Below are 72,089 nucleotides of genomic sequence, written 5' to 3'. Positions count from 1 at the left end.
ATTTTAATTTATACGTTATTAAATTAAATCATCCAACACAGTTGCCTTCTCTAGGAAGTTTCTAGGAGTATTGAAATGTCATATGTTTTGTGGTCATAAATTTTTTTGTGCACGACACTGCTTTTTTACTTTTTGTAGAATTGTAAAAATTATACATCCAAATCACTTTTCACTAGAAGGATCGGATTCTTACAAACCATCTTCAACCAAAGGTGTGTACTTCATTTGTTTTTTCTTACAAATATAGTAGTTTTTCTTTGAAATACGGAAATGCAAGAAGTTATGCAGTTCATTTGTTGTTTTCTACATAATTAGGGTTTGTCCATTTCTTTTGTAGTTCTGAAATTACATGTTTGCAGATTTCTTCTTTGATAAATGCTTTATACACCAATATGTATTTGCAGATGTTCATTGTTTCCACATTAGTGATTCAATTAATGGTTCACTGCTCAATGCATCACGCCAAGAAATTATGTATTCATTTTAAAGTAATTTGTTTCATGCTTCATGTTCATCATAATGCTTTTCTATTAATTCTCCTTTTCTCTGAAATCTGTGAATAAATCAATATGAATATTTAATGGTTTCTGACATCAGTAGCTGTTTTTTGCAGTTTTCACCAAGATATGTTAGCATGAATTCTGTATATATTATATATATATATATATATATATATATATATATATATTTTCTATTAACAGTGTATGCCTATCAGTTTCTAAAAAGGTTACTACTCCATGTTGGTAGAGTCCTTATTTGAATCTTTTGTACTTTTTGCTTTCTTCTACCATTTCAAAGTTTATGCTCGACTAACATATGAACCTTTAGTTTTTCAAAATTTGCCAAATCCATGTTTTGATTAATCCTTACACTTTTTTTTCCATGGTTTAACCAAAGAAAAAGCTCTCACTCTATACCTGATTTTAATCTTTTTATTTATTATATTTGTTTTAGTTGTCTGTATTTAATATTTTATTTTTTATTTTTTTTATGTATCTTAGTAAAAATATGTCACCAATCTAGTACTCACTTTTTTACTTCTCAATTCTCAATATCATTGCTATGAGTTCAATATGTCTCTCTGTGAAGTTCAAAAGCAAAGCCAGAACGTAAGCGAAGTTACTCTAGAAAAGGAGAACTGGAATATCATTGTTAGGGTGATACATTCATTGTTTGTTCCAGATTTCAGTAAACAGAGGTGTCTGTTCTCCATGGAGTTGGTTATTCAAGGCAAAGAGGTAATTATTCGTCTAATTCTTTACCATCATTGTTATCAACAAAATATTTTTACGTTAAACATGTTTATTATATTGAGTTTTTTCAGGGTTGTAAAATACATGCATCCATTAGACGTACTCTAATTTACAAATTTCAGACTGAAATATCTGAGGGCCATGTTTATGTCATCCAAAACTTAAGTGTGGCTCCGAATAGTGAAATATACAGAACTACACACCACCCTTATAAGATTAATTTCCAGTTTGGTACAAAAGTTTCTTTGCTTCATGCTAACTTGGTTCCTAATATCAAACCACAATACACACCTTTGTCCTTATTGACCACCACTGGATTTGATACTGATTATTTAGTTGGTAAGTTAATATTTATATTTTTGTAGCATTTATAATTATTTTTTTATCAGTATTTTTGTTACGTTATATGATATCACATTTATGATTTGTTATGTAGATATCTTGGGATTACTGGTGGGAGTGGGGACTGAAAGAGAATTGCAAGTTGATGGAAAGACAACAAAATTAAATGTCATTGCCATAGAAGCTGATGGGTACTTAGTTTTATAATATAGTACATACCTCTTTATCCGTGTTTGAATAATGATTCCACATAACATTTTTTAATGTTTAGGTTTCGAATAGAATGTACTTTGTTTGGTATTTATGTGGATGAACTAAATGTATTTCTTTCAAGTGGAGAAGTACAAAATGTTGCAATAAGTATAGAGTTTGCGAAAGTCAAAACTTTTCAAGGTAAACTTTTGTTATTGCTTTTATACATTTGTTATTACTATTTATTCCATGTTACTTTGACATACACTATATTTTTAAATTTAGATAAGGTTCAAGTTCAAAATTGTAAGTTCTGCACTAGGATTAAGTACAATATTAACTTCAAGGAGGCATCTGAACTCAAATCAAGGTAGAATTCAAATTCTTCTTTATTTTATTAAAACTTTAAAACTTTTGATTTTATCCATTTTCTTAACTTTAATTTATATTGCACAAAATGTTTGAGAACAATGAATCTCCCTCACAAGGATTAACGCAGCTTTCTTAGAGTTCCAAACATACTATTGAAGATGACTTTTTAACGCTTACACCTAGGACAACCATTTAAGGTTTGAAAGATTCTAAAGAGGTTACAATGAGTTCTGAATAATTGAAAGCAATTTGGTTGTTCACAATACTATTGTCACTAATATATTTTATATTGAAAGGTTATTGTTGACATGAGAAGCCAAGATGGTTTGCTTCTTGAAGATTTGATGAAGATTGAATAATGCTCTTTTGAACTATCTTGAAGCCATTACCATTGGAATGAAGCCTACATTGATGAAGGAAAGGTGATTTGATGATATCCATGGTGATCAAGGCTGGAACGTGTGCTCTCCATGTAGTTACATCATTAAGAAAGTGTATTTGTAGCTTGTATTTCATGTTGTAGACCTTAAAGCATTAATTAGATGTAGTTTGGTCTTTGTTGTGTTTTTAATCTGTTGAATGGTTTTTTAACAGGTTAAAATGTCTATTTTAATCTATTAAATGGCTTTTTAACAGGTTAAAAGGTTGGTTGAAGTAGTCTTAAACAGCAACAAATTCAATCAATTGATTTAGTTTTTAATCGACTGATTTCACTTAAGTCAAGTGAAATCAACCGATTGATTTGAAAATCAACCTATTGAATTTCGTAATAGTTTGACTATAAAAGCTGTGATTTTTGAAAGAGAGGTTAGTTGATCATTTTAGAGCATGATTTGGTTCTGGAAACTTGTGGAAACTATCTCCTTCGTGATCATAGGTGTTGCAGTTGTTGAAGATTGATCTTGGATCAATTCTTGAAGCTTTGGGCTTGGTTTGAAGCTTGGAGAAAGTAGTTTGTAGTAGGCAAGGTTGTGCTACCACTGAGGTTTGATCTTTCTCAAGCTTTGTGTGTGTGCCTGGTGGTTTTCCAGGTTTGCAAGAGGGTTCTTGCTGTGCTGGTGTGATTCTTGTGTGATTCAAGAGTCTTTTGTGGTGTTTTTGCATATTTTGAAAGTGTAAGGGTGGATACTTTGTAAAACTTTTGAAATAGTGCAAAGTCAAGCTAAGGTTGCCTTGACAAACTGGATGTATCTCAGGTTTGAGTGAACCAGTATAAAAATTTGTGGTGTCCTCTCTTCTCTAACCTTTCTCTCTTGCATTTTCATCATTTTAAAGTTTCAAGAACTTGTGCTTTAATCATCTTTTTCATTTCTTGCATGTTTTCATAGCATCTGAAGCATTGAGAATGTTTGTATAATCATTTGGAATTGATCTTGATCATTCTTGAGCATTGTTTCTGGTTTAAAATTCAAATTCGCATTTCTGCATTTTTCCCAGTATTTCAGTCGACTATTTTTCAGTTTTAATCGATTGATTATACCAGAACAGAATCTGTTTAGTAAAATCAATCTATTAACTCTGTTTTTGATCGATTGAGAGTATATAGTTCAGTACTGTTTGCATCCTAACTTGGTGATCTATTTGATTCAATTAAAGGTGGTTTTTAGCTTGCAAAGATAGCCTAAATTTTTAACTAGCCAATTCAACCCCCCCTTCTTGGCTTTTCAACCATTTCAAAACTAACAGTTACCACTTACATATTGTTTGGAACCATTAAGCATATTTTGGGTGAGGATGATTGGTGGTATACTGCTTGTGTTTGCAACAAAGTTGTTTATCTAAATTCGAAGATGTTCTTTTGCGAAAAGTGTAATAAGAATGTTATCAAAGTCTTTCCATGGTTTACTTACTGTGTATTAAACTTAATGTCCATTAAAATATCTGTTTATCATTTCAAGTTTTTATGATTAATAACTTATATTCATTTTACAGATATATGATCAAAATTCGCGTGATTGACTCATCAGATTCAACCACATTTGTGCTGTTTGATAGGGATGCAACCATCCTTTTCAAAAAAAACTTGTGCTGATATGTTAGACACTCATGATAAGGTATACTCTGCAATATAATCACTTATATATATATACATGCAGAATGACAGTTGAATAAATTCTTCTAAATATAATATTAAATTATTTTGTTATCGTAGATGAATGCTTCTGGAAATTTGCCTAAGGAGTTCGATCAATTAGTTGATAAGAGTCTGTTGTTTAAAGTCGAAAGTAGGAACGATCAGAGCTTTAAACTTAAACAGTCTTTCAGAGTTAAGAAAGTATGTGTTGATGATGATATAATTCAGAAGTTCAATGATTCTTTGATGAAATCTGTGGTAAGATGTAATTTCAAATTTCATTTTTTAGATTATAAATTTATACTTATCTTTTAGTTTTTAATCATTTCATTGTCAATACGTTTTTGAAGGGTGTTTATGTTGGGAATGGTGAGTTTAATAGGGAAAAACAGCGTGTAGTCAATGAGTCCACTATTGATATTGTAGAGGTATAGAAAAGATCTTCATTTTATTTTTTTGTTAATGATGTATTATTTTATTAATGTTATTTACTTTAACATTTACTATAGGATTTATTAGTCAGATTTACCAAAGAAACAATTGAGTGTGGATCCCAATCACATGAGCTAATCAAAGATAATGCAACGAATGATGATGCTAACTGTTCACTAAAGATAGAATCTGCAAAGAAGACTGCATCACTTGACTCCATCAAAGAAGACAATGTTCCATTGAAGCTTCTGAAAAGAAATATTAAAAAGGAAAAAGAAGTTATTTGAGAGATCATTTAAGTTTTTGTATTTCAAGACAATTTGTCATTTTGGGACTGTAATATGTCTACGCATCGATCTGTCTTTAATTTAAATTGAACTACAACTTTTATGTTAATTATATTATGCGTTAATTTGTTACAAATTTTATAATTATATATATTTTATCCGCCGGTTTACAAACTATTGTTGACATTTTTCAAGTTATGTCAATAAAGATGACTGTCAACTACATCAAGACTTATCAAAATTGATATTAATTTTTACCAATGAATTCATAAAATTCATAATGACATTATTTTTGTGAAAAAGGAATTTATAAATTTTAATTTATTATTTATATTCATTTTGATAAATAACAACATATATATGTTTTTTTGAAAACTGAATTTATAAATTGTCAATTCTTATTTACATTCATTTTCATAAATAAGATATGTCGGGCAATCCAATTAATTATTGACAGATTTTAAGTTGTCTCAACAAATTTGGCTGCCATATACAGTTTTAAATCATTTATCTTTCTATTAGTTACTAACTTTATTAAATGTTTACCATTTAAAAATTTAAAAATTTAGATATATATACAAAAAAGAAATTAATATCTTTAATAATTTCGAATCAAATATTATATTTTAACTTAGTACATAGATTTATATTAGATTTTTCATATTTACAATTATATATATATATATATATATATATATATATATATATATAAAATTTATGTTGTTCCTTTATTCTATGAACCAAATTTTATATTATATATAAATATATATATATAAATATATATATATATATACTATATTATATTTTATATTATGATATTTGATAGTATAATGTAATAATTTAATATTTAATATACAATAAATGTAAGTAATATCTTTAATAAATTCATTAATATTTGTTTATGTTATATTCTCTTTTTAATCGTCTACCCGTTTTTTCAAAAAAGTAATAATTACATTACTGTTTAGATATCTAGTTGTAATCATTTCGTATTTTCATGTGAGATTTATCTTCTATAAATATTCATCTCCATTCTACGTTCAACATCACACTTAAAGATTAGTTCAACCATATTCTCCATTCTTCCAACCCTATTTCTACTATCATTCTCAAAATCCAAGCAAATGGAATACAACTTCAATGAAGAAGAAGTTATTAATAGAATGAGTAGGTACCAGTTCTCTATTATTCACCTTTAGGACGAGGTACGTTTTTGGTAAATATTTGCATGCATTTGTTCTTTTACAAAAATTCTTCTCCTCTTTATTTGTATCACGGATTCCAAATGAATACCAACCTTTTTACTTTAACTAATCTATGTTGTTGTTCAAAAAATTGAATCTTTGGAGGCTGTTGGGTTTGTGGATCGTGCATTCGCCATTCTTTATAATCACGATCTTGACCGATAATGGACTTTAACAGATGTTGAAGACAATAGACATGTCGTCACTTATAACAAAAATTTACAAAATCCAATGCTAATTGGAGGATGGCCTGATTTAAGGGACCTTTATCAACTACACGATAACCACACTATTTATTTTAGATATGTCGGTCATTCTTGCTTCCAGATCACTATTTTTCCCAGTAAATGCAAACCTTTGTCTATTGGAGGGTTTCTTAAAAGACTTGAGGCAGATGAACCCCTTTTCAATGGACCGAAGTTGCATTTTTGCATATTTCTCAATCCATACCAATGCAATGCTATCATTTTAATTACTCGGTGAATGTTTATTGTATATTTATATTTATGTCTTTAAATTTTTTTATTTTTATTTCATTAATTTAATTAAATATTACTTTATATTAATATTTTTAATTTCATTCAATTATTTAGGATTTGCCAGCTGATTTTGGCAAATATCTTCGTCAAGGAAGATTTAAAAACATTTTTCTTTATTGACCATGCAAATAGTGAAATGCAAACTGTTGAGAAATCATCCAAAGAAGTCTAACAAAATTGGAAGTGGGTGGAAGGAATTTTGTACTGCTCATGGATTTGATGAAACTATTGACTTGGTGTTTGAAGTTGACCAGATGAAAAGTAATCAGAATGTCAAAGTGCTGACATATTGTAATTTTTAATTCACAGTTTGTTTTATGGTGTTATTTGGAACTGCCGAGTAGCAATAGTTTTGTTTTTATGTCTGCTACTTATGTATTTGATCAACCTAGAACTTTTTATATTTTCAGCAATGCATATGTATATTTCTATTTTGTTATTAATGAAACATGTTTGAAGCTTTTCTATAATTCTATGAATGCAAATAAATAGTTTATGGTCAAAGTTTAATTAAACATTGATTTCAAGTGAGACATATGATAATATGTTATTAATAAATAAAATCATTTTCTTTTGGTAATTTAAATAAAATATGTTAGATCATATTGATTAATACAGATTGTTCTTATATGAATGACTAAACTATTGTTGCTTATTGTGTTACATTCACTGCTTTGACTATAATCAGTTTTTAGATATTCAAAATAAGAGGAACAACCTTCAGAATAGAAATTCAATAGTTAGACAAGAAATGGTCAGTTATCTTTGTTGGTTCTTCAATAATATTAATTAAATATGATTTAAAAAAATAAAAATCTAAGATTCATTTGAATGTAGTGGCTGAAAACAATATATCAAGTTCTTCCAGTACTGTAATTGAAAATCAAATCAAAAGAAACTTAATCACTTCACAATTTCCAACTTCTACTGTAACATACAACAGTCCTTTCGGTATATTTCTACATTCATCTTAATTTCTTATTTACCTATTGTAATTCGATGAAGATGACGAATTTAAATTTATATCAATTTTTTTTTACTGAGTACAGTTCTCTTACATAGGTAGTGGCCATGTGTCATTATCCTATTAAAGAGGCTTTTCATAAAGTAACTTTCCACATGGCAACACATAAGTGGTTTGTTAGGTGAAAGTGAGGATTGCTACATGTCAAACTCTTCTTCACCAAAATAGCATTTTTAGGATTTTGGTGCTTGTTAGCATTCTATGGTTTTAGACCATTTTGGAGACAACATACTCTATAAATAAAGGAGTCTCCCCCATGTATTTCTCACTTTGAGAATGATAATGTTATACTACCAAAATTATTTTTGAGTCATACTTCTTCTCTTAGTCAATTGCTAGAGTAGCTCAAGAGGTCCCTCTAGCACCCTTTGTCTAGAGTTGCCCTAACCTCTCTTTGAGCTCCATAAACAACCTTCATCCAACCATTAAATCACCAAAATTGAGAGCCATTTTCTCTTAACACCAAGCTTCCACAAATCGACCATCCACCATAGTCACCATTTGAGCTTTCGCCTAACCTAGCTTAAGGAAGAGGTTGTCATTTGGTATTAGAGCTTTGGTTCTACAAGAGCTAAGTTTCTTGGTCCTTACCTATGTTATTGTTATTCTTTGTGTTGTGTTCATTTGTTTTTCTTTCTTGTCTTGTTTCCAAATCAACTCTTCCACAAAAGATAGTGTTCGTAACAACGTGGGTAGTTAAAATAAAATACTACAACTAGCTCAATGGTCCAAAAATTAGGTTCTTTATATCAAAAGAAATCCCTTTGAGCCTAGTTTCCAACAAAAAAAAATGAATTCATTTGGAGTTTTATGGAAAGAGTTATGAGAAAAATAGTCAGCAAAGGTCAGATCTGCCAACATCTGCGTTTTTCATGGTTCTATTTTCTATTCCATCTTGAACCATTCAGTTTTTGTGCTTAGGCTTCCATATTTTTTGTGTCTTGTTTCATGTTATCATTTGGTCATCTCATGTTTGTTTGGTCATTTTTATTTTAAAATCTATCCATGTTGTCGAAAGTCATGTTTAGTCCTTTTAATGTCATTTTCTCCTAGTTTTAAGCTTTCAAAAATCACAAAAATATATGGTTCTTTTTTTTTTCAAAACCGCACCATATACCACCTTTTGAGGGCTTTTTCTATACTTATTTAAGTTCATATTTGTCATTAGACCATTGGCAAATTCCTAGAGTTAAGTTTCCTTTATGTTTGTTTGAGTTTCATGCCCTATTTTGATTCTAGTAGGTTTTTCTTCTATTTTGTGCTTCTTGAACCTTTGAGCTACCAAAAGTGTTTTCAAAATCATATTTGGTGTGGTAGTTGGGTGTGTGTTGGTACTGAAAAACATGAAAAGAAAGAGACAAAAAGAATCACAATATTGGATGAAAAAGCAAGAAAAAGTAGAAAAACAAAAGCAAAAAGTAAAAAGAAAAAGTAGAAAAACAAAAGCAAAAAGTAAAAAGTAAAAGTAGAAAAGGGGAACACTACCACCAAAAGTCGTGTAAGCATTATTATGTTGATTTGGTAGGATGTTTTATTTGAGATATGTGCTTTCTCCAGCAGCCAAGCTTCATGCATTTGATGCACACTAAAAAGTGCCATAGTACACCTTTGGCTTAAGGCTTGCAAAGACAAAATGCACTAATTTCTACTCTAGTATTATTTTTTTTTGTGATCAATTCTAGAGCTTTTCTTTAGATATTTCTTTTATGTGCCCAACCTTTGTTCTTAGCCTTTATTTTCTTGCTTGTCTCCTTCCTAACTCACATTTTTGTCATCCTAAAATTCCTTTTGAAGAGCTTTGTTCCTTTTTTTGCTTTATCCTTGGCATTCTACTATCGGTTTTGGAATTGTAATATGGTGTAGGAACTTTTGAGATTTGGACAAGACTAAAGGAAGCCCTTGGAGGCATTGAAGACCTCTTTGGACATCAAAGCCTTAGTTGGAGAGAAGAAGAAAAATGAGTGAAAAACTTTTAGAGGAATACACAACATCTTTGCTTATATTGCAATTTTTGGATTTCTAATCTTGTATTTGTTTGGACTTGTAATTCATGGCCTAGTTAGGTTTCTTAGGGGAGTCATAGGTACTCAATCCCATCTCCTAAATTGAACCTCTAATATCTTATTAAATTTTTTTTTAGTTGGTGATGTTTGAAGGTTCCAAAGTGGCTTCTAACTCCACCATCAGGCTGCATAGTTTACTTTAATTGCTTTCTTTTTGTTTGTAGTTTAGTTTGAGTCTACTTGTTTTTCAAACCTAATTCCATTTGAGAGGTTAGGTGTAAGAGGGCTTGGGGTAGCTTTGGCAAGGAAAGGCTTGGATTTTAAGTAATCCTTAATGATTCTCCTCCTTTTCTTGGACGTGAAATCAAATTTCTTTTGCTTCTTAAAATCCCTTAAGGATTTAGAATTTGAAATACAAGTTTGTTGGTTGCATTGCATATTTTTGAAAACTTTAAGATGTCTAGAGCTCCTTCTGAGTTTCACTCTTACCAAATTGGTAGTGATTCTAGCAAAGTGCCTAGTTTACAACATTTGGCAAAGGAAATAAAATCATTAAAAGTTTGGCAAAAGCAAGAGTCCATGGGAAAGAAAATGTAGAGGCATACTTAGATTGGGAGATGAAAGTTGAGAAAATTTTTGAGTGCCATCAAGTGAGTGAGGAGAGAAAGGTTTCCCTATCCACCTTAAGCTTCCAAGGGAATGCCATGTATTGGTGGACTTACCTAGTGAGAGAAATAAGACTCTCCAATTTCCCACAAGTTGAGTATTTGAATGACTTGAAAAGTGTCCTAAGAAGAAGACACATACCTTCTTACAAAAATAGGGAGATTACGGACAATATCCATAGGCTCCAACAAAGGAACATGAGTGTGGAAGAATATAGGCAAAATATGGAACTCTATATGATGAGGGCAAGCATTAGGGAAGGAGAGGAAACAACCATTTCTAGGTTTTTAAGTGGACTCAATCTTGACATTAAAGACAAAGTGGAAATGTTGTCATGCCAAGACTTAAATGATTTGGTACAAATTTGCACCAAGGTGGAGTAACAACATTTGAGAAAAGGTTTTAAAGATCACCACTCAAGCTCATGTGTGAAGAGAAGACTACAAAAGGGAGGGTAAGCAAGTGTTAGAAGAAGAACCCCCTAAGAACCTAGGAAAGGAGAAAAACCAAGAGAAATCAAGGGAAGGAACATCATCACACGCCCACACTAGAGACATTAAGTGTTTTACGTATTAAGGGAGAGGTCATATCTCATCCTAATGCCCTTCCAAGAGGACCATAATCCTAAGGGGTGTCAATTCCTATAGTAGTCAAGATGAAGAGAGCTCTAGTTAAAGTGCGGATGAAATTAAGAACAAAAGTGAGGATGTCTACCCTTGTAATGGGGATCTTCTTACGATAAGAAGAACTCTCCACAATCAACATAGTCACCAAGAACTAACCGAAAGAGAGAAAATCTTTCACACAAAATGTAAAGTTTTAGAAAACACATGCTCTCTCATTGTGGATAGTGGCTCATATTGCAATTGTTGTAGGACAAGGTTGGTTGAAAAGTTAGCTTTTCCTACCTTGCCTCATCCTAACCCTTATAAACTTCAATGGATTAATGATGATGAAGGCATGATAGTTAATCAACAAGTGGAAGTTATGTTTTCCATAGGGAATTTTGAAGATAGTGTGCTATGTGACATAATACCTATGGAAGCTTGTCACATATCTTGTTGGGAAAGCCTTGGTTTTTTGAAAGAGAAACCATACACCATGGTCATACTAATGAGATAACATTCACCCACCAAGAGAGAAAAATTGTACTTCATCCTTAATCAATATCAGCCTAAGAGGCTTTCAGCATAGCAATTGACCAACCCATTTTCTTTATTTTGTCTTTAAATACCTGAATAAAAGTTTTGGGCCTTATATATATGGGCTATTACTTTCGTGATTATCTTTAATTTCTTATTATTGTGTATGGGCTAGAAACATATGAAGCTTGATGCCACGGACCAAACCCCAAATTCCAGCAGCCCAACCTTCAATACCAAAATAATCTTCTATTTGTGCCTTAATGTAAATGGGGCGCTTCTCCCTAAACCCTAAACCCCAAAATTTACTATTGTACCCTTATTTAATATTCAGGTGAAAGTGGGTAGGGACGCAATAAATGAAATTTACTGCGTCGCCAACTTCTCTGCACCCCAAACCTTTACGAAACGGATTACGTAAGCTGTTTCGCGAAAAAAGTTCAAATTTATGGGAAACGGAATACAAATTCCGTTTCATAAAATTGTGAAACGGATTTTGTAATCCGTTTCAAAAACATTTGAAATATTTTTTTTAAAACGGATTACAGAATCCGTTTCACAATTTTATGAAACGGAATTCGTATTCCGTTTCCCATAAATTTTAAATTTTTTCGCCAAACGGATTACATAATCCGTTTCTTAAAGATGTGAAACGGAATATGTGTTCACTGTCCGTGTGTCACTGTGGAAGTGGAACTTTTGAGTTTTCTTCAAACGTAAGCCCCTCACTCTGTAACGAGAAAACATTCGGTGAAACCAACAACTGGTGCACCATGCACTCAAACTCACGGAAACCCCACCTACATCAACTACTGCATAAGCACACACCCATTGCAGGCTTGATATGTATACGTGAGAGAGAAATAGAAAAGGAAGACAGTTTAGGTAGAATGAATGAGTTAGGTAGACAAAGTATAAGGTAACCATTGGTCAAACCTAGGAATTCTCCGGATGGAAACAGCACTGACTGGGGTCTCTGTTTCAGCTCTTACAGTAAGAAGGTTCTTTACCTAGAAAATTGAGTGGTAAAATGTTGTTAGCAGTTAGTTCCAGAAAAAATTTTTTTAAGCATTTCGGATTCACTGTGCGTAAAAACTCACTAGTAAGAGGCCAATTATATTTTTGGGGTTTCCACTGTATACAGGAACACGACTATGGCCTCGTGAAAGAATTTTCCCAATTGCTTCCCTGTGATTAAGCAGAAAGAAAAATCTTACTTCAGCTCAAAATATATGTAGGCCAAATGACAGGTAATGAGGCATAAGAAGGAAAGGTAACTAGGTGTTTTAAAGAAAATCAATTACCTTAACTTACTAAACGGTGCACTAGAAGTTAACCCGACTTTCAATTGAAAATTAACCCCACACTAACTACTCTACTAAAAGGATAGCCTTTTTTAATTAGTCCAAAGAAATAAGGAATGTGATATCCCTGAATCAGCAATAAATACAAATATATATCATATGCATAAGAACATCAAGTGATAAATATAGCAGCACTTGATACTTAAGCGCAGGAATTAACTGAATATCTACTAATTAATGTTACTTGTAACATCATTAATTAAGTAATATAAACCTTTTTCCAATTCACTATATAATATATAAAATAATTAGTCAATGCCTCATTCAAAATTGAAGGGAAATTAAAAATTTAAAAAGGACCCTAGGGTGAAATGAAATGCAGTGCAATGCATTTGATGAAGTTCCATTTTGTTCCTTCCTAATTTAAACAACCAAACAATGGAACATAATATCATTCCATTTCCTCTCACTTCATACCATTCATTTTCATCAATTCAAACACAATCATTGGTATTAACAGTCAATTACATTCTGTTCTCTCTCTATATATAAGTGTATGCGCAGTTATTAGTTAATAACACAAAAATACCACAGCACATTCCAGACAGCAGATAATTTTCTGTCGTACTGGAGAGCTGCAACATATCTTGCTTTTACAAATTCATTCATTGATTTACAGCAAAATAAAAAGAATGAGAAAAATATTCATGCATACAATTCAAATACACGAGTTTAGTTTAATAATAGACCAATAAAGTGAGGCGAAACTGTGTCAAGTAAGTGAAATCAAGTAATGCACATTCCACAATACTTTTTGAAACACAAACAAAAACACAGAAAGTGATCAGAAACTACCTGGGTTATTTGCCCTGAATCTGATTGCTGCCCATCCACCATTGGGTACCCCAATGGTGTTTCTCTCAACTGGGTCAACAAGATTAAAGGCTAATGGATCCTTCTCTGGGTCAAAGTTCCCTAGCCCCTGCCCTACGACAAATAAATTGTAGCCATGCAAATGAAAGGGGTGATTTTCAGGAGCTATCATTGCAGTGCCCTGGAGAATAATTTGAACGGTTGAACCGAAATTCAATCTGTACAGTCTTATGCCATTATTGGTCTGAATATTTGCCGTTTGAGTACCAGTATAATTAAAAACAATAGGGGGGTATGCAGGGAAATCATCTGTGAAAACACCCCTGACGTTGTAGTAATGTGCTTCAAGAAGTGATGTCGGCAACAAAAAGGTGATGTTGTTAATAGCAGACACAAGCCTGCTCCTAGTGAGACATGTGTCGCATGGGTTAAGGCCAACGGTTATGGCAAAGAAAAGGGAGTGGTCAACGGTTAATGGAACTCTTGCAGGGTATTCTTTGGAGTTAAGGCTTTGTAGGGAGGGAGTCAATGAAGTGAGTTGTTAAAGGAGTTGCATTCAGAGCAGGAATGGTGGTTAGAGTTGTTGTGGGATAAGGTGGTGTGGTTTTGTAGCGAAGTGTAGCAATGGAAGTAACGTTGTCAAAGCCTATGGGGGCATCCATGAATGGAGTAACTGCACTTAAGTACTTTCCAACACCTTTGTCAGCAGACAATAAAACATCGGTGGTTTGGCCAGGACTTATGAATATTGTGTCTGTCTGAACAGGAAATGGATTGTGTGTTACGTTTCAGCAGTCTGGGAGACGGCTTCCACGATCCATTTCAGCTAAAATCAAAAATTAAAAAGGAAAACGGATTGTGTGTTCCGTTTCAGCTTTCTGGGAAATGGATTCCACAATCCGTTTCGTTAAAAAAAAAACCAAAACGGAGTTTGTATTCCGTTTCAGTTTTCTGGAAAACGGAATCCACAATCCGTTTCGTTAAAAAAAGAAAAACGGAGTTTGTATTCCGTTTCACGCCTGTTCGAAACGAATTTGGATAATCGTTTCTATGAGGGTGTATGCTTTTGGGGGTGCAAGGAATCTGATTCTTTGCTTTATTGGGGTGCGTTTTGGGGATGCAAAGGGTGAGGGTGTATGCTTTTGGGGTCCAGAGGTGCGGTGAGAAAGAGAGACTCAATTACTCTTAATTTTTACCATGGGCAAATATGGAAATAAATTTGATTTTGGGGGTACAGGAGATATTATTGGAGGTGTAGGGAGAAGCCCCCATATAAATGAGGTTGCAGCCCATTTCCAAGCCTGCTCCACGTGCACATCTTCAGCATTTGGATCACTAATATTTCTCGGGGACTTCTCCCTACACCTCCAATAATCTCTCCTGTACCCCCAAAATCAAATATATTTTCATTTTTGTCCATGGTAAAAATTAAAAGTTACTAACTCTCTCTTTTTTTACCGCATACCCTATGCACCCCAAAACCATACACCCTCTGCACCCCCAAAATGCACCTCAATAAAGCAATGAAAGGAATCAGATTCCCTCACCCCCAACGGAAGAATCTTTGACCTAGCTGTGTGAAGCTTTTTTTTTTTCGTAGCAAGCATCCTTTTTTTTTCACCGAAACGGAGCAGAAGGCTGAAACGGAACATACAATCCGTTTCTTTTTTTTTTTACTGAAACGGATTCTGGAATCCGTCTCGTAGAAGGCTGAAACGGAATATAGAATCTGTTTTGGTGTTTTTTTTTTGTTTTTCACCAAAATGGAGTGTGAAATCCGTTTCGGTGTGTGTTTTGCATATTCCTTTTGTTTTCATGCCTGTGACTTTCGATCACCTCACGTGGCCTCCATCCCCTTCCATTCGCTAACCCCACCCACCAAACCATATCACCGCTCATCACTTTTTCACCCTACATTCTTCCATGTTATTTAAATCTACATACAAAATTAACCAACTACCTACTTCTATGAACCTTCAGATTTCATTTATCTAAACAGAACACTGCCTGACAATACTTTGGGAAAACAGTTTTGATTTGGGCAATACTTGCATGAAACTACATGTTCACCATAATAACCATCTCTCCTTTGAGTGTGAAATCCGTTTTAGCGTGAAAAATTAGACATTTTTGAGAAACGGAATACGAATTCCGTTTAGTAAAATAGGGAAACAGAATTTGAAATCCCTTTTTTTTACCGATTAACTGGCAGAGCACTTGAGAAGGTGACAAGTTGAAAACAAACTCTTCAAACTCTTCCTATTATTATATGTAAAATGGAATGGATAATAACGTGAACCTATTAATGCATGACAATAAACAGACCTCTTGATCCATCAAACTATTTTTCTTCTTCAAATTTAAGTATTCCTTATTAAATTTTACCCGCATGTCTATAAATAGTGACACTTATTTGAGGCACACAAATGGAGGGAGGGAGGGGAAACTTTAATTCAATTATTATTGAAATATACACTAGTTGTATGCCTTTTGTAAGTCAATGCTTATCAAGCCTTTCAAGCATTATTATTTTAATTATTCCTCCACCTCACTGTTGCTAACCTTCCTTCTCACTCTCCTATTTAACCTTAATTTCTTTTTATCCTGAAGTCTATCGTGTGATGCTTTGTAAACAATTTTATGTTTCCTTCTACATGCAGGAAATTTCAGTTTTTTTGAGAGGTTAGTGGCAAAGTATGGTGGGGCTGCAGCTATGTATTTTGTGTCAAAGAAATTGAAGAAGAGACACAACATCACTGATGAGCGAGCAACACTGTATGGAGTGGGGTTTAAAAGGGTGCAAAGAGTAAGGTTTAAAAGTAACGGGTAGGGGTGTAATTTTGTTATGAATGGAGGGCAGAAGTTGGTGGACAGCAGGAAACACTAGCTTTCCATTGCCATGTTAAGAACCAAGATTCTTGAGCCACTTTTGCTTGGATTTTAATTGCAAAAAAATTTAAAATCTATAGGAAACGGAATACAAATTCCGTTTCATAAAATTGTAAAACGAATTCTGTAATCCATTTCAAAAAAAAAATTCAAATTTTTTTGAAGCGGATTACAGAATCCGTTTCACAATTTTATGAAACGGAATTCGTATTCCGTTTCCTATAAATTTTAATTTTTTTTCGCGAAACAGCTTACGTAATCCGTTTCATAAATGTTTGAAACGGATGCCAGGATGCGTTTCATGAAAGATTCCGTATTGTTTTTTTGGAACGGAACGTGGAAGCTGTTTCATAGTTTCCGAAACGGAATACGAATTCCGTTTCACATCATAAACAGAAAAACAAAAAAAGGTAAGCTAAACGGAGAATGAAGCATAGAAAAATTAAAATTCAGGGACCACACGAGAATCAAACAGAGAATGAGAGTGAGAAAATTTTAAATGAAATAGTATCGTTTTGGGGGTGCAGAGAGTGCAGAGAAGTTGGCGACGCAGTAAAATTTACTGCGTTCCTACCCATTTTCATCTATATGTTAAATAAGGGTATAATAGTAAATTTTAGAGGTACAAAAAAACCGTTGGAGGTGCAGGGAGAAGCGCCCATATTTCTCCACGTCTTGGGCCCTTGAATCTAGCAGCCTAACATGCAAATTCAACAAGGGTAAATCAGTACAAGTATTGGTTCTATTCCTTTCACGCAAGCAATGTGGAACGTTCCAAACTGATCCAACGTGCACCTTTTGTTTGGGTTGAGACCATCCTACAACCCAATTCATTCTTTTGGAGCATGGAGGCTATTCTGCATCATTTGTTTTAGCTTCAGTGTTCGCTGCCAACATGCCACATTTTAATTTAATGCCAAAAGTTTACGTACAAAACTTTACCTACGGAATTTAGCGTAGAAAATAAATATTATAAAAACTATATAAAAAATATTTAAAAAAATATTATCTATGAAAATAGTTCGTATTAAATTATAGAATCTTTTTATTAAAATTTAAATTTTTAATTTTGAGATTAAGGAGAAATAACACTTTGTCAATTTTTGGTGTTTAACTTCGTCACTTAGGTTTAACAAATCGTCCTTCATCCCCAAACTCACAGAAGTTCGTAGTTTTCTTCCCAATGGCAACAACGTGGTCGGCAACAAATAGTTCATTTGCGGTTCGTCCGAGCTTCCTCTCGTTCGTTCTTCATCTGAGCTCACACTCACGCTCACCCAATGACGACTGAGGTTTGTCCCCGACGCTCTCTTCCTCGACCCCTCTTTGTCGCGAGAAAAGCAAAGCTCGAGACCTAACTCGTGCGAACAAGGTTCACAAAACAAAAGCTTATTCACAAACTATAAAGAAACACACATGGAATTGAATTTCTTTTGTCAAGTGATTGATTGATCTAGGGTTTCACATTTTGGATAGTTTTTTAGTAGTTTAGGGTCAAGTAAGGAATTGGGCACACACCCTTCTTTTTGAGAATGACAATGTAGGAAGCGGACTGCAAGCAACAAAATACATATTGTCCCCTCACTTTCTTCACTTCTATTTCAGATTTTGCGTCCTTCATTGGAGGGTTGTTTCTCAAGCCCAAAGTTCCCCATTCCTTTCTTCGTTTCGTTTCCTTGAAGATTCACTCCGCTACTTCTTCCCAATCCAACACTCACCGCCAACTGAGTAGGGCTCTAGTCGGGTGTTTTTTGTGAATGAGCTTGCCAACTGCAAAACTCGTCATCGAAACCAAATTGCCAAATGACGAACTCGTGTCCAACAAGGACACCACCTCTAAAGAAAGGTTACGGTGCGAGCAGACAATGATGTCAACACCACTAAGCATCTCTGAGTTTGTGCTATTGCTGCTACGATGTCTAGGTATTCTCTTGACATAGTCTATTATTTGTGTTTGTAGTTCTCATTTCATCTTTAAGGGTACTTTTGATGTAAATGTGGAAAACGACCACTTTTACTGGTAAAATGGTTAAACCTTTCTTTCTTATTTTAATTTTTAATTTTCTTTGTTTCTTTGTTTTGATAATTCTCATTGAAATTTTTTTACTCTTACACGGGATTCTGCTATAGGAGCATGCGTAAGAAGCTTCCTAACAACCCTATCATTTTTCTTGAAGGTTATTTTCTTTTGATAAAAGATCTTTGCTTTAATCATTTGTTTTTTAGAATCATTTCTAAGAACAATTAGCTTGTTTGATACAAGATTTACAGGTATGGAAGTCAATAAGTTCCTTTATAGCACTTATTGGTGTACTGGTAATGCTTTTCTAACTACACCAACATGCATCTTCTACTTATCCTTGTTTTTTCACTTTTTCGCTAGCCTTATATTTGCCTTAGTAAGAGGAAATTGAATTTAGGACTTCAATGTTGTTCCTGAAGTTTAATTCTCCAAAACAATTTCAATTTATGCTACATATTTAGACTAGTTTACTCATGGATTGAGTGACTAATATATAAAAGCAATTCTGGTTTTACTTTACCTAATAAGCAGGTATACAAGGGATTGTTCTCGCTAGGCATGTTTGTAATTCTGTTTGTTATAATGTTTGAGGTAGATTTGTTCAACTTTTCTTCGACTCATCAAATTAAGATTGAAATATAATAAATCCTCAGCACATGAATGTTGTTCATATTCACGTTTTTTTTCAGATTTTTGCCATAAATATGAAGGGCATTGTTGGAAGCTTAGTAATCTTGGTTAACCAGACATTTTCATTGATTGTTGCATATACTTTTAACTTTCTCATGAGTTGCAGTTCATCAAGTAAGCTTCAATTTACTCTTATTTCATGTTTTCCACTCTAACACATACATTAATTTCCTCTAGAGACAAGGCACAAAAATCAGTAATGTTAGTTTGAAATGGTGATTTAAGCCAAGAAGAGGGTTGAATTGGCTGTTTAAAACTTTTTTGAAAGCATAAAACACCTTTTGATGGAATCAAATAGACTATGAAATTTTAGTTGATCAAAAAACAAAACAGTTGACTAATTTGTTCTTAAGCCTATGAAACAGTCGATCAAAATTTCAAATCAATCAGCTAAAATCTTGGGAATTTATGCAGAATGCAAAATTCACAGATTTAACTCAAACAACAAACTTTTATACACAAGACTTGTTTCAATTAATATTTCTAATAGGTATACAACATTAGACTACACAGAAACATGTTGAAGCTCAAAAAAGAATGAATTCCTTGGTTTTCTTGAGTTTTTAAAGTGATTAAAGTGAGTGAGATGAAGGAAAGAGAATTGCATAGTTATTTTTATACTAGTTCACCCAATCACAAAGCTACATCTAATTTACTAGGACAATCTAAGTCTGGTTTCCACTATATTCAAAAGTTTTACAAATCACACACCAAAATTACACTTTTGAACAAAGAAACTAACAAGATTTTTGAGTCACGCAAAAGTATAGACTAACACCATGCAAGAATCACACTCATATACTTGAAATCACATCAGCCAAATAACCAGAGGCACAAGAACTACAAAACCTGATGGTGCTCATCATTGGCTCAGAAAGATTAGAGATGGAATTCTTCTTTGTAAGTTATGTTTTTATTCTCGTTAGTTTGATTTGTGCCTTTTACTAGAGTCTTGAAGACATAATTAATGGAAAGTCATTGATGTTGGGCTATGGTTTATTGGTTGTTGTTTTAGTTTGGGGTTTTGTTGATAAAGCTTGGGGTTTTCTAATTTGCTTGAAAGGATAATATTATGTCTTAGGTTGCCTCAGATGTCAAATAAATTATTTTCTTTGATTTGTGCCTCTTATTGGAACCTTGAAGTCGTTAATTTCTATTCTCATTAAGTGACTTTCAAATTTTTATTTTACTTTCAAAGGTTTTAATTACTTTGGTTTACGTGGTTTGGGTCCTTGTATTGATCTTTTAGGAGGCTCTATAGCAGGGGGAACATCAGTTTTTGTACCTACATGTTGGATCTTACTTGTACCAAACTTGCCTACCATGTAGTTATTTGATTCAGAGCAATATGTTCAAATTGATTGGGATAAGTTCTATAGAATAGTTACCTGGGTGAGTTTAATAATAAAAAATGTCTAAGACCCTAAAAAAAACTAATTTTTAGTGGAGGTTATAAAAATCCTCCGCAAATTAACACTATTTATGATAATTAAGGTTTGGTTGTCTAATTATTTTAGACTTTTCATTCCCCATCAAAATTTTTAGCCTTTCCCTCTAGGGTTTTACATTTGCTCACTTTGCCTTATCCCCCAAACTTCAGAACCTTGGCATTCTCGTTTTCATTTTCATTCTGAAAGCTCCGCCAACAAATTGATGTTCTAAAAGCTCGTTCTAAAAGTTCAATTTGGATTCACTACACTATTTTTGACTTTAGACAATACTAAATTTATTCACCGGTAAAAAAGTGGTTGCCTAAACATAATATAGGCAACAATTTTACAAGCATGGCTTAAAAACTCTTTTTAAAATGCTAGTACTTTATGCTACATTTTTTAAGTGTGGACTCAAAATACATTGGCTAAACCATAAAAAATAATTGCATGTAACAATTTTTAAAAAATAAACTTGTAATAATTTAAGAAATTTAATTTTTAGCTTCTTTCCTTGGTGACAAAATTTTTGAACAAATTTTTCTCTTGATTGTTTTTATGTCTCAAGGAAACCAAAACCCTTTTTCCTTCTCACTGGCTTTCCGTTCATCTTCTCACCTGAAACATCGTCTATCATCTTCGCGTTAATCTTCTCTGTGTTTTGGTGTCGTAATTTGCATTCTAACGTCTCCCATTTGCGTTCTTTGTGGTTTGTGTTCTCCATGGTTCGCCTTCGGAGTAGTTCTGTTACTTGCTCACTGGTCTGTGTTCGCGTGCTAACTAGTTCTTCGCGTTCACGTTTGAAAGTTCCTATTCGACTGTTCTCGTTGAATTAGCCTGAAAACGCTATTCACCGTTCACTTAGGTTCCGTAGGTATCGCTCTTCTCACCTATTACCTTTGGTAGATGCCTATTTCTTTTGTTAAATTTTTACAACATTTGTAGTTCTTTGTAGTCAATCGATAGTGGGTATTTTGACAAAATTCTGATTTTCTAATTACTTCTTGAGGCGTTCTCATTGCGGGTGGAAGCTATTATCTATAATAACTGCAATCACATTGTTATATGCTACATGGCTTAACCTAGAAATGATATCTATTTTAATTGCCACAATTTGGTGTTAAATGTGGCATGGAATTATTAGGCATCACGGGAACAAACTCAACCATTCTATTAATCAATACACGGTTAAGTCTTTGCTCTGGCAGTTGCTCAATGGACTAAGTTATCTGCACATGTCTGAATTACTGAATTTTAAATATCACTCTTTTATTTTCCTTCTTCCTTTGTTTCTTTCTTTATTTTTGATACTTTTTTTTTAAATAAACTTGGTATTTTTGCATCCCCTGTAGTAATTGGAATATATATCGAGATTTGAAGCCATCAAATATATTGGTATGGTTTTTGGCTACCCCATTGTTGTACATTGACTACTTTTATTGCCATATACACTAAAAAAATAATTATTTTTAATGGGGGTTATATTTGGCATTTCCAGAGATTTTAACCCCCACTAATGGGTTTACCAGAGGTTTGTAATTCTCCTAGAAGAACCAGCGTGGCTAAGAGATTATTGGGGGTTTTAGCAACCCCTGGTAAACCACAACTTGCCTGGGATTTTAAAAACCTTCACAAATACTTGGGGTCCCCAAAACCCCCATTACTACTTGGGGTTCCTAAAACCCCCAGTACTTTTTGGGGTTCTCAAAACCCCCATTACTACCTGGGGTTCTCAAAACCCCACTACTACCTGGGGTTCTCAAAAACCCCACTATTGCCTAGAGTTCTCAAAACTCCAGTATTGCCTGTTTGTTTCGTAATATTTAATAATGCATAAATCCTGAAATAAAAGAAAAATTATAAAAGACAAAGATTTTAGATTTTTTGTATTTATAATTTGTGCATATAACCTTTATAAAAGGAACAAAGAATAAAGTCTACAATTTTAATATCAAACAATATAAATGACAAGGTGTAAAAGTTAAAACTAATAAATCATTGCAATTTTATTTATTTTACATCGGAAAAAAATTAAAAAGTATTTGGGAAGGCCATGAAGAGCTGAGAAGAGTCCATGAATGAGATCATTAGCCAGCATCCGGTTAAAAAGTATTTGGGAAGGCCATGAAGAGCTGAGAAGAGTCCATGAATGAGATCATTAGCCAGCATCCGGTAAACCACGACATCAACATCAGTTCTCATACCAAAGTCCTCACTGTAATTTCCAATGAATGCTACCTACAACAAGATCAATAATACAAAAGAAAAAGTTAAATGATTGTGAAAGGATATCTAAGTGAAAAAAAATATGTTAAATGATTGAGAAAGAATATATAAGTGAAACAAAATCCTCTGCTTCAAAGTCTAACCAGGGGTAAAATAGTTATTGCACGTAAACTCTACACATACATCTTGTTAAAATATGAGAGTCAATTAACAACAAAATTGATTATAGAAAGATTGAAAGAAAGAAATTTACAACAGAGTTGATTAAAGAAATTAGCGTGAAGGTGGAAGAGTCTTGTAAACTAGCAGCATATTTTCTTATTGACATGCCTTTTTACGAGAGAACATACATAAGCAAACGAACTCTGCATTTCTTTATTCGTGAAATCTCAACTACCCTTTGTTTTGACACCTAATTCTAATCACAATACTTGCTTCGGACACAGTTTGATCTTATATATGAAATAAGTCATAAACCAAGTGTGAGAGTAGTTATGCGTCATTAAGACATGCCCCAATCTTGGTATCTGACAACAATTTTTATGGAAACATAATCTCCTTTTCAAGTGCATAAACTATATTAGATTTTGGAAGAAAGGATACAGTCATGACTCAATTGTCTATATTTGATTACAACTGGTTACAACCAATAAGCCTTTTTCCCTTAGGTGGGCTCAGCTATATGATTATCACATCAAATAATGCATAATGCTCCAGCAAATCATGTTTGTAGACAAATCAGTACCCTTTATATCCTTTCTAGTTTCGCCTATAGTTTTTGACAGTCTCCCTTTACCTCTAGTGATAAGACTACCCTCTCTATATAGCATATGCTTTACTCTCCTTATCAGTGCTTATTTAAGTTTTCTTCACATATGATATTCCCTAAATCTGACTATTAATAAATTTCATAAATATTCCCCAAAAATTAGTGGTAGTTACAAATAAAAGGCACCAGGAAAAGTACTATTGATAAATGTCATGCAAAAACACTCCATTTATGAAAAAATCCAAATAAACAGAGTCTTACAAACTAGTTAACACTGATGTCTCAGATTATGACAGATGTAAACAAAATATATTGAAATGACTATTACGCAATTAATGTTATCAGCAATTACCACGGGTTTTACATGCACAATTCACAGACCATACCCTAAAAAGTAAACTAAAAAATAAAAGATTATCACTTGAAATTGTATGAAATAAGTTGTTACCAAATGCACAATGAATAATACAGAATAATTTAAACAAGCAGAAAGCTCACCAATGTGCCAAATCCATTAGTTGTAGCAATTAGAGGATGGTTGTGATCCTTTATTAATCTGGGGTTAAAATACTCCCTTGGTCCATGTTTTTGTTGAAAAATCTCAAATAGGTCCTAAGATTTTTTTTAGTCTCAATTAGGTTCATATTTTTGAAAATGTGTAACAATTAGGCTCATTCCGTTAGTATAGAGTTAACGGTGTTAAAGATGTGCCACGTGTCAACTCCACATTTTTTTGAATTTTTTAAAAATTTTTTAATTTTTTTTTGAATTTTTTTTTTAAATTTTTTGAATTTTTTTTTTTTGAAAATTATTCAAGCCACGTGTCACGTCAGTATTGCGCCACGTGTCAAGTCAGTAAGGTGACATGTGTCAAATCATTATCTGAATCTCAATTTGGTCCATATATTTGTTATTTTTATTACATTTCAGTCCATTTTTTAAAAATTTTTTAAATATATTTATTTTAACTTTTTACAAAATTGTTTTAAAATTTTATATTTAAATTTATAAAATTTTTAATTTTAAACCAACTCTAACATTTGTATATAAATTATTTAAAACAATTTTGTAACAAGTTAAAATAAATATTTTAAAATTTTAAAAAAAATACAAAATAAACTTAATATTATTAAAATGTTTAATAAAAATATCATTATAAAATTTATATAAAAGTTAAATTTGATCTCAATTTGGAGAGGATGAAATTAAAAATTAAAAAAAAATGGACTGAAATATAATTAAAATAACAAATATATGGACCAAATTGATATTCAAACAATGACTTGACACGTGTCACCTTACTGACTTGACACGTGGCATGAATAATTTTCAAAAAAAAATTCAAAAAAAATTAAAAAATTCAAAAAAATGAGAAGCTGACACGTGGCATATACTTAACACCGTTAACACCATACTAACGGAATGAGCCTAATTGTTACACATTTTCAAAAATATGGACCTAATTGAGAATAAAAAAAATCTTAGAATCTATTTGAGATTTTTCAACAAAAAGATGGACCAAGGAATTATTTTAACCTAAATCTGGTGATAACACATTTTCCAGATTTTTCTAACTTTACCAAGATAGTTACTTACAACCTTCACGGGCACTAGGTCTTGGCTTTTTCTCTGGTCCCAATGCTCCCTTAGTGTTTAGTGAGGATCCTTTTTTGTTACATCTGAGTTGGCGAGCAAGAGTCCTCCCATCAATTCTAGAACGTCGCCTTTGCATTATGCATACAACAAATCCTACTCGTCTGGCATAATCAACAAATCCAAAAGTGTGTCCAACAAATTTAGCAAAAAAAAAAAAAAATAGAGAATAAACCTCAATCTTCCAAGATACACCCACTCTCTGCTTCTATTAGAAGACTACCACAATCTCATGCTCTTTAATGCAATTCTAATACAAAACTCATAAAGGTATTTGACCCGTGAAGAAAATAAAATAACTAATAAAATATTAATTAGAAAGTAAAATTTATAACACCATAATCAACCCTAAGATCGAAACAAGTCTTGGACCAACTGTTTCAAAAGTATAATACATTGTGGAGCCACACAAACGATGCCTTATTCGAATCTGAATAACAGTATAATTACAAAGTGTAGATTCTGCTTTGAATAATTTTAGATTTTGACCAAGACACTATCAACAAAAATGATTAGCTTCACTCGCAATATTTCAGTGACAAAGACAACATAAATAGCTCATTCCTAATTCATATTTGAAAATTCTCATTTTACTACTATACTAAAACAAAACAATTACAATTACACCAGAGAAAAAAAAAAGATACGAACCACGATTTTGAAAGGGAAAAGCACAACTGTTAAATTGAAGCAATCATTAACCTTCGAAGTAGTCGCAAACCTTCGAAGTTGTCGTCGTGAACCCGCAACACATACACCATGCGTACTAAATCCTCTAAGCAACTACTTTCAAACGCATCGCACATATGGAAAATGAACCTGAAAATAAACATAGCCTTGTCAGTTAAACGAATGAGAGATTCAGGGCGTGAGAAATTGGAAAACTGAGAAGTGCAAATGAAACCTTTACCAATCGAATATCGAAGAGAGAAATTGGTTTGAGACGAAGAGATGCGAACGCGAAATATTTTTCCAATTCAGAGATGAAGATTTGAAGCTTTTAGGGTTTTAGGTTTTGTGAGCATGTGAAAAATAATACGGAATAGGATGGTGTAAATGGGCGTGAACGTGAAACTTTCCGGAGGTTTATTAAAAAACCATTTGGAACTTCTCAGGGGTTTAGAAAACCCCCTATATGCCTTGGTCTTAACAGGTGTTATTATAACCCTCCTTAAAAAATCCCGGTTAAAATACATATTTTTTGTAGTTATATGTGTAGCTTATTATTTCTTTTTAGTTAAACGAACTTTCTGTGGTCAGGTTTTGGGCGATGGAGAGGAACAAAAGTTGTTAAGATTGCTGACTTTTGGCTTGCAAGGATATATCAAGCTCCTCTGAAGCCACTATATGATAATGGGGTATTCTAAAAATTTGGAGGCCTTTAGCATAATTTGTATTTGAGGCCTACTATTGTTTATTATAATTGATTTTTTGCCATTTATTTTTTCTAGCTTTTTGAGCTGCTAAATTATTAATCTGGTCAATTAATCTTAGATAGTTCCTAATTTTACATGACCTCAACCACTTTAATTCCTTTGCAAATTGTCATTCTCTTAAAGATGGTGTTCTTTACAGTTATGAACTATTGGACTATTCGGTATGTTTGAGTTTCCTACTTGCTTGCTTATAATGAAGATTGTAAACATGACTTGTATTGGCAGCTCAAGAATCACAGGGTATTATATGTTCTCTGAAATATAAAATAGATATAGGACTTGGTGTCATATTTTTTTGCTTAAAATAACTATTAAAATACTTCCAGTGCCTGTGACATGCCTGTGACAGTAGGTTAGAAAGCTTCCAATGCAGGGAGGAAACTACCTTTGATCTGTCAAATGCACCTTAACTAATAAATATTAACTATTATAATAATTATGTGGAAATCTTTTATTCTAGTAGTGTGCTGATATAAGTTTTCAGTAGTTTTGATCTTCATATTGAACTGTTTTAATTTTGCTAATATGAAATGAATCACAATTTAGATATTTTTTCTCAGGTATTTCAAACATGTAGTTGGTTCAGTTGTTATAATTTCAAAGAATTTGGCAATACATTAATATGGTTAGTTTTCAATATCATGTGTATGCACTAGGAACCTTAGAAACTAAAGTACGAAGCTTTTATTCTGGTATGCGTTCCTTCATTCAGCATTTAGGTTGGCAAAGCACGCTTCTGATACCTTAAAGAAAAGGCTTTGGATGTTAATTGATTATAGTACATAAGCATGTTCCTTGTATATCATTTAAGCTAAAAAAGCTACCTAATTTTCTTTTTATATTTATTTGCTCATAGGGTTACATTAAACACTAAAGATTTTTATTGGCAAGATGATATATAGACAATTATGTTTTGACTTCCAATTTTTCTGGCGGAATCAAAATACCAAATCCAGTTAGTTTTAATATTTTCTATGTTTTAACTGGTCTATTTTCGAAACTCTAAATTGGTGTTCTCTGAATAAGACCGTTACGGGTTGATAATTCCATCTCTATACCTTTCCATCTATTAGCAAGAGTAAATATTCAATAGAATCCCTGTGAATGGGCAAACCTGACAATTACTTTTATTTTCAAACATTTGTTTATGGTGAACAAGTTATGGGTAATAGTAGAAGCTACTAGATGGTGCTCTAGTGTTGTTGAGCAATGTGCATTGATGATTGAGTAAGAAAAAGCATTAGTGGGTAGTGCACTATACACATTGTTTATGTAGTTGTTTTGTCAGGATTGCTGCGATTGAACCCATGCCTTTATGCTACTAGAATTACTTCCCACAAAATATTCTGATGATGTTTCGACATTGTCTACTAAATTGTCCACCTTCTCATTGTTGAATTAACTTAGTAAGTGAATCCACGTAAGTTTCCTTGTTTCTACGTGTATAAAAGTTAAATATTCTAATGCTTATTATGTTTTCACTACTGCAACTTTAGGCTATCACATTAATCAGGTTTTAATTTGAAGTCGTTGCTTGTCTTGATTAGTCAGTTTTAGAGTTAAATCCTATTTCAGCTCATGCATGGCATTTCTGATTCCTACTACACGTTAGACTTGTTTTGAGTTGCATTCTATAGACCCATTGGTGTATTTAATTGATTATGCTGCTGCTGTCATACACCGCTTTGCTGCTGTAACAAGCATATCCATTGCAGTTGGGGTGGTATACGTTTTCTACTGTGTTTTGATCCTATTACATCATTCTTACCTTTGCATTTCATTTTAGTGAAATAAGTGGTGGTGTGCTGTTACTGTAATGTGATTGGTTCACTACTATGATAGATCAATTTCTGCTGCAAGGTAGAATCAGTTCAATTGGCAAGTTATGTTTTTAATATATAGTGAAAGCCTAATGAGTGGAATTCCTCTACATTATTATTGTTTTACTAATCGGGACTTGTATTATTAGTGGAATTCCTCTACATTATTATTGTTTTACTAATAGGGACTTGCATTATTATTGTTTTAGTAGTTGGGATCTGAATAATGGATAAATTGAACTTTTTTTTCTTTTGTTACAGGATTTTAGCGAAGATCAAATGGAAGAAAAAATGATAAAAATCTAAATGTCATACGAAGATGAAGAGGAATAAAAGTGGTCAAGATCAATTGTACTTTTTTTTTTAGAACATGATACTTTTTAATTAGTTATTGTTATGAAATAAAGTGAATAATAGAGAGAATAATAGATAATAAAGAAGAAACAATAGAGAATAGAGAATAGGGAGCAACTCATTTGTGTATTATTATTGATAGGAAGAGTCCTATTTATAGATACAATATGTAATCCATAGAGGAAACAAATCAACTTAGTTAATACAAATATTTACCATAAAGAGTAAAGAATCATATGAGTAAATGTATCAAATCAATAGACAATCATTAATTCATAACACTCCCCCTTGAGTGTCCATTGATAAAAGAATGTGCCTTGTTAAAACCTTACTAGGAAAAACCCTTTGGGATAAAAAAAACCCTAGTGAAGGAAAAAGAGTACAACATTTTGTATTCTGTAATACAATATTGTTCATCACATATTCTATTTCTCCCCTTCATGTAAACTTACATCATTAAGGTGACGGAGTCCGAACTTGTGAATCATTTGCTCAAAAGTTCTCCTTGGCAAAAACTTCATAAATGACCTGCCATATCTTCACATGAATGAATTTTTGGATATCTATATCATCCTTTCAATTGAACAATACACTATTGTCTTCATATATGGTTGTTGATTCCATCTTTTTCGGGGATAGTCACAAGTTTCTTGCACATGTTGAATTATAAACCTTAACCAAACATATTCACAACTTTCCTCGTAATTTTGTATGATTAGACGATGTTGCTAATATGGTTTGTTTCATATACCTTTATGAAACCATTGTGCTACCACATGTGAACAAACATCTTGTTTGTTATCAACCATTGTGACATTGTAAGAATATGTAAAATAACATGCATATCCATAACCCATTGGTCTGAATCTGAATCATTTGGATGGAATAAGCTCATATTCGTAGTACCCTTAAAGTAACGAAGTATATGTTTTACTCCAAACCATTCTTTTCTTGTAGTTGAAGAACTATATCTTGCTTAACAAATTTACAACAAATGCAATATTAGATCGAGTATAATTAGCAAGATACATTAGTGTTTCTATGACACTAAGATATGGTGCTTCTAAACCAAGAAGATCTTCATCATTTTCTTGAGGTCTAAGAAGAGTTTTTATCAACATCTAACGACCTCACAACTATTGGAGTGCATAATAGACATGACTTGTCCATTTAGAACATTTTAAGCACCTTAATTATATAAGCTTCTTGATGTATAAAAACACTTTTATTTAAATACTCAATTTTTAATTTCAAATAAGACTTTGCTCTTCAAAGATCATTCATCTCAAATTATTTCTTTGAGTAATCAATTGCCTTTGTGACTCATTAGAAATTCCAACGACGTTTATGTCATCTACATAAACAATAATTATGGCAAATTCATTATTTGGATCTTTTCATATAAATACAAGACCAAATAGGATCATTTTTATATCCTTCTTTTAATAAGTAAATAAGACGGTTATGTCACACACGTCTTGATTTCTTTAATCAATAAAAGAGCATGTTCAATTTTATTGAATAACCCTCTTTAGAATTTGTCTTGTTGGGCAAATAAAATCCTTCAGGGATTTTCATATAAATATGATTCTCAAAAGAATCGTACGAATAGGTTGTAACATCATCCATTAGATGTAAATGCAAACCTTGTTGTGTAACTAGGATAATCGAATATTGCAATGTTGTTGCATCCAATACTAGTGAATATGTTTTTTCACAAATCAATACAAGGTTTTGTGAACAACCTTGAGCAACCAATTGTGCTTTGTATCTAACAATTTCATGATTCCTAATTTGATTTTTGCGCAAAAATCCATGTACCAAACGGGTTTCATAACTTCAGCTGTGCGAACTATATGTTCAAAAACCTTTCGTTTAACAAACAAATATACTTATGCTTCTTTGCATATTTTCATTTTGGCCAATCTTTTCTTTGCCGATAATCTTCAATGATCATTGCTTATTGATCCTCATTGTCATTCATAACATTCATCTCTATGTTATAAGTAAAAGTTTCGTCAATGTTAACTTTATTTTGGTTCCATATTATATGATTCATGACATAATTTATTGAGATCTCATCATTTTCAACCATTTCAGGTACCTGAGGTTCTTCTTGAACCGAACCATTAATTATGTCAAATGAATCTTTTGGGATTTCAACCTTTTCAATTAGGTTATTTTGCATATTAGCCCCCTTTCTCATTCAAGAGTGTTTATCTTTGGAACCAATAGGTCTACCACGCTTCAAACGTGTTCACATGAGTTTTTCAACCCTTTTTTTTTCGCATCATAATAACTGATCATGTCAATCAAGGCGATCATTTTGATTTGTAAACTTCTGATTTACCATGACATGCATTTAAATTGTACTAATAAACTTGTAGTACAAACTATAAGAGAATGTTGATAATTTCTCCAATACACTTTCTTTTTCAACTCAATCATAGAGATATAAAGATATTTCATATCTTTTTCATTGTTTGTCTCAATATAATATCCATTTAGACAAATATCATTGAAACTTAATAAGTTTCTATTCAACTTCTTGTTAGAAGTATAATAGCTCTTCTAGAGTCTTCAAATATATTTGTAGTACTATAAATAATACTAACATCGATGTCTCACATTATCAAACAAGAGAAAAATTTATTACTCTTGAGAATTATATAAGTTGTTGCACAATCAATAAGACACATATCTTTTAGTACTAGTGCAAAACATTCATTTTTCATATAAACGTAAATATCAATATGAGATTTTTTTTTCAACACTCTCATAATCAATTAGGTGATCAATGCTTTCATTTGCTTTAGCAAAAAAAATAACAATATCAAGATGAGTAGCATCCATATGGCCATAATCAGAATCACCATCTTCATAAGCAAAGTGTGTTTCTATGTTCTTCTCATTATTTGTAAGATGCTCTGATGTACAATAAGTACAACTCAAATGGCCTTTACCATCGTAATGATAATATAGACCTTCATCTTTTTGTCAATATTTTCACATTTTCCTTTTCCTTTTTTTTTTCATATTATCATGCCACTTCTAGTGACAAAATGTGTCTTCGAAATTTTCTTTATAACCATGTCCAAAATCAAGATCATGATCGATCATGAAAATATAAATCAAATGTTACTGCATTCACTTCTGGGAATGGAGCAGAACCAATTTGGACAGGTTTCATGATTTTTTATCAAAAGCTCATTGCTTTGTTCAGCCATACAAAGGCATGAAATAAATTCATAATATTGATTGCTGCATTCACTTCTGGGAATGGAGCAGATTAGGCGGATCTCATGATTTTTCATCAAAAGCTTTATTGCTTTGTCCAGCCAGCCATACATAGACATAAAATAAATTCACAATATTTGTGAAATCTCTTCTCACAATATTTTTGTTATGAGCAAATTAGTTGCTTAGATGTTTTATTTCTTTATTTAATGGTATCCCAATATCCATTGCATCTAAATATATTTCAACATTTAAAATCCAATATAAGGAATTCTTCCTTGTAATATCAAGGGTCACAAATCCAAATTTTGCAACATTTCGTGTGTTTAAAACTAGCACATAAAATAATAATAATAATAATAATAATAATAATAATCACCGTCAAAATAAAAATAAAAATAATAAGACAGAGATGAAAATTGATAAAGTTAAATAATTCTTATCACAAGAGGAAGAATATAAGGTAAAATTATAATTTGAGAAAGGATTAGAAAGAGCCTGTATTGAGACGCGCAGAGCATTGTCGTTATAGAGAAAAAGCTTCCACTAGTCCTCAATTGGTTGGAGCATGGTGCTGATAACGTGTTATGAAATAAAGTGAATAATAGAGAGAATAATAGATAATAAAGAAGAAACAATAGAGAATAGAGAATAGGGAGCAACTCATTTGTGTATTATTATTGATAGGAAGAGTCATATTTATAGATACAATATGTAATCCATAAAGGAAACAAATCAACTTAGTTAATACAAATATTTACCATAAAGAGTAAAGAATCATATGAGTAAATGTATCAAATAAATGGACAATCATTAATTCATAACAGTTATAAACACTTTTACTTATGGAACCATAGACAACAGTATAATATAATTTTGCAATATATGAAAAATTTCAATTCCATTATATACTAGAAGTGTCTTATTTATTTTATTTTATTTCTACTATTTAGTAGATTAAATGTATTTTAATTATTACTTTTAAAATAAAATTATTAATATCTCATTTAAAATAGCATTGTCTAAATGTATAAATGAAATTAAAATTATATTTTAAAATTATTTTTCATCATTCCACTTTTATAAGGCTTTGTTTAAACAAAATTATTTTGGACCATAATATTTTCATAAATGTGGCCAATATAAATAAGTAACACGAAAAAGAACCATTGCATTATACTGGTATGAAACTGTTGTGTATTGGAAAATTTTAGGAAACGTTTTTTAATTGTTGTACAGTAGGAAACAGTTTTTTTAATTGTTGCATATTAGGTAGTGATTTTTGGATTTCCTAGCCTAAATGATAAAAAATTGTTGCTTCTAGTATAGGCCACGACCACCTATGCAACGACTACAAATTCGTGACCAATTCGTTGTCTAATGTTAAGGTCACGGTTTTTTGACTTTAGGCCATGGTTTTTTGTGCATTGCCTAAAGTCATTTTTGCTATAGTGATTCATCAAACCGACGTTCATCTCCATCATCTACGTCCTCGCTTATCAGGCAATTTTTGTCATCTCTGTCCTCGCTTGCAAGCCGGTGGTCATTAGTCAATGCTGGTTGGCAAACGTTAAATCAATCTCGCACTTCATTTGGATATCGTAATTTAAACAAAAAAAAAAATGTTTTAGAGTTTTAATCCTTTGATTTAAAGTGTGTTTTTTATTTAGGGTTTTCATCCACTAGTAGGTTTCAACATTTCCACTCAATCTGGCGTTGGGGCTCCACCATAGTTTCGTCGAGATTTAGAGTGCATTTGCATTGAACTCATTGACCACCAGAGCTTAATAGCGAAATTAATGGCAAGGTAACTTGACTTGATTGATTGGTGTTGTTGCATATGTAGTGTCACTACAAGAAAATGACTTATTACTAACCAATTTTAGTGACCAAAAGTTGTTAGTCACTATAGTGACCACTTTAGATACCAATTTACAAAATTAAAATTTATTGGTTAATAAAATAGTCACTAATATAAATAAAAAATTATAATTGGTCACTAAATTTGTCACTAATTACTTAGAGAGCAATTTAGTATCTAAGTTATTTTGGTAACCAAAACTTAGGTAGCTAATTTTTAGTGACCAATTTTCTTTGGTAGCCAAAACTATGGTAGCTAGTTTTAAAAACCAATTTAGTGACCAATTATAATTTTTTATTCATAATAGTAACTATTTTAGTAACCAAAGATTTTTTTACTTTGTAAACTTGTGTCTAAATTAGTAATTATAGTAACTAACAACTTTTGGTCACTAAAATTGGTTACTAATGAAGCATTTTCTTGTAGTGTGTCGTCACTTGTTTTGAACTGAATCAGGTTTTGTGCGCATTATGTGCTTGTTAATAAAGATCAACATCTAATGCGATTGATATTTGACTTTCGGCTGATACTTTGTTTGGATCAAAGCACCAGGGATAAGGCTTTTAAATATTAGATTAGTTTCAAGTATAAAGCTCCTCTCTTGCTCTTAGTTTAGGAGGAGCAATGGGAAAAAGCCATATGATACTTTGACGGGTTGTGTCTTTGCCTATCTATAAATAGTTTGTAAGTAGGTTTGGAATTCTTTGTGACCGATTTGACTTGTAGCTGATGATTGTAAATTATGTCAAGCGATTTCTACTCATTTGCATCGTACACATGTTCTCAATTTCCTGTCTTGTGACATTCTTTTTGGAAATGTATGCATGTTATCAGACTCGTGATTTTGTGACTGCTTTTTTTTTGTTCATCCTCTTCTAATGAGTTAAAATTCTCTTTCTTCTATCATGAGATTGTTGGATGATTAATAGAGTTTAAGACATCATATAGGTAAAAAATCATTGTCACGAGTTCTATGCATAGTTCTATTATTATATTTTTTTTTATCTAAGGAAACAATTCTTACTTCTTTCTCAGGGGAAGACCTCCATAATTCCACTGTTTACAAGCTTGAAAGCCTTGCCAAATCTATAAAAGGTATACAAACTCCTAATATTACTCATCAGGCTTTAGAAAAATAGTATATGGATTTGATCATTTTTTACGGTATCTAGACACATCTTTTGTTTCTTAATTTAAGATTATTACCCTGTTTATATGTTTCTAATTGTGAGGCCAAATCCAACTTTACTGGACAAAATTGTTCTACCAATTCATCATCCACAAACATTGGTGGTAAGGAATTACGGCCTCAAAAGTTAACCTTTACTCAAGCTTAGGATCACATCAAGATAAACTTTAATATGAACACAACGCATAACAAAATTATACATTCAACCTAAAGGGAATTGACCTTGTTTGAAACATGCATTATGTTTGAGTTGGATACATGTGTCCAGGTTCAATATGTCATATAATATTACTGTATCTTATTTGTTATGTTCATTGCATAATTATGAAGTCTTTTGGTGTAATTAAGACACATCTTTTCAAGTTACAAAGTTTGTTACCAACGTAGCTATGATTGCAGAGTAATTACTTTAAAACCTCTATTATGACTCCTAACCTTTTTTTCTTTATACATTTAATCTAGAATTTAAATGATTTGTTGCTAAGTTGGTTGCATCCCTAATTCCAAGTGGTCACTAATTGCAGGAAGACTACAAGGAAGGATTACTAATGATGTGAAAAACTATTGGAACTGTCATTTGAGCAAAAGACTAAATCCTGAAGAAGTAGAAGATAAAGGTGGAAGTAGTGATGTTGAAGTCATTAGGCCTCAGGTTAGGAATATTGGTTCAAGCTCGGTGAAACGGGGTGAGGGAGAGTCTCCAATAAAGACAATAGTTGAGCAAGAGAGCAGTTGAGCATACTTGTTTTCATTCACTTTAAATGTGGAAAGGAAAATTCCTTTGTAAATAAATGTTTTGTTTTTGTGTTAATTCTTTCCAGATATAACTGTGAAGATGGTCAATGTAGGAATGTCACCTTTATATTTTTTAGAGTGTTGAAAATACATAGACCAATTTATTTTGTTATCGTATTTATAAAATTATATATATATATATATATATATATATATATATATATATGGTAATAGGAATTCTAGAATATGTTTTATTCTTTTATATTTAATTTATTCTTTTGTAGGTAAGTTATCCACGAAAATTTTTGTAGGTAAGTTCTTTACGAGAAATTTCGTAAATATGTTATCTAAGAAAATTTTCGTAGATAAATTACCTATGAAATATTTCGTAGATAACTCGAATATTGGATGATGGTAATGGTCATAGGTAAATTACCTACGAAATATAATTTCGTAGATAAAGTTACATACCAGCGTATGCACATAATAACCATATTTCTTGTAGGGTTGGTGGGGCATGTCTGTTGTCTTTTTGATTTCGTTATATCACTTGTTTCTATGTTTTGTAAGAGGAGCCACATGCATATAAAGTGATGTTTGTTTATATGTTAGCGTTATTTGGTTTCCATTGTATTTTCATTATGGGTTGTTTTTATTATTGTTGAGGTTTTAATTTATGTGGGAGATTATTGCGGGTTGCACAATTATCTCATGGCGGAGGTCAAGTGGGCTAAGTCACAATCCAAAAGTGGGATTCCTAGTAGAACAATTGTTGAGAGGGTGGGAGGGAGATTATTGCAGGTGGCATCAATTGTCCAAGGCAGAGGCCAATTGGACCGCGTCATAATCAAATCGTGGTGCTTGGATTATTGTGAAAAGAGTTGTGTCTTGACTAATGGTTATAACTTTTGGCCTAGTGGTAACCGCTTGATCCTAAAAACACCTCTCAAAGTTACAAAGAGCATCAACCTCTCTACGTTACACCAAGTATAAACATGTCCATGTATCACCTTGATTACCCCATGAGAGTAAGTGTAATACCTTAGAAAATTTTTATTTCTTAGAATAATTCTATTTGTTAGCTTTATATTTTTAAGAACTAACATAATTGCCAAATGACTTTGTAGCTCAGTTGGTGAAAATGGTAATTTAACATGTTAGGACTTGGGTTTAACTTTTGATATCAACACTTAATATTTTTGGATGTTTTATAACATTATTCTACCAACATGAAATTATTGATGATTAATCATACGAGTAATAAAGTGGACAAGTCCAGATATCTTCTCCCCAAGGACTAATGTGGTTTAAATTATGGATTGTTTACTGATAGACAACTTTTAATTTGTCAAAATGGAAACAAATAACTTGATTGAGAAAAATATAAGATAAAATTTTCACAGGGATTGGGTTTCATGATCCAATTTAAAGCAAAAACACTAAACAATATTCTTCTAATTCATACTCTAGCATTTATGCCTTATGTAACAAGCCTTAATGTCTTAGTGAAGTCTAAACTTTAATAAGAACCCCAATGTCTTAGACCTTTCCTTATTATGAGTTCACATTAATGATCAAATTTTGATGTTATGAATGACCAATGATGTACTCTATCTCTAGATGCACAATCAATTAGTTTTTTATTCTAGTATAGGTTCTAATATTGTGTCCAATGATTAGATACCCACAAATATGCAATCAATAATTATTATGCAGTTAAAGCAAGAATAGAACACAAGAGTGAAGGAAAAAAATTATATTGATTAATGGAATTCATAGAGAATAAATAATACATTACACTAACCCCCGTGAATGAGGGAGTTAGCTACTTCTAGACATATTAAACACCAGATTGATGTTGAAATTGAATGTCTCGAACCTTTAGAATACCTTTCTACCTTCAAGTGTAGAGATATCAAGTTTCTTTCTCTCTAAGTGTGTGTTTTTGACGTATGTTAGGCAATTAATTTACAGACTTTCATAATTGGACTTGGACTGGTACTTGAATAAATTATAAGAGATAATCCTTTATATATATCTTTTAATCTTTAGAGATTTCATATCTTTGAATTATTCTTCAATTATTCTGACTTGTAATTTGAGTAACCAACTTTTTGAATATTTGATATTGTTGATAATCTTTGACTATTCAATTTTCCAATTTGTCGTGAAAGAGTTGCTACCACAATGGTTTGCCCCATTTGTTGCCTTCCTAGGTTGAAGACAACAAGGTTCATGAAGTGGAAAAGGTCATTTTCCCTTATCTCTTTCCGCAATTGTGTTTCTCATAATCTAAACCTCAGTGGCTTCTTCGCATTTTCCCTAATCTCTTTACCTATATGTGTTTGATTTTGACTATGTTTCTTGAATTATAGGTTATCATTTGGATGGACAACCCCAATACCAGTTTTGTTCTCTGCCGGCAAAGGTTAAGGTTAGAAATTTTGCTCATTTTTCTTATTGTGTGTTTCTTCTACTTCTGGTTAGAAATTAGGGGAATCCAATACCACTGTTTGTTCTCACTGCAAGATTTGGATCTAGTAAGTAATGTTACTAAATTAAAGGAAGACTGGAAATGGAATGATGGTAGAAGAGAACAGATTTTGCCCCTATTGGCGCCTATTGTTGATTTTACTGAATGGGTTGGGACATATATACACATTGTTGGTTAAGATGAACTAATAAACCCTATTGACTTATTATTTTTTGTTAATGGGTAATGTTGTAAGTGTTTGTTTGTAGGACTCTTGATTGATGGTGAGGGCTCTCTGCTCAAGCCTTAAAGGTAAAGGTCAGTTGCTTATTAAGAATTAGGGTCTACGTGAACAAAATTGTTTTTTAATACACTTTCCTTTCTACCATCCTCGTGGGTTTGTAATTGTATTCACCTACATCTACTTTCTCGGAATTTTCTGCCACGCAGGGTGGCATATATGTTATTTCCTGTTCTCATGGTCTTGGACCGTTTCGATGATATAAATTTAAATTCATATTTTCATTATTCATAAAATTTAAATTCAAAACCTTTTAAAGACTCTGAATTCCATTCTTTTTAGACCAACCACTTGCTTGTGTATTCTTTAAATTAATCCAATCTTTTTGGAACCAATCTTTAATTTGTTTCTGCGGAATGTGAAGACTACACATGCTGAAGTACTTCTTCACTTTGAATTAGCAGCTCAAAAGTCATGCATTTTTTTTTCGTACTTTAGAAATATATGATTAAAAATATTTAAAGGTTCTCTAGATAATGACGAAAACCTATCACAATTTGATTTGACACATAGTTTTCCATCCCTCAGAATGCTAGCAGGAAATTGATAGATTAAAACTCTTGGAAATTAGTTTACGTTTGTTGAGAACTCTTATAGTTAATGAATAATGATGTGGCCTTTCAATTTTGACCTATTACTTAAAAAATGTATATTTATTTAAGATGTGGGTGCCTAACTTTTTATCAGTTTATGCAGAAAATTAAGTAACAAGACTAGCCAATTATAATAAGAAAAGAAAAAAATAATTTAATTTTCCTTATCAGTCTTAGCTAATTGTGGATATTATACTAAATACGATCTGGACACCATTAAAATTCTCATAATTCTCATATTATATGAAATTTTTCTTATAAATTTGTTAAAAAAACTTTGTAAGAAAATAATTTTTTCTTCTATTTTATCTAAAAATTTTAAGTGGCAAGTAATTTATTTGTGGATAATTATTTTGTACAAAATTATAAAATTTGTAACTATTTGCTACAAAATTTGTTGTGAAAAGTGTTTCATACAAAATATTTTGCAAAAAGATTGATAACAATTTTGTGCAATTGTTTTTTCATAATAAGATTTATAAGTATTTTCTAAAAAAAAAAAATTAGTAAGAAATATGACGTTTTTTTAGTAATAAGAATATGCATGTTTATTATATAGGTTCCATGTTTATTATATAAGTTTGATTTTAGAGAAAGATATTTGAAAAAACCACAAATATTCCTAGTGAAAAGTACACACTCAATCATGTATGAACATGCATGCTATGGACATAACAATTCCAGAGAAACTCAAAATTACTTTATGAATGATGCACGATTCCAAATAATATTTTGTTTCCTTCCTGAGTGATCGATGCACACATTTGAGGTTATGACGGTAACAATCTCATAATAGTGTTTCATTTTGGTTTTCTAATTTGATTTCAACCATATCTCTTTTATTGGTCTTTTATGCACTAACTAGCTATTCTACTGTAGTTTTCCTTTAATTTTCCTTTCTCCAGCCTTTTCCAAGTGCATTTAGTTGTTTTTGATGGTATCCATGATTGACCGATAAAGTTGATCCTCTCTCCATAATTGATGGATGAATGAACCTTTTTAATCAAAAGTAATATCCGATTATCTTAAAATCCTATTAATATTGGATGACTTGTTTTATCTTGAATTCTTTATCATGACTTTCCTGCATTCATATTTAAGTTTCTTGCTTCTAGAGTTGTTTCTCAAGCTATCACATGATCTATTAAGCAAAAATTCCTAAAGCCTTGGCCATTATGGGGAGTAATACATCCAAAAGACAAAGATCCTTTATGATATCGATTTAAGGTCAAACCAGTGACAGAGCTCTTAAGGAGCAAGCAGGGGCCAAACCTTTCCAATTTTTTTATCAATTTTTTTAAATTATATATATTTAATTTTTTTAAATTATATGTATTTTTTAAATTAGATAGTATTATATTGAAGAATTAATGAAAATTAAATTAATTATTATTTTTATTTCTTTTATAAAGTATAATATTTAATATTAATAAATAGAAAAATATAACATCAAATATAATAAATCAAAAAAATTATTAAGATAATTTTTATTTTTTCTTGTTATTGTCTTTTGAGTTTTTCATATGTTGTAGTCATCTCTCACTTTTACATAATTTCTTTTGTTACCAAAGAAAAAAAAAGTTAAATAGAAACTCATTATTTTTGTTCTTATTCTTTTTATCTTTTCTTCCATTTTTAAAGAAAAAAACTTGTCTCACTTGATAGTGAAATACTTGTTTAATATTTAGTATTATTTTTTTATCTCATGACATTTTGTATATTATTTTTTATGAATATAGAAGAGTAAGTAATGTATTATATGATTTTTTATAGACAATTTTTAAGTGGACTTGATTATCATAATTTTTTGTTGTCTCTTAATTTTTGATTAGATTATGATAAATTATTTTTTAATCTTAAACTTATTTTTTAAATAGGTATATAGATGAAAAACAAAAGAATAAATCCATTTTTTTAAATTGATAAAAGAGAAGTGAAGATCAAAACAGGACAATATAGTTGGTCACCACATAACAATAAAATAAAATGTTTGTGATGACTTTTGAATTGATATGTGCACATTAGTAAAATGGAAAATGAATATTTGTAGATAATATGGTTATTTATATTGAAAAAAAATAGCTGAAAAATTTAGTTATGATTGAATAATTTGATAAGTTCAAGAATATGAAAAAATAATGGATAATTCTTCGTATATGTGTAGTTTCTTTTATAGTTATATCTATACTAAATTATCTATTTATTTTTTATTGAATTAGTAACAGTAATGTTAACTATATAAATTTTAAGTATATTATTTTGTCTCCCCCAATAATTTTGGTCAAGATCTGCCACTGGGTCAAACATCCTTAAACTTGTTCTTAATGCCTATTCATGTATTTAAGGCAAATGAAAAACAAATGTCCATTTTTATTGTACTTTAAATACCATGAATATTGTGATGTCAAGATAATTTGTATTTGATTTATTATTACAAATGAAGGTTCATTGGAGACCTGAGCATGAAGCTCAAATTAAAAGAAAAAATCCACAGCAAAGCACCTTTATCTGAGATGTTTAGAGATGTTAACATTACAGGAGAACACCCTTAATAGATTGGGGAGCACATATAGAATAAATTGCAAGAACATTGGAATTCTTCCAATTATCGCATGGTATACAACCCAAAGGAAAAGAGCTTCAGAAAAGTTTGGGACCCTACACAGGTGGTTCCATTACCACTCATGAGCATGTCATTTGTATGGCATAAAACTTAATTCCTTTTATTTTTCATATAATGATACAACTTGTCTTTCAAATTTTATGTATATATATAACCCCATGTTTTGTTACAAGCATGTGAGTTGGGGTAGGATATGTTTGTTGATGAGGTATTTCAATAAACTCTCACAAGAGATAACCAGTTTGTTGATGAAAGATCTTAGAGAACACATGTAAGCAAAACCTTTTACTATTATTTCCTTTGAAACAAAGAGAAAAGAATAATCAAGTAGCCTATACCATGTTAGATCTGAGCAAGGGTGATATGTTGATGTGGCATAAGAGCATAATGATGATGTTGCATAAGAAGACATCATTAAGACATATAGTTGGGTTGATGTTGTCGATGGAATAAATAAAGGAAGACTTATCAGACTAGAAAACTTCGTACAAATTACATTGCTAGAAGAGCCATCCTTAAGACCCAACCATATTCTTCAAACAATGATGAGGAGACTGTTAACCTACTCACATAACAACTAGAAGCACGTGATCAGACTTATGGAAATTTTTGCCCCAGTTTAAAAACTTCTAAAATCTAGTCATGGAATCCTAATCTCATGATGCCCAAACTCTTCTTCAACAACATCAGTCCAGCCCAACACCTTCTCGACAACAACCAACTCCAGTCTAGCCTACCCCAATCCAACCACAGTCCAAACAACAACAACAACCTCAAGAAGAAGAAAATAATTCTTATAATTATGTAAATTATTATGACTTCTTTTTACATACTTATTACGCGTTTTTTTATTATGTCTAGATACAGTACATCTAGATATTGTAATCTGTCTCGGTGCCCTTCATGTACAAAATTGCAGTTTTATTGTACGTCTGTGTGAGATTGGAAAGCCTAATTGAGTGTAGAAAAATCCCTTACATTGGTAAGTGCACTTCATTTATTGATGAATTTTATCGACAAATAAATATGCCAGTAATGTCTCGTACATGTGACATGAAAGTACCGACGAATACATTCGTTAGTAATTATCTAAGGACGTATCCATTGATAATTAACGAAGGAAGATTTTGTCAATAAAATTATCGACGACTTCATCCCTCAATAAATAATACCTACTATAATTTTACCAACAAAATTTTACCTGTCGAAAATATTGATTATCGATGGATTTCTACATATGCTGACAGAAGGTAACGGTCGATAATACTTTTTTTTATAATGAGAAAGTGAGAGAGAGTATAACTGTGATTGCGGAGATTTTTCAACTTTAAATTTGAATTTTAGATTAAAACTAATTTACAGTTCCTATTCACGTTCACAAAGCTGTACAAATTCATAACATATAAACGCTAACATAAATAAATTAAATACTATTAAATACTAACAAATTTAATATTTTGCGTTGCATTAGAGTCGACTAAGTGGATTCTATTAGCATGAACTAAGTTGATGTTAATCTCAACATTAACACATATATTTATTTATTTAGAAAAGTTTAAAATGATTTTATATTTTCTTCAATAAATAACCTTTTATGTGCGGAGAGTCGAATAAATCAATTCTATTAACCTCAAATATTAAGTGGAGTCTATTAGCATTAAGTGAATGTTAATATAAGACTAACACAACTATTTTTTATGAAAATTTTTTTAAAAGTAATTTTATGTCACTTTAGCTAACTCTAATAACATCACAATTTATTAGATATTAATATTTAAAAACTAAATTTATATATATATTTTTTATAAGTTGTGCATGTGTTTTGTTAGTGTATATGAAATTAATTTTTTAGTTTAAGTCTTGAATTTTAATACTCTCACCTAAATCCAAAAGACACATGTCCTCGTTACTGAAATAACATCAGGATAAATTAGTCTTTTCAACGCAATAATAATTTTTAAAAACAAAAACAACTAATAAGGTAGACCAAAGACAACGTGAGAAAGATGCTAACCAAAGAAAATAATTATTAACAATGTTCATTAAAAATATTACAATATGCTAAATAAATATATTAAATCAGTATTCAATTGCATTAACTTAAGATCCACCAAATCAACTCTAGATATAAATAAAATAATAGTGAATTTTCACTCGTTATGTTCGTAACCATACCTTTACCTCCTTAAGTCTGAGGTAAAGTTGACACGATCTTCCGAACAGTGTGGGCATTATTTGTCGTTTTGTGAAAACTTTTAGTTGACATTAATTAATATTATTTTTCTTTAGTGTTAGAAAATGTTATCACTTTTAAAAGAATGATTAGGTTTCATGACAGTGAATTTTCTGAGAGAAATATCCGAGTATTATGTGAGTAATGAGATATTATAAAAATATATATCCAATTTTATGCTCTTTTATTTATCGAGTTAATCCAGGGAATCCTAGGATGGTGTTCGGTAACCATTAATCTATTTATATGCTCATTGTTGGTTTTTTCCTCCTTCAAATAAATTTAAAGTGATATAAAAATTGAAATCAAATATATGAATTTGATTTTGATAATTTTTTAAAAAATAAATGTGTAACACCTATTTAATTAATAATGCTAATTAAAGAAAATGTCAGACAAAATAATATTGGAAACAAAGGTCTGAAGTATAGATACTACTTCTTACAATTATCCAAAAAAAATCAGAATAAAAATTTAGGCATACTAAGATGCCAGTAACCCAAGTAGAGTGAGAGTCGACAGCTTAGAAAATGAAGTGCCAAGCAAGACAATACATGGGTCGTGGCCCTAAAAGAAAGCTGGAAAACCAACCCAGAGAGGCTAAGCAACAGAACCTCCATCACCTTGATGACCACGGGGAGTTCTCGCATCTGCTCACATCAATAAATTGATGATCATCATATAAAGAAGAAAACCACACACAGGAACACAAACAAACATAAGGATAAGCTAGAGTAGAAAACAATTTATCATACAGTTACATACAATTTCACAGTCCAAGATGCATATGTCAACCAACCATGTTATGACCTTTCAAACAATACACTAAGACTCAAGACACGACTCATCCGGATACATATAGTTAGTCAGATTCAGCGGATGCTTGCACTTGTAGTGGCCTTTCCTGCTATACCGAGCTACTCTACACTAGTGCATTTTAGAGTTTTTACATCGCAGTATATGCTTTGGTTCTTGCGCACCCGCTGCATATAGACATGCGGTGGCATTTTTGTAATTAAAGGCACCTTTTATGCCTCGGTTGTTATACTAACCGAGGCATATAGCTTAAAAAAATTTACGAATTCGCGCTGTTCACAAAATTTGAAAATTTTTAACTGCTTTTATGCCTCGGTTACCACAAAACCGAGGCCTAATAACTTTTTTGCTTCAGGTTTTTTTTATCCGATGCAGTTACTTGACTGTAATTTTTTTTTTGTTTTAATTCACTAATAGAATATGCCTCTGTTCTTTTATAACCGAGGCAGTATGGACCTTTTTGCTTCGGGTCTATTGCCAACCGAGGCATATAGTAAGACAATATGCCTCGATTTCGAATTAACCGAGGCAGTATGGCTTCGTAGGGTTTAAAAAACCCTAAATCCTTTCGTAACCGCACACAGCCCCCAAATCTTTTCTTCTTCTTCCACTGCACCCCAGCCTTTGTTCCGGCTTCACCACCGCTCCAAGGGGGCGGCGGCGGCGGCGAGGAGGAGCCGCCGGTGTCGAACTCGCTCATGGCGGCCATCAAGCGGTCGCAGGCGAACTAGCGGCGTTAGACGAAAATATTTGCAGGATCGCGAAGGTGTTGTCGAGAAAGAGCAAGCGAAACCCTTTATTGATGGGTGTTTATGCAAAGAGTGAAATCTATTATATATAATAACTGAAAGTGTGTGTTTAGACGAATGAACCTTGAGTGAAATGGCAGGTTTTTGGGGGCGACTTGCGGCCCAGAGAATGAGAGAGAAAGAGGAGAAGAGAAGAAGGAAGGCGAGGATGAATGCAAGGAAATAGCAGCGACGAGGGAAGCCATGGTGGGCATTGTCGTGGGCGTCGAGGAGACCCTCTTCTTTGATGGCGTGGAAGTGGTCCTTCCAAGGCCTCCATAGGCCCTTGCGGTTGGTGGAGCTGCTCTTGCGGGAGCCAGAGAAGCGGGTGGAGGCGGACTCACGGGAGTGGCGACCCAACGAGGAGTTGGAATGGGAGTGGGGCGGAGAGCCCAATGGGCTTTGGAGGGGGCTGGAGTGGAAGGAGTTGGTGGTCTTCTCACCGTCGTGAGAGGAGTCGCGGGACGAGCTTTGGACGTAGTAGATGGGCCGGCGGGGAGAGTAGGGCGGTGAGGACTGGGAGAGGCTGCTAACCTCGGAGTCTGTCTTGGTCAGTACTGCCATGTTTGCACTGCCGCTGCACCGTCGAATTTTTTTCTATTTCTGATACACAATTAGGCCTCGGTTGGAGGAAACCGAGGCAGTAACTACTTTTTCTGCCTCGGGTTAGTAACCGAGGCATAAACGAGAGTCTTTTTACCTCGACAGTATATGCCTCGGGTGCGAACCCGAAGCCAAAAATGCAAAATAACCGCTGTTGTTTGTCTTCCTTGCACTAGTGTCTACCAAGCTAAATTTTACTGTGTTTCTTTTCCCCCCACATAAGGTTAGTCCTTAAAGCATTTCAGGCCTCCTACTATTCTTAAAGCATTTCAGGCCTCCTACTATTCTATGTGAGACTAACCGACTCTTTAGAGTGTCAAGATGCAATCCTTACTTTGAATCCTTACTAAATTATATAAATGGGGCACCACCATGAACTTCTACTAACAAGGGTCATGTAATTACGTCCCGACCAATTGAGGCACCACCATGAGGTCTCACCTAGAGGCTCATGGAATTATGCTCTAACCAATGAGGCACCACCACGAAACTATCGTGAAATTACGCCCTAACCAAACCAACATCATACTTCCAATAATCAATTTAGAATTTATCATGTCAAAACCATGCTACTTTGATAACCGACCATCCCATCCAAGTCACATGCCAAGATCATATTAAACTTATCATTCACAACCCATAAACCATTTCGCTCATGCATATTTATTCATCTCATGTTTTTAACATACAATCCAATCAAGCATGTACCAAACATCCAAGAACATAAAAGCAACGAAATAAGAACGCACCCTCGCCCAGCTCCTCGCTCAAGCAGAAAGGTCTCACTCAGGCGAGCTCCTTTCGCCTAGGTGAGAGCTCGAGAAGAGGGGAACAATGGCTTGCGCGTCCTCTCTTCTTAGGCGAGACCTCCACGCTTGAGCAAGATGAGCTCTCGCTCAAAATAGGAGCTTGCCGCCTAAGCGACAACTCTTGTAGCACCTGAGTGGGTTTTCTTATGCTCTCGTTTAGGCAAGATCCACTCGCTTGGGCAAGATTATCAGATCTGCCATTGTTCGTGTAAGCCAACATAGAAATCAACCAGAGCAAGGCATAGTATATATTCATATTAACTTAAAAGCCATAAAATCACCTAAGAGCACAAAACAAAACTGAAAACGCAACAAAAACACATTCAAATGCGAACCCTAGCTTCCCTTACTTAGAAATAACTAGCAAAATACCCTAAGCTAGTGAGTACAACAGACCTCAGAGCAGATTCACAAACTGGAAAAATGGTAGAACAGGTTCAAAACGGGTTACTAAGGTGAACCCTAGCTAGAATCATGACAGTAGAGCCAGAAACAAGGAAGGTACGGTTAGAGAATCGACTTACGTGAGTAAGAGTTGAGTTTTGAGCTAGCTTGACCAAGAGGGGACCAAACCCTAGTAGAGCACTATTTGAGAGATTGAGAGGAGTAAGGTGGCTGATTTTATGTAAAATGGCAGAAATGAGAGTGTTAGTTGGTTTAGGGTCTTTGGTTCCCTTTAGACTAGGCCTAGGCCTAATTGATTAGGGACAACCCCATTAAAATTAGGGTAGAACAAACAGTGGACCTGACAAAATGAATGGAAAAGTTAATTTAATTTCAATTCTTTATGCATAAAATTTAACAAACCATACGATTTTTTACCCAAAAAAGGCCTGAAATAATATGGAAAGACCTTATGGTTGATTTGTGTAAAGAAAAGAAAGAATATTCATATGCAAAAATAAAAAACTTAAGTCAATAAGAGTATAACATATATAAATATATTTATATGAGTAATATTGAGTAAGTATTCCCCAGAAGAATATGCTGTATTTATAAATATAAGTGGATAAAAAATAAAAGATGATAAATCATTGACAAATAAAGTCAATCAGCGGAATATCAATTATTTAATTTAATATTTTCATACACATTTAATTATCGTATGTATTCATGAGATATTAAGTTCATAATTATGGTGTAATATATTACAATTGTATTTTTTATTATAAGCATAATATGTACATATTACAAAATATTATGAAAATAAATACATTTATTTAATAATTTTTCAGCTCGAATTTAGATTGGAGTATATATTTTATTGAGTTAATCTATTGCTTGAATGTTAAATTGTATTTGATAATAAAATTGATAAATAGGTCTACAATTAAATAAAAAATTAGTACTTAGTATTTTATTAACTATTTTGTAACTTTTTCTTTGAGTATTTAAATATTTTAAACAAATAACAATAATTGACATTTTTTTATTATATAGAAGTATTTGACAACTTTATTATAATAATGTAGTACACTAAAAAAATATTTTTGAAGATTAAAATTATAATTTTAGTCAGAAAAATATCACATTTTTGACAATTTAAAAAACAACCAGAATTGCATATGTCAAGAATAATTTGGGACAAAAACTATTAAATGCTTGTATTGTTTCTAAAAATGAAAAGAATTACTAGGAGTTTAAAATAGCTATAAAATTTATTTTTATTTTATAATATTTTTATTATATATTGACAAATAAAAAACACTACAAAATAGTGGTTCAAAACTGTTATAAAATTTATTTTTATTTTATGATATTTTATAATATTTTCAGTAAAAAAAAGTCACAAAATATATTATATTTTTTTTTATTTAACAATTATGGAAGGTTTAAAACCGTTATAATTTTTTAAATTTAAAAAGAAAATTAAAATTGTAAAAACTATTTGTGAACTATTTTTTTGTAAATTTTAACCAATGCTTTAGTTATTAGTTTTATTTAAAATTATTTTAAAAGATAATTATAATAGTATTAATAATTTTATCATATTTAAAAAATTAATAATCTAATTGTATTAATGTTCACATACCAGTATCTTTAAACATACAAAATTTTGAATAAGGTAAGTTGTTCTAAAAAACAAATCCACCTTTCATCGTCGTTTGAAGAAAGAAACCGCACAACCACAGATATCATAAATTTAACAATGTAATATCAAAATTGTATACTAAGTCTAAAAATATCATAAATATAGGGTTAAATATGTTTTTAGTCCTTAGCTTTTAATAAAAATTGGAATTAGTCTATCTTTAAAACGTTGACTCAATTTAATCTCGCAACTTTATAAATGTGTAGATTTAGTCATTTGTAACTAAAATTTGTTAAGTTCATTTGACATTTCAAACCTATTTCATTGATAGTATTTAAGTTGTTTACACCGTTTGACACATTTTAGCTCTAGTGTTAGCTAAGAAAAACGTTTGAAACGTCAAATAAACTTAACAAAATTTTATTAAAAAAACTAAATTGACACATTTCTAAAGTTGAGTGATTAAATTGGACCAAAGTTTCGAATATGGACTAATTTCAATCACTAGAAGAAAATGTCTCATTAGTAACTAATTTTAGTGACCAAAAGTTGTTAGTCACTATAATGACTAATATAGATACCAATTTACAAAGTAAAAGATTATTAGTTACTAAAATAGTTACTATTATGAATAAAAAATTACAATTGATCACTAAATTGGTTTTTAAAATTAGCTATCATAGTTTTGGCTTCGAAAGAAAATTTGTCACTAAACTTTAGCTACCTAGGTTTTGGCTACCAAAATGACTTAGTTACTAAATTGGTGTCTAATTAATTAGTGACCAATTTAATGACCAATTATAATTTTTTATTTATAATAGTGATTATTTTAGTAACCAATAATTTTTAATTTTGTAAATTGGTATCTAAATTGGTCAACTATACTGATTAATAATTTTTTATCACTAAAATTTACTACTAATGAGACATTTTCTTATAGTAATTTTTCAATAAAATTTAAGGGACCAATAATATATTTAATCCTAAAATATTTATCAAATCGATGTACTTAATTTGGAAATATCTCAATATATATATATATATATATATATATATATATATATATATATATATATATATATATTGAAAATATCTTTCTTTGTTCTTTTGTCATTGTAAATAAATGAATATATTTTCCATGTTCATCCGACCAAAACGCACATCATGAATAAGAGAAACAACAAAATGATACAATCCTAAAACTAAGCAAAACTTCATCAATTATAACGTCAAAACGGAAAAAACTTGAATAGCAACCTCAATAAGAATTCATAATTTAGATTGAAAGCCATGCATCATTGTATTCCTCTTTTCCTCTTTGTTTGTTGCAGTAGTTGGAACAATAACTACTTTAAATTTGCTTGGGTCCTGCATTTAAAATAAAAACTCATAAATAAATAAGATGGAGAAACAGAACCATACAGAATCAATAAAATATATTACTTGACATATTGGTAATATTTACTTTTCTTGATTGGTACTGAAGTCCTCATGTTTCCATCTCTAAGCAGATTGTGTGTAGAGAGCTATAGAGCTATATAAGACATTTTGTAAGACTCTCTTTTTCCGCCTTAAAAGTTAAAGGGGCCTAGCCTCATCTGTTGGGTCTAAGGGTTGGTCCATAGGGTAGCCAAGATTCCTTACAACCTTTTCGTTTTCTATTCAGCTAACTTTGCCAAAAACAACCACTTTACTCATCTCATTTTTCCTCAATAGTGTTCTGCTAGGGTTTGGACCTCCTTCATCTTTAAGCTAGTTCAACCCCACTTTCTACTCCACGTAAGTTGTTTTTTCAGCTCCTACTCTTCTCCTTTGGTTTGATTTTCGTGATTCCAGTTAGGGTTCACCGTAGTAACCACGTGTTTTTTCTCCTCCACTGTTTCCAGCTCTCGAATCTGCTCCAGGAGCTATCGTACTCATTTGCTTAGGTGTCAAGGTATTCTGTTAGTATTTTCCAAGTAAGGGAAGCTAGGTTTTCGCAAGTTTTAATTTATTTTGCATGCTTTTGGTCTGTTTCATGTTCTTGATGGTTGAATGATGATGATGATTGCGTGAAAATGTATGGTTTGAGTTTCCGGGTGTTTCCTTGGCTTGTGTTTCTGCCCTGCACGTGTGAACAGTGGTGAGAACTGATATTCTCGCCCAAGTGAGCTCGTCTCGCCTATGTGAGAATAGCAGGAACTCACACTGGTTCTGCTCGAGCATCTCGCTCAAGCGAAGAACCCTTGTTTTGAGCGACAAACAATCTCGCTTAGGAGAGAGTGTCTCGCCTAAGCGAGAACTCGTGGGAAACCTATGTTTTCTGCTTAAATCGTAGCCCAGGCGAGGGAATTTGTTTTGAGCGAAGGGTGATCTCGCTCAGGCGAGAAGGCCTCACTCGCTCAGGCGAGAAGGCCTCACTCAAGCAGAAGCTTGTAAAGTGCCACTGTAACGTGCTTGCCCAGGCGAGGGAGCTTAGCTTAAGTGAGACAATCCTTGTCATTTGGGCGAAGGTTTCTAGCCTAAGCGAGGACAGTGCAGGTTTTGTGTTTTACTTTCCCAAATTAGTTGTGGCTGGTTGTTTGTCTTGAGAATGCATGAGGTATGTGAATATGCATGTAATACCTAACTATATGGGCTGGAATTGATAAGTATGATATGAGCTTGGCATGAAATATGATTTGAATGGTTTTTTATAAATATTGGCATGAGATTGATATACATGGTAACTTTATGTTTGGTTGGTGAAACATGATTTTGGTATGGTTTAGGACATAATTCCATGAATCTCTAGGTGAGATCTCATGGTGGTGCCTCATGGTCAGGACATAATTCCATGACCCCTGTTAGTGGGAGCTCATGGTGGTGCCTCATGGTTAGGACGTAATTCCACGAAGGTTTCGTAGTGATGCCTCATTGTATAATTTAGTAAGGATTCAAGTAAGGATTGCATTCTAACACTCTAAAGAGTCAGTTAGTCTCACATAGAGCGTACTGACTCAAGTGGTGAGAGTAGCCGGAGGCCCTAATATTTGGTAAGATAATGGTCTTAGATGTTTGAAGGATAACCTTGTGTGTGGTAGGGTGAAACCCATTGGCAATGACTCTGCAGAGTAGTAGAGGCCACCACAAGTGCAGACATCCAGTGAATATGACTGATTATATGTATCTGGATAATTGAGTCGTAGAGTCTTTCTTGTTGGTCATCACATGCTTGGTTGATTTATGTATCTTTGACTTTAAAGTTGTACGCAATTGTATGATAAAACATTTTCCACTCTAGCTTACCCTTTTTGTTTGCTTGTTTGTTTTATGTCTGGTTTTCTCCTTTTGCGTTGATCATCAATTTATTAATGTGAGCAGACGTGGGAACTCCTCGTAGTCATCAAGGTAATGGAAACTCCGCTGTGTAGCTTACCTTGGATTGGATTCCCTTTCTCCAAGTTTTCTGTTGAGGCACTATGACCTATGTATTGTCTGTCTCCTTGAGCGTATATTTTGTATATGGTTAAACTTGTTTCCTGTTCTATTAATGGTATCGTGGTGTGCCTTAGTTTCTTTCCTAACACATGCTGGATAACTGTAGGAGTGACATATGTGCTCTATGGATTCGCTCTTTATATTATTTATCGTGATATTTCGTTTAATTAAGTTTATTTATTAAATCGGATGTTACACATTTCCAAATTATGCTTCAAGAAAGTACCATCTCCAACAAAAACTCTCTTGTCGCCTATGATAGTTTGAAATTAAATGGGAAAAATAGAAAATAACATTATACCTATGGTTTAAAAAATATCAATGACTACACTTTTTTACAAATGTGGCTTAAAAATTAGAAAAGACCATACTTTTTTACAAATATCGTTTAAATATTATAAAAAAAATCACATTTTATGAAATGTTGTCTATTTATACCATACTTTTTAAAATGTGGTCTTTAAAATTTGTGACCAAAAGAATAAAAATGTGGTTTTATATTTATTCATAACATTATACATAAAAAAAATACTAAATTTATTTAACATTTATTTTTGTTAAAGAGTCCAATACTATATATATATATATATATATATATATATATATATATATATATATATATATAAAGAAATATGAAATAAAATTAATAAATTAAATAACAAAACTTATGTGAACGTTACGGTTACAGATACGTTCCCAAATTCTCAAATCACGTTCTGTGCTTTTTCGAACAAATGGTCTTTGAACAAATTCTCAAATTTCCTTTTGTCACAAATCATCTTGCTTCTTGAATCAACTGTTGGAGGCTAGCACTAAAGGCACCGAAGGTTGTCGAAGCTTGGAGGCGAAGTACGTTGTCGTGACGAAGTGCAAACTCTCTCAGGGTTTTGATTTCAGCACGGAGACAGTGAGGTTGGGGACGAAATAAGTTTTGATTTCAACGCGTGGAAGAGGTTGCAGCAACATCAAGTTTGATTTCATAGACGATTCCTTTTTTATTTGCTGTTTTTACTTGGTAGACGATTCCTTTTTTATCAAACTTCTTCACTCCTTTTTGCGCCATCGTTAGTCTCTAACTTTGTCATCGTTCCTTTTCTTCACCTGTTAGAGGTTAGTGTCTCAGAAGAAATATTTTCGTTTTCATTAACTTTGTCTATCTTCTTTTTTTTTTTTCTTTGTATATTGATTTGCTATTAAACATTTTAATTCTTTTATGCTTTATTTGGTATGTGTAGCTCTGATTTAAGTATCACATTTTAATAACTAGTGGACTTTAGCATAAACAAGAAAATCCACTTGACATAGGTATCACTATGTGAAAATTAAAACACCACTAGCTCAAACTTTGGACTCTAAGCGTTCTAGTTCTTCCACATCCTCCTTTGAAAATCCATTAAATTATCTTCCGTTATCCTTTTTATCTTACGTGTTTTATGCACATAACTAAACATACATATATCAATAAAAAATTAGTTTGTAGTTCTTATTTTTTGGCTTTGACTTTTTAATGTGTCCGTTTGGTAAACATATAATGTACCAATAATGAATGTTTTCTTTTTTTATCTCAATTGCAGCTTGTATCCAAGATGCTGCATTATGTTTGGCTTGTCTCCATTTCATAGTAAAGTTCCTTAAATTGAGATGCGTAAGCTGGATAATTCTTCTTTAGCTACAAGTGTTGTTGTCATTTCTCCGATATTTGAATGCATACATAACATAACTTAACTTGTCTTTGTTGATTACAAACCGTCTATTAAATTTTTCTTATATATATATATATATATATATATATATATATTTGAAGAATTTAAAATTCTAATAAAATTAATAGATATATTTTTTTTTAATTGTATGAAAACTCACAAAATCTTAGAAGTGATTAAATTGAATCTTACTAATAACGTTTTTTTTAAATTACGTGTATACATATATTACCTTGAGTCTTATTATCTCTTGTATAAGAAAAGGAACCAAAACTTTGTTTTAGTTTATGCTTTTCCAATTTAGTTATTTTTCGCTGCAGTTTTAGTGAAAGTTGATGGGCCAGAAACGTTTTAGCTTAATTTTGTTTTAAGTCATAAGTGAACCATTGTTTAACTTCTATTTTATAGATTATTAATTACTAAATAAAACTATAATTTTAATTCATATAATACTATTTTCAATTATTAATTGATTAACGAAACTATAAGGAGTGGACTAAATTTTCAAGGATTAGTAATGAGTATATAAAGGCTGTTGAATCATTTCTTGATTTTGCTTACACAAGAGGAAGACCTCAAGGAAGTGAGGTTTTATGTCCATGCGCTAAATGCAAAAATTGTATTTCGGCTAGACGACACATGATCTACGAATATTTAATTATCACAGGATTTCTAGAAGGGTATGATCTCTGGGTTCACCATGGAGAAAAAATACTTTCGCCTGCTAATAAAGATGAAGACATGATAGATAATGAAGATTCACACGATGATATTAATGCTTTATTGTATGAAACATTTAGAAATGTGGTAGATGTAAAAGAAGACAAAGAGGGTCCTAATGATGAAGCTAGAAAGTTCTACCAAATGATTAATGATGCAAATCAAGAACTCTACCCTGGATGTGAAAGCTTCTTAACTTTATCTTTCATCATTCGGTTATATTTATTAAAGTGTCTTCATGGTTGGAGAAATTCTTCATTCACTGACCTCTTACAACTACTAAAAGAGGTCATGCCTTACTTCAATATTCCTGAACCTTTTAACAAAACAAATAGTATGATTACTGACTTAGGTTTTGATTATAAAAAGATTCATGCATGTCCCAAAGATTGTATGTTATTTTGGAAAGAGAGTGAGAATTTAGATGCTTGTAGTATCTGTAAATCTTCGCGATGGAAAGAATTTCCTAAAGTCAATTCTAAGGTTGAGGGCCCAAAATATCAGCTTAGAGTTCCTGCCAAAGTATTGCGACACTTTCCATTGATTCCTAGACTTCAAAGACTCTTTATGTGTTTGAAGAATGCTGAGTCAATGAGGTGGCATGAAGAAAAATGAGCAAAGGATGAGAAATGAGACATCCCGCTGATGGTGAAACTTGGAAAAGCTTTGATGGCCTTCATGAAAAATTTTCTATTGACTCGCGCAATGTAAGACTTGCTCTGGCTAGTAATGGCTTTAATCCATTTAGAACCATGAGCATATCACATAGCACGTGGCATGCCATGATGGTTGTGTACAACCTTCCACCTTGGTTGTGCATTAAAGTTGAATATACAATGTTATCATTGTTGATTCCTAGACCACAATCAATAGGAAATGATATTGATGTGTACCTTCAACCGCTGATCCAAGAGCTAAAAGAGTTATGGGAGTTGGGAGTACAAACCTATGATGCTTCAAAAAATGAGACATTTCTAATGCGTGCAACTCTTCTATGGACAATCAATGATTACCCTAGATATGCTATGTTGTCTAGTTGGAGCACAAAAAGAAGATTCGCTTGTGCATATTTCAATTATGACACTAATTCATCCTACCTAAAACATAGTCATAAGATGTGCTATATGGATCATCGTGTGTTTTTACCAATGAACCATCCTTGGAGATTTAATAAGAAGTCTTTAATAGAAAAATAGAATTGAGGTCTACACCATACATGCTAGAAGGGACAAAAATTCTAAAGATATTAAAAGATTTTGTTAATGAGTGGCTCAGGATGGTGGATGAACACGAGGAACTCTTTAGTTGCAGCTCGGGTTGGCGAGTGTTGCCGGTGTGAGTGTGCACGTTGTGACGTGTACGGTGGGTCTAGATAGATTGCCCTCCTTAGTATTAAGCTGACGAGTTTGGTAGTCTTGGGATGTTACGAATGTTATTCGTAATGGCAAATCCACCTGGCGTTACGGTGTGTGATCCGTAGCATGATTTCCCGCACGTGCTCTATCGGTTGTGGCCGATAGGTGTGGCAACAAGACATCTTGAGATATTCGTCAGAAGACGTAGAACACGGTTGGCATGGTAGTGGCCATGTGTTATGGAATCAAAAGATGGTTTTCCTTTGGTGTGGTTGTGATATATGTATATAATGTATATATATGTTTATTTTATTGTTAGCTCACCCTATCTGCTTGTGTTTGGCGATGATCGTGTACGCGGTACACGTGAGCAGATGATGTTACAGGTAGATCTAGTGAGACATAGAGTCGGAGCGGGGCTAGTCTGGGATGAAAAGATTTATCCGCTGTTTTTAAGCTTTTGGTTTTAAGTGACTTGTAAACTTTCACCTTATCAGACTTTGGTTATGTATTTGAGTTTATATTTATAATTATGAATTGATGTATTTCATAAATACGTAATAAAGTTTTAAATTTCTCGCGTTTTTGAGAAATGGTATTTCATTAAATGCGATTTATCTATTATTTTCTATTTTATTATTTTAAATTCATAATATTCGATCAGGATGTTACAGCCACAACTTAAAAAATGTCATTCCGAGGCACAACTCAATAAATGCCACGTGCTTAACCCCTATCCCGAGCCACAACTCAAGGGATACGTTCTGAGCCACAACTCAAGGAACTCCAGCAAGTCGACCTTCGAGACATCATAGAAGCCTTGTAGACCACACACATCAAGCAAGCAGAAACCTAATTCTGCTACAGTAATATCGCCTAACACTACTCTCGAGCCTCCAAGCGAACCACGCTTTCAGGCTGCCAAGCTCCTCTAGTGCCACTACCTTAATAGACATCACCTGGTGGGACGACCCTCACTGTTAGGCACCTTACATTCCAATAGCCTCTGTGAATGCAACTATCGTCTGGCATATGAAACACCACTGTCGGGCGCTACACCAGTACTTGTGTAGTACTAGTTTTAACTCTAGTTCAGGCACACTTGCACACACACCACTCTCACTTTGCCACTTATTCAACATACCATAAACTTGGTTACTTACTGTCTAAAATAATTCTAGTTAGCATTAATCCTTTCATGCACTTGCAGTGCCTAAACGTTGTCTCATAGACAATTCCAATTATTCGCACTTATCATTAGTTATTGAGTAACACACTGCCCTATCCCTTATAATGCAACACCTCACAAATTTATCCTTATCGTAAGATGACATATACCTCATTTCTAGTTACTGCATTTTCCCATTAGGAACTCAAATCCCTAATTGTACCATACATCTCAATTCAGCAACACATTTAGCTTAGTAAGACTCTCTACTACACTGTTATTATGGTCATGATTCTTCCAACTCCCATCAACACTCACATTAATTCTCTACTACACTATTATTATGGTCATGATTCTTCATTACAGATAATTTCTCAATTCATCATTCGATAACAATTGATTTACTAAGACCCTAGCCTCTCCAATGCACCTCATAGCCACACAGTTCACCTACTTTACGCTGGCGCCTGGCGACTCAATCATTACCGCCAGGCGGTGCATAGTATTCTGGGAAAATCCTTGAATTTCTAGCCTTGCACAACCTCTCCTAACAGTTCCTCAATGCTTTTGGATGCCTATTTTTATCGTTCCGCTCGTGAACATAATAACAATGGTACCAATATTCAACTTTAACTATATCCAACACAATTCCAGTGCAAATCAACAACAATTATACTCAATTCATCAAAATCCCAATCTGCCAACCCTAAACTTTATCCTTACCAAATTTTATTCCAAATAATTCAATTCACCCTGCAATTCGACTAGTTATAGTACTTCACCATTTCATCATCATGTCCAGATTCATTCTATACGATCAGAATAGCCGAGAACACCCAAAACATCAAAATGAAGCCAAAATTGGCTCGTGTCACCTGGCGGGTGTTAACTATCGCTAGCCATTCAACTAAAACCCAAAAAATTGGGTGAATAACAAGCGTCGCCTGGCGGCTAAGCTCGTGCCGTCAAGTAGTTCCATCTCTAGAACCCATAAATGAGCATAACATGATGAGTTGCCTGGCGGTAGTTTATCGTCTGCAAGGCGGTTTCTGGAAAATTTCCAGAAATCCAGAATTTATGAATTGATTTAAAAGGGAAACATATAATTTCACACAATACATCATGCAATTAACGTAACAACATACATTAAGGGTTTGGCTCCCCTAACCTGGATTCCTTAGCTTAAACTTTGAAATTTGAAAGTTCTTCCTTAATCCCAATGGCCTCCCTTGGCTCTCTCCCAATTCAGCTCCTTTGCTTCACACAAAACTCACGTTTCACTCTGGATTTTCTCTCCATATTGTGCAGTACAATGATAGACTAAGAAAACCCTCATTCTCACCTCTAATTGGAATTTTAATTAGGTCTTAATGATGGTTAATTAGCCAAAAAAAAACAAGTTTAATGGTGAGGGTAATTGCTATTCAAGAGCCATTATTGAGTTGTTTTTCAGCCCCTCTTGGCTGCTCCTTTGTTAGCTAGGGTTTCTCTGCCCTTTTACATTCATGCCAAAGAAACTTTTGTCAAAAAGAAAGTTTAATTTGGATCTACCCAGGTTCAAACACATAACCATGCCAATGTTCAATTCAATGCACAACCATTTAACCAATTCATGTTTCATGATAATTCACATAATTCTATAATTATGTTCTCATTCATCACGATCCAGCACATTATTAAAGTAATTATAAATTAAATAGCATATAAATGACATACATAAGACTTAAATCCAAGACCTTTCACACAATTAAGTACTTTCAACCATTTGAGCTAGTACTATTTCATGTCATCCATGTCAAAATTAAATGCCATAAAGGTTCCCACTACCCGCATTTATTAATTAATCATTTAATTAATTGATTAATTTTTATGGGTCTTACAGTCTTGTAGCCTGTCATGCCTTCTATTGTTGTACTTACGATATCCAACCCGATCATGCCTTAATGTTACTTCATTTTCTCTCTTACCAAAACGCCTAAGATGTCCTACCCTGATAAGCTCTTGTACTTTATCTCTAAGGGTTGAGCATTAATCTCTTGTGTTATTGTTATTGCGATAATATCAGTAATACTTTTCATGTCGTCATCCGATCAACTCTAAAACTTCATTGGGTGCGGGATGAGATCAATTATTAGAGATTCTTGCAAGATACATGACCTGGAAGCATTGAGGAGTGTGTAGTTCGTGTATCGGACATGCTTGTGCTCTCACGTTCGTGGGTTGCCTCTGCGAGCTTGTTGTGTCTTTTCAAATTTTTCTTCTCAGTGGGGAAGATATCAAACTTGGCACTGGCTTTGTATTTCCTTATAACGTCCACTTGCATGATCTTGGCGGCCCACTGTTTCAACTTATTCATACTGGCAGCTGGATTCATCAGCAGATGGCCATCCTTGAAGGTTGTTAATCATATATGTAATGTATTGTCTAAGTTAAGATTCTTCACTTTAAAAGCGGTTGTCCCAAATTTGTTAAAATAGACTCTCAAAGACTCTCCTTGTTCTTGTCTTATGTTGAGCAGAGAGAGAGATGACATTATGTCCACCACTTGTACTAAAAAATACATCCACTAGAAGAGTATATGCACTAGACAAGTCTATGCATTAGAGAAATCTTGGCATTCAATGAGTCAAAGATTATGGTAATGGTTGATCAGACGTGTTTAACAAATTCATGTCATTAGACGACTAAGGATACAAGATGACCAAAAGCCACCAGAAGTCTCAAACATTAAAGACTTAAATGAACTCAATAGACGAGTACTTTTACTAGACGGGTCAATACAACAAAATACGACACCATACAACTACACACATTAGACGAATCAAAAAGAGTTGTGACATTTGGCTAAGTCATTTCTTCCTTATAATCACTGATTGATTATTTGAATTATTATTTTTATCTGATTATTTGAAATTGATATTTATTTAAATGAGCCACAAGGTAAGTATTATCATGTGATAATTATACTTTAGAAAATATTTTTTTTAATTAAGCAGTCAAGCTATATGAATATATGGAAATATTTTATTTGATTGAAGATTAAATTGGTGATTAATTACAATTAGAAATTACCATTGCTTTAACTATACAATTGTAGAATTATGTTTCACGGGGTTTCTTTAATAGGATGAAGGTTGAATGTTGAAGGTTATAGAAAGAACAAAATTCAAATCAAGCTCGTGCTTATTCAAGAAAGGAGAGAAGATATTTTGAAGAGCATCAATAAGAGACAAATGAAGACTCAAATGAAGAATTAAATTGAAAAAATTATCAATCATTCCTAATAAAGAGAAATCAAGAAGATTCTAATGAAGTTATGCAACTCAAAACCTCAACGACTAGCAATTCAATATCTATATAAAGGATGCAAAGTTGACCCTGAAAAGAAGATTTGATAAACAAAATACAAAAGTTTTGAACCTCCCAACGACGTATCCAAAGAGAATTGTGAGAATTGGATTAAGAGCATAACCTTTAAGATATCCTTCACAAAGTAAAGTTTTACCTATGCAATCTAAATTGTACTCTTTAACTTTGCAAGTGTTTCTTAAAATTTCAATTGCATATCTAAATTGTTGACGTCCTCACTTTTAACCAAAGTAACTTCTTAATCAAAAGCATGAACTTTATAGATTAATCATAGTAAATTTAACCAAAATAACTTCTCAATTAAATATTACTAATTCTAATAATTGACTGCTTTGACCAAGTCTCGCTAGAGTTTGACCCATTTCACTTACCTATGAGAGGCTGACACATGACACACACACACACACTTTCTCTCTAGAATTAAGGTTTCCATTAGGGTTGCATATGGTTTTAGTGTTTGGACGTCATGGAGGCTTGTGGCTACAATGATCAAGCGTGTTGGTGTAGGTTTGAACTGGTTTCGTGTTGCTGGTTGAAGCTTCGCATTTTTCGACGACGCAAGTTCTCCATAAATGGGGGCTATCGTGCTTTCGACTTTATGGTGCAATGGTGGCTGACCTACGTCATCTCCTTCATGGATGCTAATTAATTTAAACAAGTGCGGTGATGAAGTTCAAATGCGTGAATCTGTTGGTGATTCGCGTTTCTGGTCCGTGAAAGATTTGTGAGTTCTACTTGAACGAGATTCATGGTGGTTGAGGAAGACGACGATGTTGCAACGTTGCAGCTGAAGAGATGGTTGATGGTGTTGCTACAAATACGTGAAGATGGAGGTCTCGTGGTGGTGATGGTTGAATCACGTGGGGGCTCAAAGGTTTTGATCTATTCAAGGGGCGATGGTGGCAGTGTCAAAGAAGGTGCTGGAATGGAGCAGTTACAGATCTGGTCATGCGTTTGCGTGGTGGTGTTGTTTACGACGTGAAGGTGTTGTTCTGGCGTAGAATGGAGGTGGAGGAACGATCTGCTCTGCAACGTCGTGCCGAGTGTTATTCATTGTTACTCCGATATAGGTTCATGGTGGATGCGGTGCTTTAGCGACATGGCTGCTGCCAAACGATAGTGAGGTGTAAGGAAGGAACCAAGGTGGCTGCCGACATGAAGATAGTGGAAGAGGAAAAAGACTTAGGGTTTCTATTTGGGAGATGAGAAGATGATGATGATGATGTGGCAAAATCTAATTGGTTGGTTTATGACTTATTGGATTTAGACACGTGTCATGTTCTGGTTGGTCAGTTTAGTTAGTGAAGGATTACCACATGGAGTGATCTGGTTTAATTGAGTTTAAGTGATAGGGGGTGAAAGTTAGTAATTTAGGGAGGTGCAACAGTAAAAGCTCATTGTGTGGCCCATTGCTAAAAAAATGATTGTATATGTAATTTAAGGGTGCATTAAGCTCTTTCTATATTTCTTTCCGGAATTTGCTAACTTTGGTCTTATTTTGTAACTCGAAACAATTCAATTTCACACCTTTAATGGCCCAAATTAAATTTCAGCTACATCAACAAACGTTAGAGTATCGAATAATATTTTATGCAATTAAAGTCACTTTTTGAGTCATTTTGATCTCACAAACTCATTAAACCCAATTATCACATATCTTGATTAAATTAATCTTTTAAGAACTGAAATTCAATTAAACCCCCAAATTTAAACATTAAATGAGGGGAAATATTTGAAATCATTTGCAGGATATGGATTACTTGGAAGAAGAAGTAATACAAATTCTTTGTCAACTAGTGATGATTTTTCCACCTAATTTTTTTTATATATAATGGTTCACTTGCCTATTCATCTCCTGAATGAAGTGAGATTAGGTGGGCCCTTTCAATTTCGATAGATGTATCACATTGAGAGATATTTATGTAGGTTGAAGAATTATGTTCGTAACAAAGCTTACTTAGAAGGGTCAATTGTATAAAGGTATTTAATAGAAGAAGCCTTTACCTCTTTGCTCAAGATATTGGCATAAAGGTGCAAACAAAAGGCGAAATAGAAAAGGTTGTAATTATTACTACAATAATTTATGTGATTATTTCTCAATTCTTGGTCGACCTATAGGAAAAAAAATGGTAAACCACTTTCATTGCATTTGACATCAAATGCCCAAGCTCATTGATACCTATTATTCAATTGTGATGCATTCAACATATCCATTAGGTAAGATAATAGTTTATTGTCTTCATTTATCTTTAGAAACGCCTATTTTATAATCCTAACAAATAAAATATTGATGTATTTATAGAGAGTATGATGACATTATAATAGCCACAATAAAACAGGAAAATGGGTGAAGGCGAAAACCCAAAATCAAAAATTTAGTGAATGGTTCAAAACTCGAGCCTTGAAAGATGATGCACCATCTCAATTTAAAGATTTCCCCATAGGGCCAAATAATGTGGAAAAAAGATTTCCAGGTTACCTCATCAATGGATACAAATTCCATACTATAAAGCGAGATGCTAGACATAAAACCTAAAATTTTGGTGTAACGTTGGTTTCAATGACTACAAGTTTTGCAAGTTCTAAGGATGAAAATCCAAGGATTGAACTCATCACTTATTATGGTGCAATCAAAGATATAATTGAGTTGGAGTATTATGGTAACTTTAAGTTTGTGATGTTCGATTGTGATTGGTTTGAGGTTAAAGAAGACAAGTATGGTCTATCACACGTGTATATTTCAACAAAAAATGTTATCAAAATGATCTTTTTGTGCTAGCTTCTCAGGTCCACCAATTCTTTTATATCCAAGATCCTTTAGAAGAAAATAGACATTATGTTACGAGAAAGTTCCAACAAATTTATTTATCATTGGTGACCGACCTAACAGTTCAAATGGCACTGAACTACATGGTACAAATAATGATGGTGAACTAAATTGGGTTAGGGATAACATGCCTATCACAATATTTGAGAAAACTTATAATGTTGGGGAAGAAAGTACATTTGAAGATGAAATTGATGACACTTTATTTGACTTCATGGACTAAGGCTAATATAAAATCAAATTTTAGTTATATGTGATTTTGTTTTTGTTTTATTTTATTTTTAGTAGTAGCAATACCTTGTTTTTCTATTTCAATAATATGTATTGCTTATTTCATTGGACATTATCATCTTGTTTTCAGGCCATGGAATATGAAGCAACCTCAAAACCTAAGAAGAATACTCTTAAAAGGGTTGAAAAAAATGGTATTAATTTGAACCTACCTAAAGTCAAATCAAGTAAGGAATTGCTTAGAAAGGTCCAAATCAAACATGAGAAAATAACGAGTATTGATATGCGAAATAAGCCACCTATGGTTGCTTCTAAGGGACAATTCAATTTGTCTATGTTTAAAGTTTGAGGCTAAACTGAAAAAAAAAAACACTCTTACTCCTATAGTGAGGCAAGCACAAAATATTCAATCAAGGCAACCTCAAAAGAATAACACAGTTAAAGAGGCCATTCATGATTCAAGAGAAAGGATAAAAGCCATTAAAAGACCCCTAAACAAAGTTCATGCCAAACAAATCTCAAAGAAAATAAAATTTACAAAACAAAGCAATTCTACCTCAAAGCTTTAAACCATTGAAATAAACCTAATTGAAGTTGACAAACAACAACCACAAAAACAACAAACAACAGAAGAGGTGAATTCCATGAGGGTCCCAAATGACAAAATGAAAAAAGGATTGGTTGAAAATGATGGGACAATGATAAAGAAAAAGACTAAGAAGATCAATGCTAATTGGTGAGTTTCTTGAAGAAAATGTAGAGAAAGATTAAGAAGATGGGGAAAAGGATAATGTGCATCAAGATGAAGAATGTCAAAATCAAAAAGTTGTTGAAGGACTTATTGAAAAAGAAAATGTGTTGCTTGAGAAAAACATTGAAATCAATGCATCTAGAGGTAATATTACAATCTCACCAAGTTTATTATTCAAAGCTTTTATCATTTATTTGTAGCTTAGCTAAGTTTAATGTTAGTTAGGCGTAATCAAGAAAAGAACACAAGGACTAACTAAATGCTTACAAATACATCCAAGAAATACTCAACACCGTCCAAAAGTCATCTTGGATAGAGATGGAGAACCTATTGGTGCCAATGACAAAGTTGTGTCTGACCTGGGTAATTTTCTTGGGACCATAGCAAGGAATTCAAAATTTTGTCCTCTAATTTACATATACTTCAAGGCTCTGGTAAAGGTTCACAAGGATCGAATATGGAAATATGTTATGGTATTTGAAAAAAGTTCTTCAAATATTTGAATTCATGTGAATGATGATATGTTCGTTTTAGGAAAAATTCAATATTTTTTAGAAAGGAGAGAAAACAATTTTTAGTCGTATAAATGATGCTTGGAGATGCTATAAGTGTTATATCAGGAGAACACATTTTTTGAAATATTCCACTTTGAAGAGAGTAATTGAAATATCGTCCACTGAACATTCTTGAAGATGATTTCAAGCAATTAATAGAATATTGGAAGAATAATAATATCGTTGTATGAACATTTTATGTGTTATAAGTAAAATCATTGGAGTGATGTCTAAAAACTATATTTTATGTTTAATATATTGTAGTACATTTATATTGATGTATGTTTTCCTTTCCAAACTACAGAGGATTAGTGAAAAGAATGCAATGAATAGGGCTAAGCAAAAGTATATGCACCATATGGGACCAGTCAACTTTGCTAGAGTTCGAGTTCAATTGTTATGGTATAATTGGGTTATGTCTCATTTTATATGTCTACTACTTTTCATTAATATTTGCTCAACTACTAATATTTTATTTTTAATTAACAGAGTTTTGAGAAGGGTGATGGAGAAGAAGTCAATAAAGCTGAAATGTTCATTAAAACTCGACAAAGTCGTCTAGATCTTAAAGGAAAAGCGGTGGATGAAGAAACACTAGATGTTATTGTAAGTTTATTTGTACATATGAAATATGTTTTAAAGCTATATATATTTTACGTATTGATAACATTGATGTTTTCTGTTAATCTAAACTCCAAAGTTCTATTGAAGACTCGACTAAATCTAGGGAACAAACATTTGAGTCATTGTTTGGAAAATAAAAGTATGGCCGAGTTCATTGCTATGGGAACACCCACAATATTCAAGAAATATCAAGAAATTGACGCTATCCAAGAAGGACGTGCCATATGAAAGCTATAACAAAGAGGATGCAAGCCGCGAAGGCAATGATGAAATTCATGCTTAAAAAACAAAATCCTGATTTGGCTAAGAATGATGTAGAAAAAGTGATTGCACAAGCATTAGGCAATGAAAGTAGTGTTGTTGGTCTATGCTCCTTTACTGGAACTTCCTAATAATGATGAGGTACCTATTTGAATCTTATATGTTTGTTACTCTGATTAGGAGGTACCATGTTAATAATCATTAGGAGGAGACTAATTTACATAATCTACAGGTAGTACCAACTTATTGTTATTCTTAAAAGAAATAAATAGTACTTTTGTTAATATGCTGTTCATCCACTTAATGTTACACTATATATAAAATAATCATTTTTCTTTTTTGTATTTGTGATTGATAGTTGGGTTTTTGTGTGTTGAATCTAAAGTTGTGTTTCTACTTTTCAAATTTAATACGACACTTATTATTATAGTGAGAAAACATACTATGAATTTAACTTCTAAAAAATTCATGAAAAAACTTAATATTATTGTGAATATTCAAATGCCCATTATTGATAAAAAAACTAATCATTAATCTCTAAAATTTATTAGCAGTATGAAATATTGAAATTAATATATCAATTTCGAAAGTTAATTTATTCACCATTCCTGATGGTCGATTGAATATTTTCAAGAATAATATCATAACATTTAACACGTTGGCCAAACTAATATTATTTATTATATTTAGTATTCTAGATGTCACCAACTAAGTCCAAAGCATATAACTACAAAAAATTACAAATAATATAACATTTAAGCCACCATCATGCAAAGCATTATTAAGCCTTAGGATTTTTTCAATTATTTCTGTCCATTCACCTTATCACCATCGGGTAGCTCTATAAATGGAATATCCCATGTTGGCTTATTCACACTACTTAACCGAACAAAGAAGAGATAAGCCTTAAACATTTAAGAAACTTAAGTTACTGTACAGCAAATAGAAACATATATTTTATTTCATCTTTTTAACATGTTTAAAAGTTTTACGATATTTAATTCAGCAAGTTCCACCAACTTCTGCTGATGCATGAAAAATCGCGCACCTTCTCCTTGTGAAAACTATATGCTTTGGGTGTAATAAACTAATGCATGGCTAAATAAAATAACCACTATTTGGTTTTTCTAAGGTTCGTATTTGTACGACCACCCTATACAATATTTTTTACAAACTTTTTTTCATATACATTAAAACTTGAAAAAATATATCTTCACACAACTATTAAATGTATTATACACCTATTTTTTTAATAAAATATATATCTTTTATATAACTATATTTTTTATTAAAATGTTAATTAATAAATTTATAGTAAAGTAAATAGTAGTGTGAATTAATCACTACTCTTAACACTCTCGTATAATAATATATTGATGAAATTTACAAATTGCCTTACTTAATGTGTAATTATTACATTATTATATTAAAATAATAAAGTAATTTTATTTAAAATAGAAGTTGTCGAAATATTATTATTCGCTTAAAGTATTTAACAACATAAAGAAATAACTATAAAGTAATTAATGAAACATTAATTCCGAATTTTTAATTTAATTGTATAATTATTTATCAATTTTGTGGTCTAATTATTCAACGTAATTTTTTAATTATTTAAATAGTTAACTTTGTTAATTCACATGTAGAATACAACATATTCACATGGATGAGGCACTACAAATCCATTTATTTACTAACCAAATAATAGTGTTGCCAAAAATCGAAGCAAATAGTATGGGCTCCATGGACAAAACAAGAAGATAACAACCCTCTCACAACCTTTAGAATTTAATAATTTTAAAAAATAAAAGTTTCATCCATTAAAGGGTCTCAATTTTTTTTTCAATTTTTTCAAAATTAATTTTAGTGATGACTTGACCCTTTCTTTATGTCATTTTTAAAAATTAGTTTTAGCTTTTCTCTCTGTTTATTTTATTTTTTAAATAATTTTCTGCTTTAAAATTTAATTTTATCTTAATGAAGGCTTTGCCCTCTCTTTATATTACATTTTGAAATAGTTTTAGCTTAGAAAATGCTTAACCCTCTCTATATATTATTTTTAAAATGATATTGTATATCAAGAAACTCTTTTTGTAATTTTTTTAATTAAATAGTTTTAAGTATTTACTTACTATAAAATATAACAATTTAAAAAAAATAAAAATTTCATCCATTAGCAAGGGTTTGACCCTCTCTCTATATTTTTTTAAAATTATTTTACCTTAGTGAGACAATAGTCCTCTCTTTATATGATTTTTTAAAATTAGTTTTAACTTAACAAGGATTTAACCCTCTCTATTTATTATTTTTTAATTATAAATTAATTTTATCTTAGCGAGGACTTTTTTCACTTCGACTATTATTTTTTAAAATTAGCTCAATGATGGCCTAACTCTATGTATCTATTATTTTTTAAAATGATTTTCTGTGTTAGCAAACTCTTTGTATTGTTTTTATTATTTTGCTAGTTTTATTAAACCATAACTATGCTAGTGTTTCATTTTTCTTTGTAAATATATTAGGAAAATAAATAATAATATTTTTAAGTTTATAATTAAGTTTTCAATTGAATTAACACCAGTGCAGGAAGGGCCTTTGGCAGCGGTTGTTTTTAATATTCTGCACCGGTTCGGGAACCGAAGCATATTGGGGCGAGGCCAAAAGAGCATAGCTTTTGACCTCGGTTAAGAACCGAAGCCATAGAGGCCCCTTCTACCTCGGTCCAGTGGAACCCGAGGCCATAGACCCTGCCTTTTGGCCTCAGTTTTCGTTGCACCCGAGGCCATATGGGCTTCTTTTTTTTTTTAAATTCGATACCCTTTTGGCCTCGGTTTTGGTTGCACCCGAGGCCAAAAGCACGCTTTTTGCTTCGGTTCTGGTATGAACCGAGGCCTAATATGCTGTTTTTTTTAATGCAGTTTCTGTTTTGGTGTTATTCCCACATTTAAACCTGCAAATTTTGTTCAGCACCCAGCACAAACCAGAATAGACCAGAACAGAATATTTTAAAACACATCCACAATTCAAATTCATTTAAAAGACAATTACAAATCATTTACAATCAAGATACATGTTCTAATCAATAGTATTGTACATTTCAATTATATATTTGGCACATGCTATCCTACCAAACTTGATGGACTTTGCGGGAATTGCTGCAGGACTCTTGAATGTCTACAAAATAATAGATTAAGTTAAGTTAGTATATAAAAAGGAAATATTGCAAAGTATTCATTTTAATTTAAATATATATTATCGTTTCCTAATTTGTTGTAATACGAGCACGCACAGTGGTTGTCATCCATTGCATTATATAGTAACCGCACTCATATGAGCCGGTTTGTCTATTACACTACATTATATTAACAACGTTACAATTAATTAAGGAAGAAAATCAAGCAAATAATCATGAAGATATGGATAGAAATATCAAACCTTCGGGAAGCATTTCATTCAAGAGCACGAGCAATTCTGTGAAGCTTTTATCTGTCCAACTGTTGGTCGCTTTCAAATTCATAAGTCTTAAAACCGCTGATAATCACGTGAACTTAGTTGAACCAACATACAATGGAGTTTCCGCATCAGCAGACATCGTCTCATACACATGCGCTTGTGCAAAAGCTTTTGCACCAACATCCCGTATCATGTCCTCCATATTGTCTTCTTCTACTTCTACTCACTCTTCAAATTGCTCTTCCCGTCGCTCTTCCCGTCGCTCTTTCATGGAGGAATTAGCAAGATATTCAGTCCGAGAAACAGTTGGAATGTGTATTAATTCGCCGTGCCATGTCCATATTGTATAACTTCTAAGGAAACCATCACAAATAAGATGTTCCCTAACTTGAGTTGCATTCAATTTTCTTCCATTCAAACAATTGACACAAGGTTTTTAAGTTTATAATTAAGTTTTGAATTGAATTAACTTGTGTTCCTACCAGGTTTGGATTTTGGGCATCTAAGACATGTAGCAGAATTCTAGAGGTGCCTTTGTTAGGTAGGTCGGTCCAGACTAGGAAAAATTCACATGGAAAAGACTCTTCGATACTAGGGATTTATTTAGAGTGTAATAAAAGTATGAATAATGATTTTGTATGTTTCTACTTTTTGAATGAGCTCCTTATATGAAGCTTAGGAGGATATGATCATTTTGATTTAGCATATTTAAAGTATTGATGAATAAGCATCTCATAAATGAGGGCACAATGGCTACGTTTTGTATGTTTGACTTTCTAACTCAGGCTTTATGCTTTGGTCAAAGCGAAAATGAGACATAAAAAAGCGGTGAAGATTTTGAAAATTACGCAACCTTTTGTGCCTCGATTACCCTTACACCTAAGGTAGAAACCACCATTTTGCCTCGGTTACCGCACACCTAAGGCTTAATGCCTCTCAAAATTTTCACCATTCCCGTTATTTTCGATTTTTAAATTTGAACGAAAAGAGTTTTGCCTCAGTTGCAGAGGACCCAAGGCATAAACTGGTTATCTACTTCGGTTTTCTATGAACCCGAGGCAGATAAATTTGTGTGGTCTACTTTTTTTTCTCCACTCTATGGCCTCGGTTATTCTGAAACCGACGCAGAATAGGTGTTATGCCTTTGTTGTGTGTTAACCCATCAAATTTGATATCGCTGTTGTTAGGCGATCAAATTACCACTACTTAACTTTAGCAACTCAGTATTGCCAAATTAGTAGTGAACAAAATAGTTAGGGTTAAGATAACCCTGAGTCGTCTCACAACGAATACAAAATTGATCTCAAATATTTGATTCTTAAAAATGCAATTAAAACTAGCAACTATAAAAGAAAGAATGAGAGATGTGATGGATGACGGTGTCTGCCAAAACTAGAGAGTTCTAAGTGTCTAAGTTGTCAGTCGTTTATGCTCCCTTAAGTCTCTTTATATAGGCTTCAATTGGACTTTGGGCTTTATCTGTCAGTTGCTAAAATCTTTTATTTTTATTTAATTAATTAGCAACTTAATTCTTGTCCAATTTCCAATTCTGCCCCTTTTATTTAACAATTTTTGCAGTTTTGACCAGTCTTGACCAGTTGACCAGTATTGACTGTCCTATCAGATGCTGACATGTGGCAGTGCAGACTCTCTCTCCAGAATTAGGGTTTCTCTCACACTTTGGCTGCGAAGGTGTTGTGACGGCTGCTGTTGCCATTTTCTGGCGAGGCTTGACGGCTGCGGCTCATAGTGGTTGCGCACTGCGAAGGTGGAACTTACGCCAATGCGTGAAACAAGCTTCCATGGTGGCCTGCGCGTTCTGGCTCGTAGGTGCGATGGCTTCATTCACATTCTGCTCTCGCGTTACTGAACCCGAAAACACGATGGTGTGCAAGTTCGTGGTGGCGGAGCCCGCTGCAGTAGTGGCGCGAATTGACGATGCGGTGTGCTGCTGCCATGGACGTGGTGTTGTTCTGGTTCGCGGGAGTGATTCGTCTTCTTCAATCTGGTGCAGGTTCGTGAGTGCTGTTTCTGACGTGGTGGATCTGCTTGCGTGAAGGATGCGCTACGGAGAAGATGGAAGCTGTGCGAATGGAGGATGCTTCGTTGTGATGGTGGCTGCAGCGTTTCGATGATGGTAGCCATGAATGGTCGTGGGTCATGGTGTTCGTGGAGGCTGACGAGATTGACGATTGGATGGGGCTGCCATGGCTAAGGCGCGAGGAAGAAGAACTCGCGGTCTGCTGTAGATTGGTGGTGGCCGGCGAGGAGGTGGCGTGAAGCT

The 72,089-nt window shown here is 32.7% G+C and overlaps 1 protein-coding gene, 1 long non-coding RNA gene and 4 pseudogenes across 6 annotated transcripts; 4 read left to right on the top strand and 2 right to left on the bottom strand.

Annotated features, from left to right (window-relative positions):
* Positions 1-13,718: 13,718 nt before the first annotated feature.
* LOC114184432 (laccase-4 pseudogene) lies at positions 13,719-14,499 on the bottom strand (annotated as a pseudogene).
* A 2,922-nt stretch (positions 14,500-17,421) lies between these two features.
* LOC114183202 (uncharacterized) lies at positions 17,422-20,465 on the top strand. Of its 5 annotated transcripts, none has more exons than XR_003604307.2 (3): positions 17,560-17,928; positions 18,242-19,250; positions 19,349-20,465. It is a non-coding gene; the product is annotated as an uncharacterized LOC114183202 (long non-coding RNA). The 5 variants fall into 5 exon arrangements; XR_003604304.2 differs by having other exon boundaries at positions 17,640-17,928; positions 18,242-18,813; positions 18,908-20,465; XR_003604305.2 differs by having other exon boundaries at positions 17,640-17,928; positions 18,242-18,813; positions 18,900-20,465.
* Positions 20,466-45,733: 25,268 nt separating this feature from the next.
* On the bottom strand, positions 45,734-46,450 carry LOC114184431 (uncharacterized). The gene has a single exon (XM_085673324.1). The coding sequence runs from the start codon at positions 46,448-46,450 to the stop codon at positions 45,734-45,736; it is 717 nt and encodes a 238-aa protein (XP_085529450.1).
* Positions 46,451-47,772: 1,322 nt separating this feature from the next.
* LOC146886175 (uncharacterized) lies at positions 47,773-56,551 on the top strand (annotated as a pseudogene).
* Positions 56,552-61,852: 5,301 nt separating this feature from the next.
* Positions 61,853-64,154, top strand: LOC146886174 (uncharacterized; annotated as a pseudogene).
* A 141-nt stretch (positions 64,155-64,295) lies between these two features.
* Positions 64,296-66,291, top strand: LOC146886173 (uncharacterized; annotated as a pseudogene).
* Positions 66,292-72,089: the final 5,798 nt, after the last annotated feature.

The sequence above is a fragment of the Vigna unguiculata genome, chromosome 5 (genome assembly GCF_037176805.1).
Source record: "Vigna unguiculata cultivar grain cowpea cultivar isolate G323 ecotype 2 chromosome 5, ASM3717680v1, whole genome shotgun sequence".
Lineage (NCBI taxonomy): Eukaryota > Viridiplantae > Streptophyta > Magnoliopsida > Fabales > Fabaceae > Vigna > Vigna unguiculata.
This window is presented reverse-complemented; position numbering and strand designations above follow the sequence as displayed.

Excerpts from the sequence above, each read along its gene's own strand:
- LOC114184431 (XM_085673324.1), bottom strand. The coding sequence starts at position 46,450 with ATGGCAGTACTGACCAAGACAGACTCCGAGGTTAGCAGCCTCTCCCAG.